Source organism: Bos indicus x Bos taurus, chromosome 11 (assembly GCF_003369695.1).
Source record: "Bos indicus x Bos taurus breed Angus x Brahman F1 hybrid chromosome 11, Bos_hybrid_MaternalHap_v2.0, whole genome shotgun sequence".
In the NCBI taxonomy this organism is placed as follows: Eukaryota; Metazoa; Chordata; class Mammalia; order Artiodactyla; family Bovidae; genus Bos; species Bos indicus x Bos taurus.
The window spans coordinates 48,025,755-48,097,843 of NC_040086.1; the positions used below are offsets into that span (position 1 = coordinate 48,025,755).

The following is a 72,089-nucleotide window of genomic DNA, read 5'->3' on the forward strand; positions in this document are numbered from 1 at the left end:
GTGTGTCCGTTAGCAAGATGTGTCCTAAGGTACCTACTTCTACGCGTGTGAAAGGTTTCACAGGAAACAAACCTCTTTTCAAACAGTGGGGGAAACCTGTACTTAGAAAAGGCATACTTGTTCCTTCTACCTTTTTCATCAACTGAAAATAAGAATGTCATTTTCTCATTCGACTCCAAAGGTTTTTCCTACTTGGAGTTAATTTTTATTTTGGTTTAAAGATACATAAAAAAATTGATGATTTTAATCATTTTTAAGTGTACAATTCAGTGGTAGTAAGGACATTCACAATGTTGTACAACCATCACCACCATTCATCCCCAGAATTTTTTCATCATCCCAAACAGAAACTCTGTGTCCATTAAACAGTAACTTCCACTTCCGCTTCCTCTCAGCCCCAGGACCCATCACCGTACTTCCTGCTCTATTCTAGGAGTATGACTGTTCCTCATTATAAGAGGATCATATAGTATCTCATTCTGTGTGTCTGCCGTTATCTCACTTAGCATATTTTCAAGACTCGTCCATGTTGTAGCAGGTGTCAGAATTTCTTTCAAGACTGAAAAATATTCCACTGTATATAAATGCCTCTTTGCTTATCTGTTCATCTGTTGGGCTGTCTCCACTTTTGGCTCTTGTGAATAATGCTGCTGTGAACATGAGTGTACCAGTATCTGCTTGAATCCTTGCTTTTGATTCTTTTGAGTTTAAACATAGGAGTGGAGTTGCTGGATCATATGTTAATTCTATGTTTAAGAGGAACTTTATCCAGATTTACGAAAATACTGTTAAAATTGCTTAAGGTTATCCAGGAATTTACAACTTCCCTTGTACACCATTTTTTCTTGCATAATGATATGGGTTTTCTTTCCTGAGAAATTCTGGCTGTTATCTGAAAATGTCAGTAATGAACAAGGAAAATAATTTTTAGGGGTCTAGACTTAACCCATCCCTCACCAATCTCTTGATTCTCTGACTTATTGTCAAACCTGTACTTTTCTGTGTCTGCTAAGTAAATATTTCTCTATAGTTCCCTGTTACTCAACCCTGAACTGTATCTTTTTACCGATCTTTTGGTTTGTAAAAGATCTTTTTTCTGCTTCTTAACTCATGTGCTGAATTTCTAATTTTAATGTCTCATTTCTGTATTCAGCTTCTTTCCCAATCTGGTCATTTATGGCAACCTCATTCTTTTATCATATCCCCATACACCCATTTCTTCACGCATACTAAATGTTTCAGAATATAAAGTACTGGATCATTCCAGAATTTACAAACATTGCAGGTTTAATATAGCAGTTTGCAGGTTTGCATTGACTCTTGCTCATGGGAGCTTTCAATTTTTTTATTTGTGGGCATCTGATTATAAGTAATAAGTCCTTGGAATTATCTTTGGGATTCCTTTGAGGTCTGGCTTGATGGTGATTTCTTCAGTAGAGAATTCAACTTTTCATCTTCTTTTGGCTATTGGGGATTTCTAACCAACAGTGCCAATTCTAGATCCAAAACTGTATAAAGGAGCTTCTGGTAAGACATTCCCAAGGAAGATGTTTCCCACTAATAGATATTTCCATTTATTCTTTTCAGAAAACTTTATGTTTTTGAAAGTTCATCCATTAAAGATTTTGGCTTGAGGTGGGTTGGCATTAGGTATGCATCTTTGACTTACCACTCTGAGCTCACAGGTAAAAACCCAGGCTCCAGGCCTTGTCTATGTTACTTGATTTCAATTTAATCATTTTAGTACAGCTAGAGCTGTTTATGAAAATCAACAAGGTATAGAAAACTGGCTTCTTTATGAATTTCCTTTCTTCATAGAGATGATTATTTTTGATACTACAGTTTTAAAACTTCTAATAATTTCATTTTCTTTTGTAAACTCTTGAATTATAAAGGGTCAGAAGAGAGACAAAGTGTTTTGACCTCTTAACTTTTTAGAATCATTTAGCTAGTCACCATTTGGTTTTTCGGTTAATTTTCATTTCCAAAGGTAGTTAATCAGTGGTGTTTCTTTACAAAAATGTGACAGGAGTTTCCACTTGGCTGGGGAGGAACTTGTTTCCATGTGAGCACTGTAATACCCATTCAGAAATCACTATAACATCGAATTTCTGTGCTTTTAGGATGACTTCCTGGTGTAAACTCTTACACCCATTAATACTGATGAAATGTGTGTTGACTCTGCAACCAGAGAATAATGCCAATAAACTGAGTCAAAACATTATATGAATACTTTAATGCAAAATGCTTAACACTTAAAATTAGCAAAGCTTCAATTTAAATTAAAACTCCATTTAACTAAAGCTGGTTAACCCCAAGAATTGTACAGTAGTTGACTTCTGCTATATAATGCCAGTCCTAATGCAATACAGTATAAGAACTGCATTGTTGGTGGTCGCTTCCTCCACTGTTCTTCTGAACCCTAAGGGCTGGGAGAGAGGGTACTCAGACAGACACAACAAAACACAACCCAAATCAACTGTGTGGTGGTTCCTAAGAGTTATAATCCATTTGATTAAACTGTCCAACCACACAGCTGGGGAGTAACTGCAGATGTTGTTCCAAAACTGAGAAGGGGTTCTGTCTTTACAGGTGGGTAGAAGCTCTGCACTAGGTGAGAAGTCACAGTTTTAAAGGATGCATGTTCTGTAAATAGTTACTACATATACACATTTAGTGTCTGTAAACACTAGAAATATACATTAGACAGAGTACCCCCTTACCAGGTGGGTACAGTTTAAAAAAGAAGATGAGGTAACATGAGTCTCAAAGTCCACAGGAATCCTGCCTGAAGAGTTTGAACAGCTGCCAGTAATTCACTTCCAATGTGCAGGGGTAAGGTGCCTCTGGGACCCTCAGGGTTTGCCAAAACTGGATTCACTGGCTTTCAGCATAGCAACCGCATCTTTTACTGCATGGTAGATAACATTCTTCACCTGATCGAAATGAGAGAAAATATGGTCAAGTTTAGCATTAAATCTAAAATCTGTCCACTGAGAAGAAACTTTCCCCCTACCAATTTCATTACCATGCTCTTGGAACTTAAGACTAAAATTCAATATGAAATGTTAATAATACCTGAAAGGCCCCTGGGATCCTTGGAGGCTTTTATACACATTTTAAACCCATGCCTCCTTTGAAGAAATGAAAAGCTCATTCTCCCCCTTCCACAGGCTTTGATCCTATGTGGCCCTGCCCTCATTGAGTGCAGAGAGAAGCAACTCCCAGGGTACAGCTCTCTTTTTCAGGGTTTATATATGTCCCTAGTTTTCTAAACGAAATCACATATTTTAGATCATTCACTACTGCAAGCCTCTAAACCAAAGTGAGATTCCCTTCTGGTTTATTCCTCCTTTGCCTAAGTAGGTAGTAGAACCAGCCAGTTCATCAACTCACTGTTACCTAGTGTGATATGGCCAAGTTCATGGACTATTTTTTTTGTTGACAGGAAATAAGGATTTATTGGTGGGCATGAGTAAGGAAGGGACAGCACTAAGGCTCTCCTGAGTGCAGGGCCCGCCATTTGTCCAGGGGCCCAAGATTAAGGATGTATTTGACTCCACAGTGATCTGGGATGAGCTGCTTTTCTGCAACCATGTTTTTAAATTCATCCACATTAAACTTAGTAAATCCCCACTTCTTAGAGATGTGGATGGACCTTCTGGTGGCCAGGGAATTTGAACTTGGCCCTGTGGAGGGCTTCAATCATACGCTCCTTGTTCTACAGCTTGGTATGGATGGACATTCACTGACAAAGGGCCATGAAGTCAGAATCAGAGAATGCCCGGGATCACAGCTATTTTTACCTGTAATTTATCTTCGTGGTTTGTATGAGTCTGTGACAGATAGCGGAATTCCTGAGTAAGCCAGAAGCAGTGCTTAACATGTTCTGGAGAAACAAAATCTTCAGCCACCTTGATACAGCTATATAGGTTATGAACCTGGAAAACAAGAAGCCACATCAGTAACACAAGCCACATCAGTAGTGTATGGAGAATAAAGAATACAATAATGGTTCTTGCCTGATGTGGCGCTCCTGCTGGGATAAATACCACATCTCCAAGAAACTGCACAATAGCCCAGCCTTGAACCCCATACTCTTGATGCAAACGCTTCCTCAGTGATCGGTCTAAATACCAGCTCTGATCATGAATGGGATCGTGGTCGGCGGGGTTTTCCTGACCTTGCTCTTCTGACACCTAGAATACATTCCAAAGGTTATGAAACTGAGTTACGTGCTAGGGCTCCAGGAGGGCATTTGGCCCCTTGAACAATGTGGACGGTCAGTAAACGTCAGGCCTTCTTCAACATAAGCCCTGGCTGGCAGAAAGAGAAAATAGTACTCAAAGACAATAACTGAATGGACCAAGAGGAGACTGATAGAAAATGTGGGTTCCTTTGTCATTTCCTATAAACCAAGAAAATGTGGGTTCCTTTGTCATTTCCTATAAACCACAACTGGCAGTCTGCATTATTTTTGTAAATACTGTGTTTGGACAATGTTTTGGCCTAGACTTTTGAATGTAAATAGACTTAAGCTCCTTAAAAATAGATTTATTGCTCTGCAGTTGTTAAAAACCTCTAATTCACTTAACAATTTGAGTTATGAAACAGTCCCAAAGATGGCTACAGATGAAACTTGTTTATTCTAGACCAGTATTGGGCAGCACAGATTCAGGGTGACACTATCAAAGGAACAACATGGTGACCAGGAGGTCCTCTGGAGGAACCAAGTTATCCTTAGCAAAAGACATCCTGATTGAGGCCAACACTGGTTAAGGATCTAACTTGGCACAAGGCTAGGACCTTGCGTATCCATTCCTCATGAACAAATGAAGAGTACCAGCCATAAACATCTGTGTTAAAACTAGCAGCCTCAGTGGCAAACAGGTTAAAAATTGAACATGCCCATCTGTGTCTAGAACAAAGGATTCCACACAGAACCCTTGCTGAATAACCTAACTACTGGAATCTTGGGATCTTCAAAGTCCCTGTATACCTCTCCCATGACCCTTCATAAGTTGACAGCCACCAGCAGGGTGTGAGGTCTCCCTGACCTACTACCACATGAGGGTGGACAAAACCAGCAGAGACCTGATTAACTCACTTGGAACACAGCTCTCAAGGGCAAAGAAATGATACATGGATTTCTGAAGTGCTTAGGTTTTTAGGGCTGTAAAAATAGATATTATGTGATGATCAGAGGAACTACCATGAAGGTGAAGGCAGAGCACAAAACCCTCCAAATTCACTGGAACATAAAACACAGACATGAGAAACAAAACAAGTTCCCCCCCTTTCAAAGATGTGAGCCTAATCATCTAGAAACCGATGATCCTTAGAAACCAGCTTTAGCCTACCCAATCTGAGATGCACAGGTTTAACATTTGAGGTTGTGATTATTTGTCAGTGACCCAGTCAGGTCTTGACATGTAGTAATTAATAATACTGCCGTTCTGCGCGTTTCTCTCTTCACATGCCACAGGGTAAGGAGCACACCTTTTTAAGAAATTCTCGTATCTTCTCTGTGTCCTTAGCAGCATATATGTGCCAGAGAGCTCCTGGCTTCTCTTTTCCTTCAATAAATCGCTTTATTGTGAGTTCATCAGAATCTCCATCTTGGATAGTTTTAAGGACTTCTGGAGCAAGAGAAGGCAAATATCAGATCACACATGTTCCAGCTCAGAGAGTAAGCCCCACTTTTTTTATGCTTAGGATCCTACCTTCTTCTTGGTCACACTGTCCTTTGGGAATTCCCACATAGACCATGACATTAGCTGCATCAGATACATCTAGGTGAAGATTTGTTGTTCCATATTTCCGATCTTCTGGAGTAATTAATCCTGCAGGCAGAAAAGCCTGAAATTTACTGAACTAGCACAGGCTGCCACAGTCTTTCCCACTCCCTGGAATGCTACTGCTAAGTCACTTCAGTCATGTCCGACTCTGTGTGACCCCAGAGACGGCAGCCCACCAGGCTCCCCCGTCCCTAGAATTCTCCAGGGAAGAACACTGGAGTGGGTTGCCATTTCCTTCTCCAATGATGAAACTGAAAAGTGAAAGTGAAGTCGCTCAGTTGTGTCCGACCCTCAGCGACCCCATGGACTGCAGCCTACCAGGCTTCTCCGTCCATGGGATTTTCCAGGCAAGAGTACTGGAGTGGGGTGCCATTGCCTTCTCCAACTCCCTGGAATACTTGGCCACAAAATTTAAAATCTACCTTTCTAAGCATGGAAGAGTAACAGAACAATATTCAATATTAAGTTATTTTATCCTTTCAACTTTGAATAAATATTAAATGTTTACGTTTGTAAGAATAAAAAAACAAGTTCTAATACTAGTTTCTGGTGCTAGGCAAAATACCTGAAAATCTGGATGAAATTTAAATAAAATATGGATAAAAGAAAAAAAGACAAAAGGGCTTTTTAAAAATAAGCCAGTATGCTGACAAGAAAAGAAAGTCAACACTAGAAAGTAGGACTTGGGAAGGTAAGTGGACCACTGAGGCTGGGATTTGCCAAAAGGATGTCTGCTCAACCAGGCGAGCTCAAGCTTTCAAGCTTTGGTTGTCACAGCCGAGGACTCTGGGGTAAGACATAAGATGGGGATTCTAACACAACACTTCCCTACCCCTGCCCCAAACAAACACAGAAAGCTAGGACCTAAAATGACTATGTACTCAGTCACACTTGGATCCCTCAACGATGGAAGAGGTTGAGCCAGGCAGAGGCTTCCTAGGCGCTATTGGTAAAGAACCCGCCTGCTGATGCTGGAGACATAGAGTCACAGGTTCAATCCCTGGGTCAGGAAGATCCCCTAGAGGAGGACATGGCAACCCACTCCAGTATTCTTGCCTGGAGAATCCCATGGACAGAGGAGCCTGGCAGGCTATAGTCCATGGCATCACACAGAGTCAGACATGACTGAAGCACCTTAGCACACATACACGAGTCAGAGCATGAGGTCCATGCTGGTGCTCATAACCTGAGAATCTAATCTCCTCCCCCAGAAGAAAGCCTATTTGCTCAGCATTCACCTTGAGGCTCATCAAGCCTTGCGGTTACCTTGGATCCCCATCCTGACATGAGGACACTGCTTCTTGACTGGGCACAGAGCCAAGCATGGCTCAGGATGGGCAAGCCAAGGCTGTTTTCTAACCCGCCAGGCCCTGCAACTTAAGCCCTGTCTTGTTTGGAGGCCAAGGAATTTCTCTCTGGCTTGCAGGGGCCTCTGGTTTAGGAGCAGCCATATACACAGGAGCCAACACCTTATCATTTCAACCTGGGATCATGGCCCTAGGGCTTAGCTGCAGTTTCCCTTCTTTCCAGTGTGCTGCAACGCCAGCCCTAGGAGTGAGTAAAGCATTAGATATTGGACAAAATCATAGGATATATGAGATTTTCTTTAAAATAGTAAAGGAAAAAGTATGAAGAGAGGAAATAAGGAAACAACTATGGAAAAAAAGTCTGAGAGCTGTTGTAACTGGGAGACGAGTACATGGGAAGTCACTGTCCTAGACTCAGGTTTTCAGTGCATTTACTTTTCTATAGTAAAATGCAAACAAGTATAATTTGAGAAGAAAAAAGGCAGTGTGATAGGTGGCAACTGAATTAAATGAATAGGTATTAATGACAACATGGAGGAATATCCCTAAGTCTGATTCCATTCATATAAAGTTCAAAAGTAGGTTAAATACTGAAAAAACATTCTGCAGTAATACAAATATATGGTAAAATTATAAATGTAAGGAAATGATAAGCATAAATGTCAGGATGTGGGCTAACACTGGGAGCAGAAGGAAGCAGACGGAGCTGGGAGGAGTGAGGAAAGGTGAACACATCTCAGAGTGACATCAGAAGCTGCTTGCTGGTTTGGCCAGTGGAACCAAAAACAATGGTCCCAGGGAAAGGATTCCCATGAAAGAAAATCCTGAAACAAAACACGCCATGGACTTTCACGCAAAGAACATAAGCAGACACAGTAGGGGCTGCTAGGTGACAGATCACTGGGGCTGGAGATTGGTTCAAGCCTGGAAATCAGGAGACTTTAGACCTAGTCCCATACCTGTTACTAGACGCCCCTTGGGTCTCCTAGTCAGGTCAATGTCCCCTCTATCATCCTCAAGTCCTGGTCCCTATTTGTAAAACTACTGGTGGTGGTGGAGCTGAAAAGAGGTTGACTTGTGATCTTTCCAAAGAGCCTTTCACTCTACTTTGTCTCCTGGAGAAGTCACTGCTCAGTCACCCAACTTTTGAAAAATGACTGCTCATTAGTGAGGTTTATCATGAAGTGGAAGATGTTTGAAAATGAACATGTTTTCATTATTTCCACCCCTAACTGGTTACTCTAAATGGGAACAATTTTGATATGAAAAGCTATTATAGAGTGGCACTGCCATCTATCAATTGGATCTAGGAGGAAAAGACCTCTATCGAGCTATTTACCACATATATAGACTATTTATATTAAAAACATCTCAGGTAACCACTTCTACCTTATACAGCTTTCTAATTTCTATTAGACCTGGATAATCATGATGAAACATTACACCATTTGCTTTAGTAGAAAAGTGCTTCCATTCATGTAAATCTGTTGTAAATCCTCACTGTGAACAGAACACACCCTGCAATCCCAGCCATCCAGCTGCTTTGAAGGGCTCAGAGGAAGGCAGCACAGCTGCAGAACAGGCTGCTGCCCCATAACACAGGCAGAGCTCTCTAAACTGAGACCTGAAGAGCAAGGGGAAATGGGCACGGGCAAGGGGACTACTGCCAGCTGTGTCCTCTCCCCTAGACCACCTCCCAGCCCACCCTGGCAGAACTATCTTGGGCACCTGGACTGTGGGAACTCCCCAAAATAAAGGCCTCTCTGGGAATGTTCCCTGACCTCACTCCAGGTGGTTCCTGGCCTGACTCCACTGTAAGAACTGGGGGCTAAGGTCCAAACCCTCGCTCCCGCTCCCCCAACGGTGTCTGGAGAACATGGCAAAGATGCCAAAGAGGGTTTGCCACCCTCGAGTCTGAGACACTGGAATTGGGACTAGGTGAGGAAGGAATAACAATGAAATACAAATTCAAAGAGTATGTTTAATACTAACTCAAATAACTGAACACTACCCACCAGCACAGAACACTGCATTTAAGTGCATCTGATGTTAAAACAGCTGAAATTCCAGCAGACTGACCTAAATGTCCAGCAACATTAAAACAATGAATAAACTGACCTTCATTAAATGAGGTACCATGCAACCATCAAAAATGATGATGCAATCATCATAAAAACCACTGAGCAACATGTAAAACTTTTCTTGTATAATATTAAGTATAAGAGAAAATTTTTATTAAAAAATGGCATATGCCCTACAACTGCAATTAAGAAAGGGAAATATACATACACGTGGCCAAGGGATGAAAGGAAATATGCAATAATGAAGACCACTGCTACGTTAAAGGGTAGGATTACAGACATCTTCTCTCCCTCCCCCAAAACCAATGTTACAAATATTTTAATGTGTTTTACTTCTGTAATAATCTTTTCAAGTTAACCATTTCTTTCTTACCATAAGCATTATACATCTTGGGACCCAGATCTGGCCTAACAAAGTAGTTTGGCAGCCGTGAGGCCAAGTTTAGTTTGCCGTCTCTCCTTGTGTACTCAGGCAGTGGAATGTTGGCCATCAGATCATCAAACCTAGAAGAAGAAGACAATGAATTTGCAAAATAAGCTTGCATTTCTAATCACTTATATGTGGGATCTCTATATGACACAAATGAACCTGTCTGTGGAAACAGAATCAGAGACACAGAGAGACTGGTGGTTGCCAAGGCAGAGATGGGTGGGAGACAGCTGAACTGGGAGTCTGGGATTAGCAGATACAAACTGGTAAATACAGAACTGATAAATACCAAGGTCCTTCTGTGTAGCACAGGGAACTATATTTAATATCCTATGATAAACCACAATGAAAAAGAATATGAAAAAGAATGGGTGTATATATATAAACTGAATCACTTTTCTGTATAGTAGAATAACGCAACATTGTAATTCAACTATACTTCAATATAAATGAAAAAAACATTTAAGGTTAGAATTGCAGTGCTTATGAACAAAGTATTCTTTCTCTCCTACAGCACACATATATATCAAAATAATCTAGAAAAAAAAAAATCTAGAACACTGCAGACAAAAGATCTGAGCAAAAACTTCCTGATATGAAGTAACACTAAGGGATATATAATTCCTTAGTTCTGAGCATTCAAGGTTCAAGTGCAAATCAGGAAAATGGATCAAGCAATTCCACTGTCTTGTCTAAAGCAATGTCACTACATTCTACCCAACCCTAACATGCCTGATCTCACTCCTGCCTACAAATGAGTGCACGCATGCCTGAGTCAGCCTTTTCTCTGGTAGAGCACCACAGTGGAAACAAAGAGGGTTTTCATTAGTGAGCCACATTTAAAAGTCAGTAACTTCTTCATCTCACCAGGATCATTATTTCTCAAGAAAAGGACCATCTCTCCCCCTCCCATAATCGTACCTGGAGGGCATCATATCTCTAAAATCTTCTCCTGGTGGCCAGTCCTTAAGTTTCAACACCATTGGCTCTTTTTCATTTTTCAAGCGGTCTGAAAGGTAACCAGAATTATTGAATTGTTACTATTTATAACTCGGAAACAGATCAAAATCAATGGCAATTAGCACTTAATGCCTTAACAATGCAAATAAAATGTATTTGTCTTTGCAAAATCTTTATAACCTAACACATCTGGTTCAGTTCAGTTGCTCAGTCATATCCAACTCTTTGCGACCTCACAGACTGCAGCACGCCAGGCTTCCCTGTCCATCACCAACTCCCAGAGCTTGCCCAAACTCATGTCTATTGAGTTGGTGATGCCATCCACCATCTCATCCTCTGTCGTCCTCTTCTCCTGCCTTCAAGCTTTCCCAGCATCAGGGTCTTTTCTAATGAGTCGGCTCTTCACATCAGGTGGCTGAAGTACTGGAGCTTCAGCATCAGTCTTTCAATGAAAATTCAGGACTGATTTCTTTTAAGATTGACTGGTTTGATCTCTTGTAGTCCAAGGGACTCTCAAGAATCTTCTCCAACGCCATCTGAACAGTTCAAAACCATCAATTCTGTGGTGCTTAGCCTTCTTTATGGTTCAATTCTCACATCCATACATGACTACTGGAAAAACCATAGCTTTGATTCTATGGACCTTTGTCAGCAAAGTATTATCTCTGCTTTTTAAGATGATGTCTAGGTTGGACATAGCTTTTCTTCCAAGGAGCAAGTGTGATAATTTCAAGGCTGCAGTCACCATCTACAGTGATTTTGAAGCCCAAGAAAATAAAGTCTGTCACTCTTTCCCTTGTTTCATCTATTTGCCATGAAGTAATGGGACCAGATGCCATGATCTTAGTTTTTTGAATGTTGAGATTTAAGCCAGCTTTTTCACTCTCCTCTCTCACCAAGAGGTCTTTTCCTTTTCTTTTTTTTTTCCCTCCCCTTTCATCAAGAGGTTCTTTAGTTCCTCTTTACCATAAGGGTGGTGTCATCTGCATATCTGAGGTTATTGATTTTTCTCCCAGCAACCTTGATTCCAGCTTGTGCTTCATCCAGTCCAGTGTTTCTCATGATGTACTCTGTATGTAAGTTAAATAAGCAGGATGACAATATATAGCCTTGACGTATTCCTTTGCCAATTTGGAACCAGTCTGTTGTTCCAAGTCTGGTTTTAACTGTTGGTCTTGACCTGTATACAGATTTCTCACGAGGCAGAAAAGATGTTCTGATACTCCCATCTCTTTAAGAATTTTCCACAGTTTGTTGTGATCCACACAAAGGCTTTAGCGTAGTCAATGAAGTAGATGTTTTTCTGAATTTCTCTTGCTTTTTCTATGATCCAACAGATGTTGGCAATTTGATCTCTGGTTCCTCTGCCTTTTATAAATACATTTTGAACATCTGGAAGTTCTTGGTTCATATACTGTTGAAGCCTGGCTTGGAGAATTTTGAGCATTACTTTGTTTGCGTGTGAGAGAAGTGCAATTGTGTGGTAGTTTGAGCATTCTTTGGTATTGCCTTTCTTTGGGTATGGAATGAAAACTGACCTGTTTTCCAGCCCTGTGGCCACTGCTGAGTTTTCCAAATTTGCTGGCATATTGCAGCACTTTCACAGAATCATCTTTTAGGATTTGAAATAGCTCAGCTGGAATCCCATCACCTCCACTAGCTTTGTTCATAGTGATACTTCCTAAGGTGCACTTGACTTCGCACTCCAGGATGTCTGGCTCTTGGTGAGTGATCACTCCATCGTAGTTATCCAGGTCATTAAGATCTTTTTTGTAGAGTACTTCTGTGTATTCTTGCCACCTCTTAATATTTTCTGCTTCTGTTCCATTCTGTCCTTTATTGTGCCCATCTCTGCATGAAATGTTTCTTACGTATCTCTCATTTTCTTGAAGAGATCTCCAGTCTTTCCCATTCTATTATTTTCCTCTATTTCTTTGCACTGAAGGCTTTCTTCTCTCTCCTTGCTAGTCTTTGGAACTCTGCATTCAGATGGATGTATTTTTCCTTTTTCTCCTTTGCCTTTTGCCTCTCTTCTTTTGATACACAAATATTAACTTTAACATTCACATCCTGCAAATTACCAACCATTTTATTTATTCAGTGTCAAGAAATCCATTATACCCAGCAAGGGGTAGTAAAATAAAGATCACTGAGTAATTTGTATTAAAGCCCTGTCTTCTCTGGATTCTCTTTGAGAGCCCTGTTTCAAACTGCTTCTTTGAGATCTTAGCTGCTCCCTTTTGTCCATGTTACATAGGTAGTGTTTTGATAGATCCAGTTTCCTCCTATACAGTATTCCAGAAGAAGTAAGCAGCTTCCCAAATAACAAACAGCATAACACTTTAACAATCAAAGGTCACAGATGTCTAGAAACCCCAGTTTTCTAAGGCCAGCATGAAACAGAAATGACTTATTTTGCTCAGAGAGACTGAAACAACCTGATGTTCTGTCCAGAGACAGTGGGCCCACTCCTCCCACCCTCCAACCACCCTCCCCCACCACCCCATCTTCTGGATGATACATAGAGGGTTTAGTCAGACTATTTTCCTGTAATAGACAATTAACCATTCCAGGTCATGTCAAGGAACTAAGAACCTCTAATTGAAAAAGATATGCTGAAATTACAATTTATAGCCATGACTCATTATGATTAACAGCAACGATAACTATTATTTCACACCTCTTACTGTGTTCTAGCCTCTGCTGAGTGTTTTAAATCCATTTAGTTCTTACAACTCAATCCAATATCCCAGTGACTTCTGGCACTACATAATAGTCCTACTTTTGGATGAGGAAATTGACTGAGGTCAATTGACTGAAAGATGACTGAGGTCATCCAGCTATTAAGCAGTAAGAACTGAAACTGGAACCCAGGTTTGACTTCAAACCCTATGTTCTTGAGGACTAATGTTTATATACAAGTGTTTCATGGTCAAACAAGTACTGTCCCATAATCTAACTTAAATAGGTGCACAACAAACACAGGAAAATACAGGATACAGTGTTTGCTCAGAACATCAATGACATTTCAGTGTGGGTGGTGTGCTGGGGTCTGGCCAGAAGAATGATCAATATGGAAAAGGCAGGCTGCCATGGACTTTGGGCTGCCTTAACCATCTGCAGGCATGAGTAAGTGTGAGCCCTAGAAAAATGAAATAAGCGAGTTCACATACACAGCAAGTACATATCAAGAGTCAGGATCTGAACCCAGGCCTAAATGGAATGCACACTGTGGTATGTGTGCCTCTATATCCTCTTTTGCCGACAAAGATCCCTCCAGTCAAAGCTATGGTTTCTCAAGTAGTTCATATAGGAATGTGAGAGTTGGACCATAAAGAAAGTTGAGCATCAAAGAATTGATGCTTTTGAATTGTGGTGTTGGGAGAAGACTCTTGAGAGTCCCTTGGACTGCAAGATCAAACCAGTCAATCTTAAAGGAAACCAACCTTGAATATTCACTGGAAAGACTGATACTGAAGTTCCAATACTTTGGCCACCTGATGTGAAGAGACATCAGGTGGAAAACTCACTGGAAAAGACCGTGATACTGGGAAAGACTGAGGGCAGGAGGAGAAGGGGTCAACAGAGGATGAGACAGTTGGACAGCATCATTGACTCAATGGACATGAGTTTGAGAAAACTCAGGGAAGACAGCAGAGGACAGAGGGGCCTGGCATGCTGCAGTCCATGGGGTCACAAAAGTCGGACAGGACTGAGCAACTGAATGACAACAAGATCCCCTTTCAAAGGACCTGCTGCCCTCACAGCTTTGAGGTCAGCCTCAGGTGCAGAGAGCTGCCCTGCTAGGTCTTGCCCTTCCCATGGCCTGAGGGAGGTGAGGGGATACAGGCCCTGACTCTTCCTCACTTCAGCCCAGTCTGAGACCACGAGGGGCGACGCTTGCTCCAGAGCTCCCTGTCAGGTGTGCCACGGCTTCACTAACTACACTGCACCTGCCTCCTCTTTCATTTCATAGACTTTGATTCCCAGGTAAACATCTGACATCTGAAACTCCACCTTAACCTTCATGTGTAGAAACCTCCATTACACTCCACTTAAAGTCAGCTATACCTGGTTATAAAGTTTGTTCAAAGTGTGGGCCATAACCTGTAAATGTGAATAACAGACAAAAAGGAAGCAAGAAATTACAAGGTAAAGGTATACCTTAAAAGAATGAGAAATGAGCAAACCTGAATTGAGAGTCTACAGATGAACTGGCCAAACCCTCTCGAGGGGGCAGGAGCCTGACGACAGGTGCTGGGGCTCACAGGGCGCTTGTAAACACGTTACTGACTGGCCAGTCACATAAAGCACCCAGCCTCAGCACCAGACACACAGCCCCCTGACCAAGTAAGGAGGCAGTAACCAGGCTCAGCTGTGTGGAAAAGGACTCAATTCTCTGGCACTTTCAGCTCGGCTTGTCCTGTTAAACATACTGACAATCTTCTTGTTAAATAGCAAAGCTACATAAAACCACCACCCTGGAGGCACAAGCCCCGGCTCTGTGTTCCCCGTCCCCCGCCATTGGGCACATGTCTGACACAGAGTCACCTGAAGAAGAGGTGACTAAAATCTCACTCTCAAAGAACTACCAAGAGAATCTGCCTCTGTTCAAATGCACAGAATTTGTAAAAAGAAAGGGAGGAGGAGGTAAGATAGGAATTTTAAACTCCAGACTCACAGAAAATACTGCTGCTCCCACTGAAGGACAGTCGGCTCCTGCTGCTCCTGTGCCCACCCCCAACCCCACTTCACACCCTCAGCCCCTTAAAGGGTCTGTAATACGTACTCGGAACATCTTCAAAGCCATCCCAGAAGTCTCCTACTGTTGCTCCTGTGATGATTTCATTGGTTCTGCAGTTAACGAGGTCAACTTCCTGGTTTCCAAACTCCCTCCTGAAGGACTCCGGTTTCCAGAGTTCAGTGTTCAGCTTGTGGTGCACCCCTGACACCATCACTGGCTAGGAGAGGAGAATGAAGACTTCGGTTTGAACTCCCCCAGCCCTGTCCCCTCTCCCAAGGCCGCCCCTCCTCAAACAGCTGCTGATTTTTTTCTCTGAGGCTGGTCCTTAGGTTCAGCTCCCAAAATGACATCATAGTCCTCTGTGTTCATACAGCATTTCGTGTCTTTGCTTACCTGCTACACACACCCCTTGCTCTCAAATTAACTAGCAAGCTTTGAAAAGGAAGGATCATACCTTCTGACTCAGATCCCACGACTCACAGAACAGCAACGCCATGGCTCAGGGCCAGGGACGTGCAGGAGAGACAAAGGCAGCGAGAATGCCCTGTCCGAGGCGGGTGTTGCCACTGGCCTGCAGCTTCTTGTTAATCAGCCAGGAACATGACCCTGAGATCGCCCAGTCTTTTGGTTACCCAAGATAGGCCAGAAGTCCTCATTTTCATGTGAAATAGCCTGACTAAAACATTAGCAACAAATTCAACTTTTAAAAACCATTATATGGAGATTCCTTAAAAAACTGGGAATAGAACTGCCTTATGATTCAGTAATCCCACTGCTGGGCATACACACCAAGGAAACCAGAATTGAAAGAGACACAGGTACCCCAATGTTCATCACAGCACTGTTTATAATAGCCAGGACATGGAAGCAACCTAGATGTCCATCATCAGATGAATGGATATGAAAGCTGTGGTACATATACACAATGGAGTATTACTCAGCCATTAAAAAGAATGCATTTGAGTCAGTTCTAATGAGGTGGATGAAACTGGAGCCTATTATACAGAGTGAAGTGAGCCAGAAAGAAAAACACCAATATAGTATACTAACGCATATATATGGAATTTAGAAAGATGGTAACAATAACCCTGTATACGAGACAGCAAAAGAGACACTGATGTATAGAACAGTCTTTTGGACTCTGTGGGAGAGGGAGAGGGTGGGATGATTTGGGAAAATGGCATTGAAACATGTATAATAATCATATATGAAACGAGTCACCAGTATAGGTTCAATGCACGATACTGGATGCTTGGGGCTGGTGCACTGGGACGACCCAGAGGGATGGTATGGGGAGGGAGGAGGGAGGAGGGTTCAGGATGGGGAACACATGTATACCTGTGGCGGATTCATTTTGATATATGGCAAAACCAATACAATATTGTAAAGTTAAAAAAAAAAAAAAACCCATTATGTAATCCTCAAAAAACCAAACAAGACCTACTGTACAGCTCAAGGGAACCCTGTTCAGTGCTCTGTGGTGACCTAAGTGGGAAGGAAATCTAAAAAAGTGGGGATATATTTATATGGCTATCCCAATGGGTCAGTGGCAAAGGATCTGTCTGCAATGCAGGAGATCTGGGTTTGATCCCTGGGTAGGGAAGATCCCCTGGAAAAGGAAACAGCAACCCACTCCAGTATCCTTGCCTGACAAATCCTATGGACAGAGGAGCCTGGCGGGCTACAGTCCATGGGGTCACCAAGAGTTGTACATGACTAAGAGACTAAAACAGGAGCATTATAGCCGATTCACTCTGTGTTAGTACAGTAGAAACTAACACAACAATGGAAAGCAACTAAACTCCAATAAAAGTTACCTACAATAAAAAAATCAAGCAAGTCATTATATAATCCAAACAAAACATGTCAATGGACTGTATTCAGTGTGTCATTGTCATCATGAGAAAATCGTGTTAGTAAACAGGACTGAAAAAAAATTTTTTGTTGTTAAATACATACATTTTTCTATTTGGCAATTCCCAAGTCCTGGCCTTGCCCAAGAGCAAACTATTCCTTTAGCGAGGATTCTATTTGGTCCAGAAGAGAAGACAGAGATCCAGAAAACATAAACCAAAACAAGAATGCAAAGAAGCAGGTCCACAAAGCCAAGCATCATCACCTAAACTATCAACCAAAACTTCAGATGGAGCATCACTGCCCTTTAAAGCAGGCTCCCGCCTGGGAGACTACACACCAGTTCCAGGCTGACACTACATGGCTCAGGGCCACCTAAAATTGTCTTCAGCATAAGGTTATAATTCATGGAAGAGGGACACCTGATTTTTATCCTATTTTGTCTAATCCTCCAAACTTCATTAGCCTCAGTCATATACCCAATTCTCCAATTGACATTTATCACACAAGAATCACTGAGCCCAGAGAGCACTCATCAAAAATCCAAAGATGGGGCTTCCCTGGTGGTCCAGTGGTTAAGAATCTGCCAGGCAATGCAGAGGACATGGGTTCGATCTCTGGTCTGGGAAGATCCCACATGCTGTGGAGCAGCAAAGCCTGTGTGCCACGAATACCGAGTCCAAGCACTACAATACTGCAAGCCTGTGCTCTGCAACAAGAGAAGCCACCACAATGAGAAGCCTGCACACAACACCACAGAGCAGCCTCCACCTCTGCAATGGGAGAAAACCTGTGTGCAGCAATGAAGACCCATCACAGTCAAAAACAATAAAATAAAAAAATAAAAGATCCAAAGATGACTGGTTGGAAGCAATCAAAACCAAAACCTCATCAGAGAATACAGCTCAGGAATGTTTGTGGTAAGAAATAAGACTCACAGCCACACTCTGATTGCATTCACCCTAAACAATAAAGTACAGAAAAAAAAGAGATAAAGTGTATAGCACTTAAAATCCAGCAAGTGGGGAGGGGAGGGGCTGTGGGGTGAGGTTGTCAGAAGTCTACCAAAGGCACTGGGAAGGGGATGTGGTGGGGCTGGGCAAGAGGCCCCTTACCTGCCCTTGTTTCCAGCACTCCCTGAACACATTCCAGTTGCTCTTGTTGTTGGGATCTTGCAGGCAAAGCAGACGGTTATCACACAGCCAGTAGTGGGGAGTGTCAAAGCCCAGAATGCTGGGCTTGATGGTCAGTCCTTGGGGCCTCTTTGATAAATCAGAGCAGGTCTTATTTTGTACCAAAGAGGCAAAGATGTCATCAAGGATTTTTGGTGTATTCTTGAGTCCATTTTCTGTCTGAATTTGAAAAAGAACATAAGTCTTAAACATGTCATTCCCTACCATCAATAAACCCTATATTCCTATAACAGTAGGATGAGTACATATTACATACCCAGGGAAGAACCCAAGTCAGAACTCTCACAGAGGTAAGTCTTCTTCCTCTACCTGATATCACAACTCTCAGAAGTGGTACATAAAAAAGTGTACCCATCAGCCAAGAATTAGAATCAGCCCATCAGTGTACCCCAAAGCCCATAAGCCAAGAATTAGAAGCTGTGAAGCCCATCTGCCAATGATACAGCCTTTGTATCCATGAAGGAAGAAAGCAATGGACTCACATCCTTCTTTCTACTTTCTGTTTTAGTTTCTCTACTCTCTTCTACTCTGACTCTGTTCATCTTTATTGAGGGGGGCAGGGAGTGGAGGAGAGTATAAACAGTAAGACAAATACATACCTTTCCTGTAGAGGAATTCAAGAGATTTCGGAGGAAACCCGAACTGTTGTTGCTTACAGGTGTCAAAATTGTGCTGTTAAAGGTGTGGAGGACTGTGCTGGATTTGCACAAGGGGGGGAGGGGTGGAAGGCATTTGATTTCATTCTTTAAAATTGGCATCGCTGGTTGCTTTTCTAAAAAGGAAACCAAAAACATCCAGATGGAAAAGCATTCTGAAAGGCAGAGCCCTTACTAGTCTTCTATTAACAGAATTACTATGGAACCAGGAAACTTAAGAGGATAAATACTAATGATATTATTGATTTTGGTAAGGATTTCCAACTGCTATTTACATATATTATACATAGTATATATATATAAACATTCAATACCCAAAGTGATACTATGGTAAACTGTACTTTTTATTTGTTCCTGGTATGGAAAATATAACTGATTTTTGTAAATAACATTGTAACTATCAACCTTGATAGTATTTATAAATACAGATTCTCTTAGAATTTCACATGCGTAATTAGATTGTCCACAAATATCAACAGTTTTCTCTCTTTATTTCCAATCCTAACATCTTTTTGTTCACTTCACTGCAATAGCCAGGACTTCCAGTACAATGTTTAATGAAAGTCTGAAGACAGGAATCCTCGTCTCATGCCTGAACACAGAGGGAACAGCTTAAAAATTATTCAACTGATTAAAAAATTCAGTAATAATTTGACATGTTTGCTGTCAATTTATCGTAGAAACTCATTACATTAAGGATATTCCCTTCTGTTCCTAAGTTTTTTTGTTTTAAATATAAACAGATTTTGAATTTTACTCTTTTTCTGTATCTCCTCACATGACTTTTCCCCACTTTTTAAATGTTAAAACTGCAGCTGCACTTCTCAAGCCCTATTGGGTCACCCCGTGTTAAGTCCTTTATTTACTGTACTGAATTCTATTCAGTGAGATGTTTAATATCTCTGCGTGAAAGAAACTGATCTGCAATTTTTCTTTCTTGTAAAACAGCCAGAAAGCAGAATCACCTAAATTCTAAATACCTGATTTCCAAACCCATGCGCTTTATACTACAATCAAGCATCCTGAGACAACAGCATGGATGAGAAAAATAAAGTTGAAGACAGAGTGTTCCCATTTAGACAGAACAGGAAATATATACAAGGTAGAGATAGAAAGGCAAAAATTACTATTGAAACTAATAATTCTCAGCCCACCCTATTCTTGCCAAACAGAAGCTCAACAATGACTTCTATCACCAGCAAAAGTTCTCTCTGGGCTTGCAACTGTGTCAGGTCTCAGGTGACTACAGGGAACCCCTAACCCTCCACACTGCTTCTCCAAGTAACTGAGGTTTGCCAAGTCCCTCTGGGAACAGATCAAAGTTCTGGAAGGCAGGAAACACTCACCCTTGTTCTCCTTGTTGACATTGCCACTGGTTAGGTCTGCCAGCCAGTTCAAAGGAGACGTGCTGGCCGGACAGGCGGGTTTCACACTGCTGGCTGGTTTGGAGGCGGCCTCCCCACCCACAGTCACTGGCTCCAACCCCGAGGGATTCTGCGGGAGCATGGCACCGAGAGTTGCTTTTTCTCCAGTTAAGGAAGTCTGTGTTGAGTATAAAAGGAGAACTTGACACAGGCTGGAAAACTGCATTTTCTTATCTTTTCCCCTAACTGCTCACCAGTAGGAGAGAAATATCTGCAACAAAACCACCCAATAGCCCTGGAAATCATCACAGTTGCAGTAATCTTCCAATAATAGAACAGAACTGTGTAGTTTTGTGTAGAAGAGATTTTAATTTTTTAACTTTTAAGTATTACTAGAGAAAGTATAAGACGTGAAGGATGTAAATACAGCAAGATACAACCCCACTATTGTAGCAGCATCTCATATCATTCATAGTCCTATCACTCCATCCACCACGTTTCTTTACAATGCCCAGTTTGTTCCCATCACCCAAGTGTCATGAGTAAGCGCTCAAAAACCAGTGACTGAACAAGTAAATGAGGCAGTGTAGGAAATACAGCTGTGAATTCAGGAGGAGGTGGGAAAACGCAGAAAAAGGAAATGCTCTTTTGATTTAGTGTAGCGTAGGAAGCTTTAAAAAGTGATGAAGAGCCCTAACAAGAACTCAAAACATGAACCGAACATGAACAACAACAAAAACGACAAACAGAGCACACCACTTATTTTACTGGCATTATTATTCCTCTATTACTGATGAGGAAGCTAAAGCACATATACGTCAGTTCATCTGAGCCAGAGTTATGCAACTAGAAAGTAGCAGAAAAAGAATTCAAATTCAGTTCTGACTCCAACGATCAAAACTCTTCTACCAATGCTGCCTTCCACACCACAGCTTCATAAAAATGTAAAATAATTTCTGATTACTAAAAACAAGAAGTGAGGAAGAGTAAGGGGGGTAGATGTGATGACAGACATGAAGGAAATGTCACCATAAAGAGGCCTGTGAGCACCAAGGAAATGTACACATTTTTTAAATTGAGAGATACAGAAAGGACTGTTTCAGTATTATTTCCTTCAATTCTTTATATATTTATTACAGGTAAAATATATTTAGTAATTAAAAAATGTTAGGCTTTTCTGAAAAATTTTAACTGTGTAAAACTATAGTAAGTTTAAAAACCTATACAAATTTGATAGCAATTTATTAAGTAGACTGTAACAGAAAAGGTTTTGCTTTTTCAAGGAATGAAAATTAAAATCCTACTTAAAAGAGACTACAAATAAAGTCCACAAAAATAAATGTAAAACTTGAGAATGGGTCTATAAAGTGCCACATGAAACAGATGAAGCATTTCTTTCCACTGACAGTTCTACCCATGTTCCTTTCTAATATACTATAGAAATCCTCGGGTTATTGAAAACAGACAGACAACAATTAACAAGGATGGTGAATCCAGCATAAACAGTAATACCTGTTTTATGTCTTCCTTTGAGGCTGGTTTTGAAAAGAGTTTGAACTGCCTGTTTGAACAGGGACAATTTGCTTTTATTCCCCATTTTGCTCTTACAGAATGAACAATGTCTCCAACATCATAGAGGGCTAAAAAAAGGGCACAGGCAAACATCTGAACAAGAATATTAGGTACTTTCAACCTCAACATTACAAAGCAGAAGCTGGTATTTCTAACAAGATAACTTGTTTTAGCAGCACTTATTTTAGAGTGGGCTTCCCAGGTGGCGCTAGTGCTAAAGAACCCGCGTGCCAATGAAGGAGACAGAAGAGACGCGGGTTCAATCCCTGGGTCAGGAAGATCCCCTGGAGGAGGGCATGGTAACCCACTCCAGTATTCTTGCATTCTTGCCTAGAGAATCCCATGGACAGAGGAGCCTTGCAGGCTATAATCCATGGGGTTGCAAAGAGTAGGATAGGACTGAAGTGACTTGGCATGCGTTTTAGGGTGCTTACACTCCCTCCTTTCCATTCTAAGTATGCTTTCCCCTAAATGCGCCATTTTCTTTCCTTTTAAAGAACTATTCAGAAAGCCTTAATCAAAAACTTTGGGGGCATTATTTAACACACTTCTGGACAATTTATGGTACACACTAAAATAAAGATAGCAAGTAATTATATTACACAAAATAAAACCAAACTACCAGCCCCTATGAGCTAATCAAAACACAGGCAAAAGAAAATCATTGCACCCCATGAAATACCTTTTCCAGGAATGATCTGTGTAGGCATGAGGTTCTCTGGCTCATGTATTTGACTCTTCACACATCTCAGCCAATTGAAAGTCTTATAGGCAGCACCTGGAAAGAACTGATTTGTAGTTACTGCTCTTTATGGACTCTGGCCCCACAAGTTTCAGAAATCCATCACCCGCCCATCAGTGAGAGGCTTAACTTAAGAGTAGAAGGGGCTGGGAGAAGAATGAAGTCAGCTCTCACCTTGTTGGCAGTTTTTCCTCTTCATCCGATAGCAGTCCACACACACTCCAAACCCACACCTGGGACACACCCAGTGCAGGTTGAAGATGGTGGTGTCACACACGTCACACATTTCCCGCACACCTTTGACGGCTCGCTTCCAAGCAACCTGTCCTACGAAAATCAATAAGCCACTTAGTCTTGGGAAGGAGAGGGCCCCCAAAATAAAACATGAAGGGGGAAGGAGTTCGTGCCATTACCCCCTCTCACTGGAGCTCCTGGTAACTGTTTAGCCTCCAGAGCCCACCCCAAGCCCCCGCCCCAGGCATGACGCTCTCCTGGACTCCTCCAGCATTCCCATCAGCTCATATCTGCACTCCAGACTCGGGCCTCTCTGTACATGGCACACAGTCAAGGGTAATTTTGCTTCCCTTGAGGAGCAACAAAATTAAAAGACGCTGTTCCTTAGAAGAAAAGCTATGACAAACCTAGATAGTGTATTTAAAAAAGAGACATCACTTTGCCAAAAAAGGCCCATCTAGTCAAAGCTATGTTTTTTTCCAGTAGTCAGGCATGGATGTGACAGCTGGACATAAAGAAGGCTGAGGGCCGAAGAACTGATACTTTTGAACTATGGTGATGAAGAAGACTCTTGCAATCTCTTGGACAGCTAGGAGATCAAACTAATCAATCCTAAAGGAAATTAACTCTGAATATTCATTGGAAGTACTGATGCTGAAGCTGAAGCTCTACTACTTTGGCCACCTAATACGAAGAGCCAACTCATTGGAAAAGACTCTGAGGCTGGGAAAGAGTGAAGGGAAAATGAGAAAGGATGGCAGAAGATGAGACGGTTAGATAGCATCGCTGACTTAACGGACATGAATCTGAGCAAACTCCAGGAGACAGTAAAGGACAGGGAAGGCGGTGTGCTGCAGTCCGTGGGGTTACAAAGAGTCAGACACGACTCAGCAACAGAACAACGAGGAGATTAAACTTCATGCAAGCAGAATTCCTGCTCAGATCTCTACTTCCACCCCACCCTCCAAGGAGTTCTGCACACTACTGGTGCGTAGGAAGTCCTGCTGAGTAAGTCAATGAAGAAAGCAGCACGGGTTATGCAAGTTGGGGTTTAGACACAGGTATCAGAGAGCAGTGGTTCCTCACCTTTTGGGTCATGAGACCCTCTGAGACTATAAAGGCAGCACAGACCTCGCTTTCTTCAAAGAAAAAACATTTCATTCAAATCCACAAACCCAACCTTCAGTGCAGAGTGTCTGGTTATTCACAGATGCCCCGAAACCTCTCAGACTGCTCATTAAAAACCCTCCGGGTGCTTAGGGAACCTGGAGGGAGCAGCCCATTAACTAGCAAAGGTACAACGGTCCAAAGTTGGTTCCTTCACAGACCAGAGACAGAAACTCAATTTTGCTAGAGCCAGGAGTGATGTGGGACCCCCAGGACCGACTCACACTAACCAAATAGTCAACAGATGGAGGCATAACCTAGACTTCTACAAAGTAGCATCTTCTGTTCCAGTGGTCAAGCTCTTGAGAACTGGAGGGAGGGGCCTTCCCCGCGATGGAGGAGTGCCAAATACAGCATCAGAAAGCTTCAAGAAGTAGGAACAAAGGGAGGACATTTCCCTGGGACACAGAAAAGCCCAATGTCTCGATCAGAAGATCATTGTCTCTCTCTCTCTCCTGAACAAGACAGGATCAATACTGTCACATTTGTGTTCTAAAGAGAACATACATCTTTTTCTAATCCCGTCAGTGGTGACTTTTTTTCTTCAGACTGACCATAAAACACGTGACTAACTTCAGTTTGCTTCAAAGTAATCCAACGCTGAGTGAACCTCTGTCATTTTATTACAATGTGAAAGTTCAGTGCATAATACATAGACCTTCAGGCATTTTACAGACAAGATTTTATGAACTTCACCTTGGTCACTGGATTAGACTATTTTATTACAGAGTAGTCTTAGACCTCTTAGCCATCTATTCTATGATTGTCATTGAAAAGACAGAATAAATGTTTGAAGGCTGGGACCTGCTTCCTAACCTCAGGAGCAGAGGGTACCATCTCACCCCCCTCTCTAGGAACACCTTGTGGTAGCATCCTTCAGGATCACTCACAGAGAGTTCCTCTCTCCAACTGACCAGCTTGTCACAGAGGAAATGAAGAGGAACAGGACAATCAAGAAGGAAAGGCTAATCACATATACATCTTTAAGGACCAAGTTTCTTAATTATGCTCTTAAAAAGACAACTGTAGTTTTTTTGGATTGGAAAAATAAAAATCCACATTTTTCAGACAACTTAACAGTAGCCCTGCTGATTCAGGAAGCTACTAATATATTTCAAAGAAGTGTTTTTACTTTCCAATCACTCATATACCACCTATAGATCAGTTACTTAAGAATTCTTTAAATATTCTTTTACTTAAAGTATGTAAGAAGAAAACTTTCGTATCTTTACTGAAAATGAAACACCAGAGTCACTTGTCCTAAATGTAAGATCACAGGAGATTCTTGACTTATCAGGGTCTCTATTGCCCAAGAGAACAGAGTGATTCTAAAGCTGCTTTTCAATTCAGTAGGACTTCAGCTGCCTGTAGAGTTTACAATGCCACTCCCCACCTAGCGCTGAACTTCCACTCCTGGGAATGCCCCAGTTTCCATTCCCTGAACTCTGAGATACAAGAATAATCAAACTTATCTAATATATTATTTTGGTGCTTAAACTAGCTTCAGTTAGTTCCTGGAACCAATGATAAAAATTCTTAACACTGGTATGTACAGATGCTTATATTGAAACATATATGGTTATACAAAGTCTGAAAAGATACCTACTAGAGGAATGAAAAGGCTTCACTTTTTACTTTGAACCATTTGTGGAAGACACAATGATGGAACAAAGTGTGAGACTGTCTCACCCCTTAAGGTGAGCCCATACTGTTGGTAACGCTGTGCAAATTCCACCACCATCTCTCTTTAGCTTTCTTAACAAAAAAGGAGTTCCACTCCTTTAGTAAACAACCTAAACAACTTCCAAAGAGAGGTAACTGACTCTAATTAAATCAACAGGCAGAATCTGTCACAAGGAAAAAAAGGCAACCTCAGTATACCAAAGTCGTCTAAACTTCTAGGTGAAAATGAAACCCACACATTATTTGGACTTAGGTATCATTTAGGGATGAAAGTCAAGTTGGACTCAAAAATCCTATCCCCTAAGAGGTGCTCTTACTGTGTGGCTCAATAGTTGACATAGCTTCCTTTTCAGAAATCACCATTTGACAGAAGTGGTCTCCAATGTTGGCCAGGATATACTTTGCTGTGTCCAAATCAGTCCCCACAACATTTCTGGTTAAAGGCAACCACAAGCCAATTGCTTCACTGTCATACTTGTTTGGTGTTAAGAAGCCTTCTACCCGCAATACACCATGTTTGTTGAACTGTAACCTAGAAGAAGTGAAAGGAAGAAAGAAAAAAAAAAAAGCATGTTACATATATAAAATATTGATTTACACCTTGTTGTTACTATTTAAATATTTAAATCAACCCCATTTCCTTCCCAGCTTTCTATAATCTCCATGGCTAGTAACAGCCAATTTGCTATGTGGCAGCATCAGTATAAAGATTTTCCCTCAAAAAGACATGAAGGACTGGAGGGGAGAGGAGGTGTGCTTTACATTCCAACCAGTTATCTAATCCTGTCACCTCCAGGCACAGCTACTGAACCTGCTTGATGTGGATGGAAGTTAATAGCAAGAACAATCACAAGATGTCACAGAAGTAAACTGACAACAAACAGAAGGTGATATAAAAACCTGATCAGATCTGAATATAACAACTGCTAAAAGATTAATGCTCAGCAGAGGAAGGCTAACCCTAGATATCACTGAAGCCAAAACCACATGAATTCATGAGGTATTCAGAATCCTTAGAATTCTAGCTGTAAATTACCATGCAAGATTCTGGAATAAGAGGCAGTGTTATGATGGGGCTTGGTACCTAGGAAGGTGGAGCCAAAAGCTGAGTATTTTCTCAACATTCTCTTTCTAATACATCTTTGACATCTATCATGTTTTTTCCTAGGTTGTGTAGTAGTCTGGGATTTATTAGAAGACTTCATGTTAAGAGACAGTAATTAAGCTTGGCCTTGCAAGAACAGGTAGATATTACGTAACAGATGGCATGTCAAAGAAACGCTATTTCATATAAAGGCAAGAAAAATGCAGGGACCGCAATTTCTTTGCTAGTCATTGGGCAGTTGCCAAAATTTTTTGAGCCCATGAGATGCACGAAATTGTGCCTTAGGAAAATCATTTGTCCAGAACTGGAAGCCCATGGGGAATTGCATTAACAGATGCAAACGTATTTCTAGGAGCCCACAGTTTTTAACTGACATTCCAAATGAGAGCTAGTCATAATTCTAAAAAATAAATTTGGAAGACATTTCAAATGGGGAGGAGACGGTAAACAGGATATGGCAACTGAACTTCACCATGACCCTCCCCTCCCCTATTTCATCTGCAGAACATAATGGAAAACAAACCTGATGGTACTTATGACAGTATCGATCATCACTGTAAACGTCAGGGGGAAAACGCTCTATTTTTAACATTTTAACATTCTTTTTACCAAAGAAGTGAGTTTGTTCCACACTGGCTTCTCTTAACACTTATCACAGTTCTAATGCTACACACACTTTACTGTGGTGCTTTTGCAATTTACTCAGGAATGAATAGGACAAACTACCTACCATCTAAAATAACTCTTGTTCATTAAATAACCTTCAATCTGAAAGTTACCAGCACAGACAAAATGATCTAAAATGCTTGTGCATTTAATTCAGTTCATCAGCAATCTTGAATCTTGATAAAACTAAATGGGGAGAGATAGGAAGAAATTAAAAGCAACACTTCTGTTTATGATTAGAGTTAGTTGAGCCTGAAATTCTACCTAGATTTCTGAGAAAATGTATCATATCTAAAAGCTCATCTATACCCAGAACAACACTGCTCATTTATATATCAAAAAGACCAGAAGGCTACCTTTCTCTTCACTCAGGATGGAAGAATTTGAAGAAAATTAAATTTGACTTTAAAATAAAAAAAGCAATGCAAAAATGAAAGCTTTTGCCTATAAAAGTAGAAAGAATTTTTTTAAAGATACACCTCCTTCCTGCTGGCATAGAGACAGAATGCTCAAAAGCTGCCAGGGGGCATGGATGCAGGCGCAATATTCCTCCAGGGCAATGTAGCAGAATTCACGTATCAAAGCCTTAAAACACACACCTTCTGACCCAGTAAGGACACTTCCAGTCTCATCCAAAGTAAATAATCAGAGAGATGGACAACAGATGATCATCTCTGTATTTAGTGGCAAAAAATACACAATAATCTGAATACCAACAAGGGAATAGGTTAAGTCCATTTTCAAACATCATTATTCTGGGTTCTTTCATAGTTATTCAAAAGTATTTGCTGAAAAAAGTATGATCGGATTTCCCTAGTGGCACAGCAGATAGGAACCTGCCTGCCAATGCAAGGGATGCAGGTGTGATCTCTCATCTGGGAAGATTCCAGGTGCCTCGGAACAACTAAAGTCCATGAGTCACAACTGCTGAGCCCACTTGCTGCAACTACTGAGTCTTAAGCCTTAGAGCCTGTGCTCTGCAACAAGAGGCCAGCGCAAGGAGAAGCCCGTGCACCACAACAAAGAGTAGCTCCTGCTCGCTGTGACTAGAGAAAGCCCGCATGCAGCAATGAAGACCTAGTAGAACCAAAAATAAAAATAAATAATTTTTTTAACAAGTCAACACGATCAAGTGGTTCCTATTACGTACTGGGAAAGTACATATTGGGGAAAGTAAGATTCAAAGTATTTACACAACAAGTAGGTATGCTTGAATATATTCTATAACCACATAAACACTAAGATGGCTGAAAAGTTAACAGTAGTCATTTGTGTGGTGGTTTTTTAGAACCTTCAGAATTTTTCTGTATTTGTTATTTCTAAAATCAGAAGTTTGTATTTTCAAGCTTCTTGCTTTAAAAAAAAAACTGAAAAGGAGTATGAGTAGGAAATACCATGTAATAAGATCGAGACTCCTAAATCTACAGATCGGAAGTATCATCTCTAGCTTTTCCCAGTTTTAGACTTACTGTTGATAGAAGAGGAAGGAGAAAAGCACATTAAAGGGCTCAGAGTACCTCAGGTTTCCCCCACAGGCCTCACCTCCTGAAGTGAAAGAAGCGGCAGAACACAGGCGAGTCTTTCTGCTGCTCCTTGTCCTTGCGCAGGCTGTCCAGGCGGCACTCACGGCACTTGGGCAGCTGTGCCACGATGTTCACACAGGAGTCGTCCTGGACAAAGGCCTCGCCACTCTGCTGCAGCTTCTTGAGTTTGGCTGGGTCTGTCAAAACTGACTTCCGAGATGGGGCTAGAAAAAAAAAATGAAGGAAATGGCATGTCAGATTTTTTAAAAAATCACATCAATCTTTGACTGAATACTCAAAAGGTCAGATTTCCCAAAGGGAGAACTCATCATCTCAATTACTGGTTCAACTGTAATTTCCGAAAATGGCTGAAGACAACTATCGGAACAATTGGAAGTTTTATTCTCTTTAAAATGCTTCTCATTTGGTGAATCCATTTGGCAACATAAAACCCCAGACTCACAATTCCAAGGTAATGCATACTTGTATTCACAACCCTAGATAAGATAAACGTTTTGGGGCTTTATCTGGTAGTTCAGTGGTTAGGAATCCACCTTCCAATGCAAGGGATGCAGGTTCGATCCCTGCTTGGGGAACTAAAATCCCACATGCCCCAGGGCAACGATGCGGTGCGCTGCAAACTGCAGAGTCTACACGCTCTGGAGCCCATGTGTGACAACTAAGATCCGAGGAAGCCAAAAATAAATAAAAATATGTAAATAATTTTTTAAAAAGCCCAAAACAGATAAACATTGCAGGCAGACTTCTCCAAAGCAGACACTTAACTCAAACTCACTGCAAACTTAACAATACACAGGGATAGGTTTATCTCAATAGAGGACCACGTGGAAACCAATTCTGTCAGTTTTTACACTCAAAAAAGACTGGCTTAAGAGGTGCTTTCTAAAGCATTCTGCAAAGCTAACCATTCCAAACATAACAAACCCCCCCCCCCCCCCCCAGTCTATAAGTTATTTCCTAAGTGCTTCCAAGAGCACTGACCCCTGCCCCTCAAACAATCTTAAATTTCCTTCACACATACTTTCCATTCAAGATTAAGAGCCTTGGCTAAAGACAGAATTTCGATTCTAAGTAAATGCATGTTTAAGTTTCAACTTAAAAGCTGGGGAACTTGAATGGAAATGCAACATAGTTTCTAAAGGGAGAAAAAAGTAGAGACCTAATTTTAAAGAGCAACCACTCTGTTAGGGGAAATAACACAGAAGGGAATCTATTTCTAAGTCAAGAGCCTTTGGGCACGCAGTGAGCCCTCTGCATCTGTGGGTTCAACCAACAATGGATTGAAAATACTATACAGGGACTTCCCTGGTGGTCCAGTGGTTAAAACTCTGCATTTTCAATGCAGGGAGTATGGGTCCAATCTACAACCAAAAATTTTTTTAAAAAATGAAAAGAAAACACTACACAATCTGTGGCTGGTTGCATCTGCAAATGCAGAACCCCAGTGTCAGATGGGGAAGGCTGACAGTAGGGGACTTGTGTATTTGCAGATTTTTGGTATCTGCAGGAATCCTGGAACCGATCCCTCTTGGATACTGAAGAATAACTGTATTTCATATAAAACCAACAGAAAAGACCTTACCTTGGGGTCCAAGGGAACTGAGAAAAGGAAAGTAGATTCTTAAGCAAACAAAAAACAAAAACACAACTTTGGGAGAACCACCCGAGAGATGGGTGGGAGACGCTGCTAAGAGGTCTTGAAGGAAACTAGAAGTAAGACCTCAAACCAAAGGTGGTTTTAAATAAAATAAGCATCTTTAATAAATCACCTTTGATGTGTCCTGATGTTCTCTCTCTTTTAAAGCAGGACTAGAGCACACCTTAAAACGCTAAATGGATGCCGTCAGGCCCCAACTCCTTAAACATTGTTATTCAGTAAAAGAGAAGGTAAAGTAAGGTAAAGTCAGAAAGGAGAGAAAATAAAGTAATCAGTAGTTTAAAATTCCATCCTGATACTGAAAACACATCACCCTTTGAATGGGACCAGATTTTCCCAAGCTGAGTCCAGAGATTATCTTAACAACTGTCTTGCCTGGGCTTAAAAGAGGAAATATCTAGAAATAAGCAAGTTGAATTATCTAAAGTTAGCTCTGTATTGAGGAGTGCAGCAGTTGATCTCTCATCAATGATTCTCTTAACTCAGAACCAAAAGCAATACTGACTTCTGAGAAGCCATGCATCTACCAAATAGAAAAAAGGGTGGCTGTTCAACTCCAGCTTGTTTTTGTTTTCGAACCCCTAAGTAAGGTCACACAGTGGAGCAGCAGTGTCCAGTGGAGTCTTTCCAAATCCACAAGCAATACTGGTGGAAACAGTAGAGATCTTGGTAGGTTTCTAATCACACTGCCTTACTCCTCAGCCAGAAGTCCCAGTAGACAGCACACAGCAGGATGTGACAAGGCCTCTCATTTCCCTCAAAATCATTTTAGTTGGAACAGAGTTGCACAACATATTAAGCAAGACAAAGGTGGACTCTGAAACTCACTTCTATATCTATAATGTGTTTACTGGTCTAGAACTTTTACTGCTTCTTCACATAATATGAAAATACTTTGCCTTAAAAACTAGCTGAATGTGAAGGCTGGTGACTCAAAAAGAGTAAAGAAATAGAACAGGGACATGGTCATGAATATTCACTTTCTTGGGGAGTTACATAACTTCTGAGGAACAGTATAATCTTATGCAATTAATTTTATGCAAATTACCAGCTATATCAACTTAAACCTCAAGAATGAAGAAGCTGGGTTAGAAGATTTACTCAGCAAAGAAAGTTCTTTTCCAACTCCTCCAACTCTACTTCAGGAAGACCCCCAGTCAAATCCACCCATCCTGCCCTCTAGTTTCAGAGCCCTGCAGGAAGAGCTAGAGTGTGGGATTATCCATTTGTTACTTATCCAAATGAACAGCATTTTTATTAACTGTTTTTCAAGTTTTTTTATACCCAGTTGACATCTATCAAATCTATTTTTAAACTGAACCTTTTGACATACTGGAGCCATTTAGCTCTGTTAATTCTAATAAGAGAGCTTCTAATAACTCCCATCACTGAAATGCATCCTCAACTTATAAGTATCATGAAATACAATGTACCATTATCTCTATATGAAGAGCACTGAGTTCTAAATTGTGCATGCAAAGGGACTTCCCTGGCACTCCAGTGGTTGGGACTCTGCTTCCACTGCAAGGGGTATGGGTTCAATCCCTTGTTGGGGAACTAAGATCCCACATGCTGTGTGGTGTGGCCAAAAAACTTAAAAACAAACAAACAAAAATCACGGGTGAAGCAGGACCTTCCCTTAAGCAAAGAGGGGAGTCCTAAGTTAGCACTGTCCGCTACATTCTTTAACTAAAAATCTCTTTGCTAGATAGAGGTGGTGATGCAATTCCCTTTTTTAAAAAACTTCAAGTCTGAACTATCCCTGTGTGAGCATAAAACTTTAATCACTTCCTTCTCTCCAACATAGATGTTACAGAAAAATCAGTTACAGGATGACGATAAAGCAAGCAGATCACTTTAGATTTTTTTTCAAAATTTTCTTACAACCAAAAACTGGGACCCACCTAAGTCATATGGTAAATGCATATACGGGTATCCCTGCAGCCTTTAAAACGCTGACAGACATCTACAACTAATGCGCTGGGTAAAACTGGTGGTTCGAACCCATGTGTCTCACAGCTCATCTGTGTTTCCATATACATAGAACCAATTTCACCAAAATATGAACAGTATCACTTCTGAGATTTAGGGGTTTTACTTTCTTCTTTGAATTTTTTCTACCATCATTTTCCTATTATTTTCTCATAAGGTAAGAAGAAGATAATGTATGTACTGACAACCATCTTACCTTTTACCAATAAACATATGCAGAAACACTCACCATTCTGGAATTTATTGTTGCTTCTTGTACAGCAGCTTTCAGGATCTACTTTTGCTGAAGATGACTTTATATTCTGTGACTGGCAGCCTAAAGTTGAAGGTTCTCCCCTTTTTTCTATGCAACTATCAGGACTGTTACTATTGACAGCTGCTTTCTCTTCTGGCTTCTTTGAAAGGACATCAGATGTGGAAGGTGCATGTTCGAAATGCTTCTGCAGTTCAGGAGTGTTGGTGATTTCCAATTCTGCCACAGAAGCCGCCTTTATTGGTATGCACTCCTTAGGAGGATCAGTCGATGTTGGAGGAAGAGATTCCACACTGCTTTCCTCTTCAGTGCTGGTCTTCAGCTGGGAACAGCTTTCCTTTGGTTCATTCAGGGTTTTTAAGTCTCCAGTTCCAATCTGAGAGGACTTTGAAGAGAGCAAATCTACTTTGCAGGCAACATCTGGTTTTGTTCTCAGTATTTCAGGCTTTGTATTTAGACAGGAAGAAAGTTCTGGTAAAATCTGTTTATGACATCTGAAAAAGATTAATATGGAAAACTAGCATCTAGGCCTCTTTCATCTCTTCCCTACCTTCCAAAAATAATTGCTTGCTTTCCTAAAGTAGACAGTATGAAAGAGAAAAGAAAACTGCTTATATCAGAGAATTCAGGATAGATTTCTGTGGGCTGGAGTTAAAAGTAATCAGTCAATGGCTAGGAAAAAATATCTTAAGACATTAAGAAAAACACAACCCTAAATTCTATCTGCGTGTTCTCATAGTTAACTACTTCATGTTAGTTCTATTTCTCATAGCAAAATGAACCTTAGCTTTCCCTCAAAACAGAATATCACATGAAACCAAAATCACCAGTAGCATAAAACTCCGTCTATGAACATGTTACCAGCCTAGCACTGGACAATCTCATGCTTGTTTGGTCAGTGATCAGGACCCGAAGCAAAGAGAAGAGCCAGCTGATGACGTGCTTGTTCACAGAACCATCTGGTACCCTCTCCACCCCTAATAGGGGTTTATCCTTCAAGAAGTTTTGTTTCTCTGAAATTCGTCATAAAGTTCTTTCTTCAGCAGAACGCAAAGTCCTTTTTCCCTCTTACACTAGTCTTCCTGCCTCTACCAAAGGATCTCATCCTGGAGAAGTTCTCATTGACGCACTCATGTTGAGTTGCTCAGTTGTGTCTGATTCTTTGTGACCCCAAAAAACTGTAGCCCACCAGACTCCTCTGTCCATGGGATTCTCCAGGCAGGAATACTGGAGTGGTTTGCCATTCCCTTCTCCAGGGATTCTTCCCAACCCAGAGATCAAACCCAAGTCTCCTGTATCAGCAGGCAGATTCTTTACCATTGAGCCACCTGGGAAGCACTCATACTAGATATCTTTGTTTGGGTACCACAAACTTCTTACTGTTACCTCTTTCAACTCTGAATAAACAACCTCCCCCGACCCTGCCCTTTCTCTGACTGTTCCATGGTCATCCTCTAAGCTCCCTCCCTGGCAGCCTGCTGTCCTCCCCCGTGAACTGGTGTGCTCATGCACTCTCCCATTTACTACAGTGGTCTTCCAAGCCTACCTTTCTACACCAGTTTCTGAGCCCTATCTTAGGTCTTTACAACTGCTTACACAGGCCACCATCCCTCCTAAAAAAGATCCTTCTCTTAAAACTCATCTCTCCATTAATCTTGTGGCCACTTTAAATTTCTGATTAGATTTTACATTTCTTATTCCACTATCTTCTGTAAATAAGTAACTGTAAGTCATAACTACTGCTTCCTTGATTTGTCTTACTATTTTCTCTACTGCTACATCTCTCAGCTATAGTTGAGGTCCAGGCTGATGAAGCTCATTCACTGGAACCCTGTCTCCCTCTACCCCACACTCCCATGGATCTCAGTCTTCCACATACAACCAACTGGCTCCCCTTTCCTTGAAAAGTGGACATCTATTCTCCAGCTGTTTGTAGTATTTCAGTAGACCATTCTCTCTACTATACAAAGTCAAGAAGGCTCCTCTTTCCTCACACCCCCTTTTCTTTTCTGTGACCTGTTTTATGTAGGTCTGTATGCCAACTACACGTATCACCTCTGAAGGCATATGACCAATTGGAAACTAACCTCCCCTGACAACCTGAGATACACTGAATGGCAGGTCATTACATCAAATTTTCACTGCACTAACACTCTCTAAACACTGAATGTAGGGTCAATCTTGCCACGCGAGCAATGTCAGCTCAGACAGAAAGAACCATGGCTAAAATAACCCTTCTATATTATGATTAAACATCAGTATGGGCTTCCCTGGTGGTACTAGTGGTAAAAGAATCTGCCCGCCAACGCAGGAGATGTAAGAGATGCAGGTTCGATCCCTGGGTTGAGAAGATTCCCTGGAGGAGGAAATGGCAACCTGTTCCAGTGGGTTGCAAGATTAAACATCTTTAACTTCTGACTCACCCCTGAGGGATTTTTGCTCCGAGGTTCGGTGGAGAGTTGGCGGCTTGGGGAGTGCTCTGCTGTCTCGGGTCCTTACTTGGCGGAGTAGCTGCAGTACAGCCAAGCAGTATCTCCTTAAAAACTGTTGTGGGAACAGACTGTACAGGACACACACTGGGAGAGGCCTAAAAGATATCAAAGCAAGCAGATGTTAACAGGGAAGCCCCTAGTGCAGAATTACAAAATGCTTGCAAGATTCAAATTTATTTGCTTGGTTTAGTAGTCAACAAACACAATACCACCACCAAATAAAAAGAAAAGAACAGGAGAACAATGAATAAACCACAAATTAAGGACTTATACCTGAGGGCTATCAAATAAGTCACTCCAGCTTTTCACAAAACTTGAGTCTTCCTAGAAAAGACCACAGTTGATCTTTTACAGACCTTTGAATACCAGGAAAACACAGCCATGTGGCAATTACTTGACTAGTGCAAGGCACAGAAGTGAGCTTTTTATCGACTGTCTTCAAATGGTGGCAGCTTCACATGCATTCAGTTCAGCGTTACTGAGTGCCCACCGCGCACTTACTGCGAGGACTGGCAGGAGACCAGACCACATAGGGCTCTTGCAGGCAGTGGAGCCTACTTGGTACCACATAAGCCTTTACAATGCAATAAAGGTTGAGGACATGGTTCTTGCTTGTAAGTGGCTCATCAAGGCACAAACGTCATCCCAAGCTGCAAAAAATACCAAGTCATGACAGGCCTGTGGGACAAAGTTAAGACACTTGTCCCCTTCCCTTTTTGTGTACTTTTACCTTTACAAAAATATGAGTGACAGACCAACTTCTTCCCAGTTTATACTATCCAAAAAAATAAAACTTCCCATCATGGAAAGAGAAGGAAGAGATTAAACTCAACTTCAGACAACTGAACATTCTATGGCTAAACCAGGTGAAATCCACAGACCAGTTTCACCAGCCTCTTTACATGTGTGTAAATTTAAAGTCACTTGTCCTTTTCATTCATTATCTCTTTTAATGACCTTTACATTCACTTTACCACCAGATCTAAACTTGTAGAATCTTTTAAGTGTCTTCATCTTCTAGTTACTAACTCCTAAAATATGATGTAGAACTTCTCTTAAGTAAGTTTTTAAAACCAGTTTTTAAACCTCACAATTCTGAATGTAAACCATGTAGCCTACATGTGAATCTTCTTTGCAGACATTTACTTTGATGGCCTTGAAAATACTGTCTATGTTAAATAAAAACATCTGAAAAATAAGAATTTACTTAATCAACATTAAAGTTCTGGCACAGCTTTCCACTATTTCACGGTGCCAAGTTATCTGATCATGTATTACACTATGTGAGCTCAGTTTTGGTTAAATATTAGCTTAATGTTTCCCAGAAGGATCTTTGTGGGGAAGCTTTGGCTAGTCTAAGGACATCCCTGGGATAGCCAAACTTTCCCTCTGTGGGCCTCAGTTTCCTCATTTTTAAAATGAATTAAGGAAATAAGATATTTTTATTTTGTTACAATATGCACTGAACTGCTCGAGCCAGAAAACCCTCCATCTCATTTCCTGTATCAATCAGCCAGAAAATGCTGCTTCTATTTCCAAAATGTTTGTGGAATCTATCAACTTCTTTCCAGGCCACCCCTACCACCATCTTTCCCCTGGACTATCACATGTATACTAACTGGCCTGACCTCCTTCCATTTTTGCCTGAACTTTTTGCCTCTTCTCTGAAGTTAAAATTCTACCACAGAGCAATCTTTATAAATCAGTCACTCCAGTGCCGACTAGAATTCTACACGGTCTGGTCTCCGCCAACCCCCTAGCCTCATATCAGTCCATTTGTTAAAAGTGCTCCAACTAAACTGGTTTCCTTTCTGGTCTCCAAATGTTCTAAGCTCTTTCTTGCCTGCACCTCTGTACTTGCTATTCTCCTCTGGGTCTGGACATTTTCATGTGGCTGGTCCCATGCTTCAGCCTCAAATCTGCTCAACTGTCACCTCAGAATCTCTAATCACTCTTTCCAAAGCAGTGTCCCAAAGCATAACTGCCTTACACTTTATATTACCATGTTTCTATCTTCCATTGTACCAACACACTGTGCAAATACCTTAAGCTACTATTTTATTGTCAGTCTCTTCACAATGAAACATAAGCTTCTATGGACAGAGACCCTGCTCTTACATCACTGTTAAATCTTTTAAAGCCAGGCACAGAGCAGATGCTCAATAAGTAAGACTGGTGGAGTGCATGAATGGATAAATGCTCTTAGCACTTCTTATTTGAAAATGGTAATAGCTACAACTGTATTCTGAGTTAACTAAAGAGCCAAGCAGTAATGCTCACAAATGTCTAGCACATATTAAATGCTCAGTTAAGTATTAACTGGAAATAGGGTTGGACAACCAGATGGAAGGAAGGAGGACTCTCTTGGTGCCTCACCATACCAGGCAAAAGTTCTGGAGAGGAATGGCAACAACAGAACAGTGGCCAAGAGTGCTGGGTTTTGGTGTTAGACCCTGGCTGGAATCCAGTCTCTGACACAGTCTCAGCACATTATTTAAGCTCTCTGAGCTTCGGCTTCCTCAGTCGTAATGATGAGTAATAAAGGAGAGCAATGAGAAAAAAGGCAAGTAATGAAGCATACTGTATACGGCAGTGCTTCACCACAGTACCTGGCACATTGATTAGCTATCTCAAAGCAGAAACACATCATGCAAAACTCCTCGGTTCAGCCACCATGTGTTAGAATGATCATGACCTGGATCATTTCCTTTAAGAGACTAAAGTAAGTAGATCACTATAACTCTCCTAAGGTTTAACTTAACAGGCATAGCACTCTGATTCCAAACCCGTCTCCATGTGCACACCGCTGCACTGGCCTGACTTGGCAAGGGTCAAAGTTTCTTCTTACCTGAAGAGTTTTCCCTGAAGGTCTTCTATACCAGTCATGGCAATAGTTCCTCCCTGCCAGCAGACGGAGATAATATAATTGAGTGTATAATGATATTCCAAAAAGGATACTGCTGGCTCCTACTACTCAGCAGACTGTCTCAATTAACCAGGCAACATCCTAACTCTGAGGAATAGTCTGCTAGGCAGAGAAGACCTTCAAGGAGCCAGATGCTACTGGCAAACAGGTTCACCTTATCCAGAAGTATTCATCAAGGCAATAAAGAGTCTCATCTACCTAATCCTAAACTCTTGTCACCCAAAGACTACCAACTCTGCACACATCCAACATATGTGCAAAGTGGAAACACAGTGAGACATGCACCAAGTGTGTTACTGTACTCACCTTTCACTCACATATTTAAATGAACTCTTTCTCTCCCCACGTCTTTCTTTACCTCTCCATCTCCCTGAAACTTAGGCTAGGCCAGTGTTTCCAAAAAACTTGTCTGATTACAAGGATGACCCATGACAAAGAAGAATATTTACTGATATGGAAAAACATTCATAATATACTGTGAAATCATGAAAGCTACACAAGAGTATGGCTTTTAGTTTTTTAGTTTTTTTTTTTAAGCCTCTATAACTATACAGGAAAAAGAAAAACAAACAAAAATAGGAGGAGGATAGGTATTCCAAAATGTGAATAGTGAGTCTCTGAAAAGTGTTATTATGAGTGATCTTTTCTTTCCTATGCTTTTCCAGGTTACCAAAATATTTTTAAATGAGAGTAACTTTTTCAAAAAAAGTAAGAACCTTTATTTTGAAAATAAGTGCAATGGAAAGGAGAATAACTTTTTATAATTAAAAATATAGTAATAATTTCTAAAACATCAATACCCAGGTAAAAATTTACCATCGCCAACTTCCTTTAGAATGAGAAGATAACTAGGATAGGTCTTTCATTTGCTTGTTGAGGCAAGGAATATGGCTTTATTTGGAAAGCCAGCTGACTGAAAAGATGGCAGACTAATGTCTCAAAATAACCATCTTCTAGGATAGGTCTTACGAGCTGAAACAGACATGCTTTTCTACATCAAATTTATTTTCACATTTTAGATGTCAAAGTTAAGGCTCAAATAGGTTGAGAGACTTATCTCCTAGCCAAAGTTCAGGACTTTCTGAACATAGATTCTACTGTTCCCAGTAATCAGTTCACACAAACCTACTGAGCTGGATAGGATGCTGACAGAGAGCAGAGAGACATGCTCCCTGCCCTTCAAGAGTGGGAGTCAGTAAAGATTGTCATACTGAGTGAAATAAGTCAGAGAAAGAAGAAAAAATACTGTATGACACCCCTTATACATGAAATATAAAAGGAAATGATACCAATGAACTTACAAAACAGAGACTCACAGACAGAGAATGAATTTATGGTTGCCTATACACACTGCTATATTTAAAATGGATAACCAACAAAGACCTACTCTATAGCACATGGAACTCTGCTCAGGGTAATGTGGCAGCCTGGATGGGAGGAGAGTTTGGGGGAGAATGGAGACATGTATATGTATGGCTGAGTCACTCTGCTGTTCACCTGAAACTATTACAACATTGTTAACTGGGTATACCCCAATACAAAGCAAAAAGTTTTTTTTTTTAAGATGCATTTTTAATACATAATATTAAAGCATAAAAGACTAATATTTTATTGATCCATATATCAGCTTTTAATCTATGAATATGATATGTATTTTCATTAATTTGTGGCTTCGTTCAATACTTTCATGATTGTCTCCATTAAAAAAAAAAGTGTGAGTCAGGAAGAGAGGATCACTTACATATGTATGTTACTATATTTTACAGGCGCTACCTTTGCCTTCAAGGTCATATATTTACTTGCTCAGTTGCCTATCACTTCACTGATAAACTTGACACTTTGAAGAACTGGCACCTTTCCCAACAGGACGTCCCCAATGACCCCAGTCCCACTTGTACCCCAGGTTGATTTCTCCATGATCCATTAGGATGCCATTTCCTGAGTCATGGTCCCCACCTCAACAGAACATCATGTTGCTCTCCTTTTCATCTCACTGTTTACACTGATGCCTTCTCTATGACAGACAACACTCAAATAACCTCTCCAAATCACCCTTTATTATCTCTATCCAAGACTGCTAACAATTTATCCAGTGCCAAAACCTGACAGGTTACTATTCTACTGTTTCTCTTTCAGCTTCTAATACCCTGGATCACTTGACAATATCCCATGAGCTTACCTCTAAGAGGCAGTAATCACTTGCCTGACATCCTCAATTTGCAATCCTTACTACACTACTTCAATCTGGTGAACGTTAAGGCAAAATGAAAAGGGAGTAATATTAATTTCCAAAATGACCTCTCCATTCTTTCCTGAATTACCTGAAGTCAAGCCTTCACATACGGAAGAAAGAAAGAAGTACTAGATACCTTGGTTTACACAGTTTCTGCTCAAGCATTAAAGTTCCTGTGGCCTGTACATAGGCTTAAGCTTCAGGAAAGTCCATCATCCTAGCCACCCAGATTTTAGTATTTGTGTGGTATGTGCTTGCTTTGGTTCTAGTTGATGTTGTAGTCCAGTCTGCCCTGATTCAGAATCTCAGATTCATTCAATGACTCTGACCACTCTCATGCCATCTCTCCTTGCCCTCTTTCTCCAGACGCCTAAATTTCCCTCCAAAATGCTGCCAACAATCTCAACTTGGTCAATTTTAAAATTCGAAACTCCAGCCTGGAGCAGAGCATCATAAAGGCATTTTTGACAATTATAACACAGTAACATATTCATGTAACTTAAGTACATCTGGATACCTAAGTTGTGAGAAAGTTATCTGTACTAAGACCTAAGGATTCAACTCACTTAAAGAGCCTATAGTTTTTTACCCAGATTTCAAATTTTGACCCTGGTATTTATACTCCCTTAAGAAGTTTATCCCAGTCCTCCATCCCCTTATTAGGCTAGTCTGTCTAGCCCAATCTTTTGGGAATTCTGACTAAAACTTTCCCCAGTGTGTACACTGTGATGTTCTAAAGACATGTACTAGTAATTACAAAGCATAATAAAACACAGAATTTGACCTACTCTGGGATATAGGTTAAAACAATGGTAGAGATGTTAGGTGAGGCTTCCCCAAGGAAGCAATATCACATTAGAAAGATACACGGGAGTTACTTAGAATGAAGACAGCATTAGAAGAGAAAGGGGGACTGCAAGTCCTGAGGTTGGAGAGAACATGAGGTACCTAAAGAGCTAAAGAAGACCAGCTTCTCCATAGCATGGAAGAGAGGGAAAAGCTGACAGCCTTAAGTTTCTTGACCCAAATCCTAACTACTTCAGGAGGATAGAAGTAAATCCAGTACTTGAACTCAACAGTGCCACTCATAGAAGCCTGTACTTTTCTCAGCAGAAATTAGTAATAGCAAACCAACTGCTTCCTTCAAAAAGCAAGTATGTTGGTTCACCCAATCATTAATGACCAATCCAGACCTATTATCCAGGTGGGAGTCCTATTTCAACACCAATCTACTCAGAATTCTAAGGTTCCTCCCCTCTTCTCATGGATGCCATTCTTTTGATTTGATACACACAATTCAATTTATCTTTAAAAATATCTCCATGTGGTGGAATTGTCAAACCTACTGAGGATTTTCAGCAAATATCAAAAATAGTGAACCAGAAATGTATATTATCTCCATCTGCTTGAGCATAGAAATTATGGCCAAGATCTGGGACCAGGAGAGAGCAGACACAACAGCACAGATGAGCAGAGAAGACAGCCTTATTACCACTAAACATACTGGCCATGCACTGCAAGAATTAAAGAGAGCTTCACATAAGTGACAGAAAAAAAGCAAGGCTACCTCGGAGCATGATTTTGCCTGTTTGGAAACCAGGTTTCCATTATTCTCTGAAGACTTGCGTTTCACAGCTCCCATTCTTATAGAATTACCTAAAATGATTAAAAACAGGTAAGTCAGCCTCCCTGTTTCTCTTAAGATGAGAAGGATGAAGGGGAAAGGAGAATAAAAGTTTTAATCAAACAGTATCTTACCACATGTCACGAAGTTATCATGTACAACTTCAACATGAATCAGTGATGGATCCACAATTTTCAGTGCTGGAATCTTAAGAACAAACAAAACAAAGATACCAGGAAATTTAAAAAATGCTCAGGAATATACCAGAAATTACCTCTACCACTCAGTCGTGTCCCGACTCTTTGCGACCCCATGGACCACAGTCCTCCAGGCTCCTCTGTCCATGGGATTCTCCAAGCAAGAATACTGGAGTAGGTTGCCAACCCCTTCTCCAGACGATCTTCCTGACCCAGGTATCATCAAACTTTGGTCTCCTGTATCGCAGGCAGGTTCTTAACCGTCTGAGCCACTAGAGAAACTAGTTAACAATAGGAGTTTCTTACATATAATTTCCTTTTAAAAAATTACTGATTTTTTTTCCAGTTTGATATTTTAATATAAAATAACAAAGGTATTTATTTAGCTCCTATGTGAAAGTAAAAGTGTTAGTTCCTCATTCGTGTCTGACTCTTTAACAATCCCACGGACCGTAGCCCACCAGGCTCTTCTGTCCATGGAATTTCTCTAGGCAAGAATACTGGAGTGGGTTGCCAATCCTTTCTCCAGGGGATCTTTCTGATCCAGGGATCGAACCCAGATCCTCCTACATTGCAAGCAGGAGATTCTTTACTGTCTGAGCCACCAGAGAAGCCCCATTTAGCTCTTATAAGATACTATAATTCCTTTTTATAATTATCTTCCTCTGTCAACTTATCTTACATGCAATTATCATGATTTTTACCTCCTCACAGTTGACTTGAAGAGTTTTTGACATTGGGTTTCCATTTACAATGGTTGCAGAAAACCACTGAGTTGATGGGTCCAAGCTGTAAATTTTTACTTCTGAACCAACTAAATTTTTGTCACCTTAAAAAAAAAAAAAAATCCTTAGAGCAATTTGCATTATCTCTGAACAGCACCATTTATCCAGCAAAATTTTTTCCCAAGTCTTTAAAAAAAACATGCAATATACAAAAAGGAAAAATTAAAAGATATTGCTATAAACTTAAGACAGACATTTCAGCAAAGGCAGGAGAAAATGCAAACTTTCCATTTTAAAGCTTCAATTTCCTATTGCTTTATCTTAGACTTGGCAGTATATTTATCCCAGCATCTGTATCAGACCAGGTAGTATCAGATAACTCATTGAGACCTAACTCACTCTCCTATGCAGTTTTAGAGGATCCAAATTCAGGAACCTCATCAGAACTTCTAAGTCTCCTAAAACATTCACAATTATGAAACTGACCAAGAAAATCAATAACAGTAATTGGTAAGATCAAGATCACCAAATTACTGTTTTACTCATTTTATAAGACTGAAATTCCAAACATATCAAATTTCATGTCAAAATATAGCTGAGCTTGTTCAGTATCTACTTCACTTTTATATCGTTCACATGATCCTCGGGCTTTCCAAATTTCAGAGACTTTAGAATACATTCTAGAATATAGTCCTCCACTCATCAAGCTGCATGGGAAATGCATCTAAACAATTACTAAAAAAATGAGACATTTTAATGAGCAAATGAGTGAGAAGGGCTAAAACACAGCTTCTTACAAACTAATCACTGGTTAACTCATGAGCTATCACCAACAGACAATCCACATACCTTGTAAAAGATGGCTTTCATCTAAATGTTTCACAATCAAAGCTTGAAATTCTTTACTGACACTCTGATTATCCATCAGTGAAAGACGGAGATTGTTTACATCCTGAAAAATTGAAAATCATTACATTTTAAGGTAACAAATAAGAACAGTTGTTTAAATTCCAGTGGTTATTTCAATTCATTTAATCACAGGGATTAATAGTGTCAATTAGCCATTTGATGGCAGCAAACCATTGCAACTCCAATGAACTAGACAGGTCAAACAGTAAGAAACCATCAAATGATCACAAATATAAGGCAGACAGAAGTGAAGCCACTTGAAGCTAAGAGTGAGACAGATACTAAGAGTGGCTCAAAGCATAATTTTAAATATGACAAAACTTAGACTATGGGACATATAATAAGCAAAGTAGCTAGTCATGCCAAAAATACTCTGTATCCCAAACTCTAGGGATTAGGGAAGTCACAGATCCAAATGCAAGGGGCAGAAGACACATACATAAGAAAATACTTAGATCTGTAGTGTCTGAAATTGCTGTTTTTAATAAACATCATTTCACATAGATTCATTTGAAATGAATCGAATTTGAAACCAGAATTCCAAATGCATTCTTCTTTACAAATGGTAAAGGTGGGGGTGAGGAGGGACAAAAGCTGAAGCCTAGGTCTTCAGCTAGACAGTTTTGAAACATTCAATTCTTGGCAGCTCTATTTCTGGCACTATTCCACAGTGTTCTGGCTTTGTGTGTATACTCAGTTATGATAAATGTATACAGATTGTCAATAAGAATAACCTGTCAGACCTGAGAAACCATATAGCACAGAAGCCCTTCCAATACTAGGCTTTCATGCTTTTCTGCATGTGAAATGGGTACACAATGGCCAAAAATAGTTCATCCATTTTTCCCACTGGGAAGAATACCCTTTTACAGAGGCCATGCTGAAAAAATTTCTTAAGTAACGTTAAACTAGGGGCTTCGTAAGAGTGCAACATTAAATTACCAGAATGAGCCATGTTTTTGTTTTTTTCTCCCTCATGCTATTGCAATTTCAAAAAATTTAAATGTGTTCACCAATTCATACTACAAGGTAAAAGAGCATTAATGGGGAGAGTCATTAACATTAAACGGCTCTTAAATAAGGTAGAATAACTGGATTCTGCCTAGAAGAGTTTCAAGGGCTCATCAAAAGTGCCAGGTAACTGAGCTGGACACTTAGTCATTTTTCTTATCTACCTATAACTGAGATGAATTCAATCCAACATTAGGTTTCAATTCCAACTTCTGCGTACCCCAAATAATTTTCAGATTCTCTATTCATTATTTAGGACAACCCTCCTACTGGGGTACCCATATCAGCCAACATAGAGTCTCATACAGTAGAAGCCTTACACTATCACCTGCCTCTAGAAGAGAATGCCCTGAAGCACTTAACTTTGGAAATCATCATCAGTAAAAGTCAAGAATACATGCAGAGTCTCCCTCAATCAGTATCATATTAATAACACTCACACTGACAGCACAGAGTGCACCTCCTTGAGAATAAAAACTTACTGATCTTTTCAATCTCAGGAAACAAAACTGAGTTCTACTTTAACTGAAAAGATGAGACACATTAAAGATGAAAAACAGAACTGTCCCGAAAACAATGTTAAGAAGTAAAAACTGCTCTCTGCTCAGTAGTAGTCTTCCACAGCCCCTCCTGTATGTTCCTTGGTCCTTAAAAGCAAGTATTCCGCATTTCAATGTAGGAAAAATATCAAGATAACCTTCCTAGCGTGCATGCACATGTGCCCAGTCTCTTAGGTCATCGTCTGACTCTTTGCAATCCCATGAACTGTAGCCTGCCAGGCTCCTCCATCCATGGAATTCTCCAGGCAAGAATACTGGAATGGGCTGCCATGCCCTCCTCCAGGGGATCTTCCCGACCCAGGGATCAAAACTGGGTCTTCTGTGGCTCCTGCACTGCAGGCAGATTCCTTACCTCTGAGGCACCAGGGAAGCCCCATTTACCTGATATATGAAGATTAACTTGTGCCCACAACTAAGAAAAAACATCTTCCTCTATTCCATTCACCTAAACATTATAAAATAAGGTTCAGAGTATGAATCTTGTTTTCACTCACTTCCAGGATATGGAAATAAAAGTGAGACTTGAGCACAGAAAAGCCAATGCTTTGGGTTTTCCAATACAGACCCAGCAATGGCAATGACCCTTGGTCCTAAACTGTCTTGTAGCTCATAAACTGGTTTAATGGTTCTATAGGCCACAGAAACAAGTCAGGTCACAAAACCAAAGAGGGTGAAGAGGATAACTGAACTTCACAAATGACATCTAAAACAACAAATGTTCATTTTAAGACCAACATTACTCCCAAGGTAGTGATCTGTGGAAGTAATGTGCATGTTCTTCCCCTCCCTCCCAACATTTTTATAATAAAGGAAAAAAACAAACAAATGAGCAAGACCCAAGAGCCTAAATGTTGTGAAGAAAAAGGTAGTTCTGCAAGCCAAACTGGAAAGAATAGGAACACACACACACACTTGACTCATACTGTTTGCAATAGTTAGGTCACCACACACACTGAATTTGTTAATACTGAACCATTCTTAGGGGAAAGATGGGGTTAGGTTTCTTGAAGCCTCTGGTCACAAGAGACATCAACCAATCACAATACATAACCTTGTTTTTATGTGTTTCTGTTGGAAAAAACCCCACTTCACAGTTTTTAATATATATAACTGCATTTATTTGCATGCAAAGTCGCTTTAGTCATGTCCAACTTTGTGCAACCCTATAGACTGCAGCCCATCAGGCTCCTCTGCCTCCCATTCTCCAAGCAAGAATACTGGAGTGAGTTGCCATGCCCTCCTCCAGGGGATCTTCCTGACCCAGGGATCGAACCCAAGACTCCTGAGGCTCTTGCACTGCAGATGGAATCTTTACCCCTGAGCCAGCGGGGAAACTGTATTACTGCATTACTAACTTTGAACTCACAGCTACCATACCTCATAGCTGAATGAAGCTTACATAACACATGTTCTAAGACTCACGTAGAAACAGAACAGACCACTTCAGCACTACCCCAGGGGGCCATTTTAAACATTGAATTAACCAACACCGTAGTACTAAACAGACTTTGAAAAGGACACTTGTTTACAGTAGAAGAGATGAAACAAGAAGGCAGAATGGCACCTTAATCAAACCTCAGCTGGGAACAGGTGTCAGACAACTCAAAATTTTCACCACTCTGCACATGTCTGTGAATGACCATAAAAGCACCAAAATACTAATTGGGGGGTTACAAATATATTTCAGCAAGTAAGCAAGTCCCCAAACATAGAATCCTTAAATAATGAGGACTGATATATATGCATACAGATACATGTATATATGAGTAACAGTTAATCTTTTAAAAATCATTTTCGTATCACCTATTTTAAAAATTATTTCGTATTACACACAAAAGCCGTCAACAGTAGTACCTTTGTCCTTCCAACCCCAATAAACAGTACCGACCCAATGGCTAACATTGAGCATTAATGTCTACTATCTGCTCATAAGATGGGTCCTTTTTTCTGCTAGATATCTGATCTGGAACAATCAACGTCAATACGTTAGTTCTCACATTAAAGGAGTTTATACTTCTATTTTTAGGGCTTAATATTGGTTCTGAAGTTTTACCTGTATAGGCTTTAAAAGGTCTTTAGAAAGAAATACTCTTTGTTGATCTCCTAAAAAGCGAATAGATGTTATGGACCCCAAACCAGCTTTGTCCAGTAGAGATTTGTACATCTGAAACAAAAAAAATGTTTTGGCATCATAACTGCTATTAGTATCATTGTGAAAATGGGGACTGGCAATGTTCCATACAAAGATTAAACCATTCATTTGTTTTACTTACTACTAGTATCTCAATAATAACTATTTATGCGACCAAAACAAGAGCACACAATTTTTATCCAGAATCAATCATATAAACCCGATACACATTTGAGAGTCATGTTAACATATAGGTCTGGGTTTACAGATGTATGGCTTGGCCCAAATTTATGCAGAATTCTGTTTTAAGTTTATTTTTCTGGGAAAATGGGCCATGTTTTTAGCAAATTCTTAATAGATGGAGGAAAAAATACGAAAAGCAAAATACAACTTTAAACAAAACCCTACATCACTCAAAACCCTTCCGGGGCTCGTCTCATCCATGGGCAAAATCTCAATTTGGTTCACACACCATGCAGGTCCTTCACAAGCTGGCCAGCCTTTTAATCATCCTCTTGGCCTTTCAACTACCCAAATCTGTCCCAGTTCACCTCTCAAACAGCATTAACTGTCCTCACCAGATACAGAGCTCACTCTTTGCCTTTAACTGCACCAGACTTCTGGTGCGGAAATGGCACTATCATATACTGACTGCTGGTGTCTTTAAAGTCAAAGAAATATGAGCTGGGGGAACCTTAAAGATCATGAGACCAAAAGTGGAAACCCTGACAGGAGCCAGGCAACACCTACTATTCAGCTTCAGCCTACTGTTGCTAAAAGCCTGTTGCTACAGGCTTTAGTGTGGCCATATCTTACTGTTCTTTCATTAAGCACTGGGAATCTAGATTTTTAAGAATATTCTCTACATTTTTTTAGGTAGACAGCTAATTTAGATTTTTTTAAAACACTGTAAGGGGCAAACTAAAAAGATCTGTATGTCGGTATTTATCGGCTGGTTTCCAATCCTTGACCTAGAAGTTCCCCATATTACCCTCACTCCCTACTCTTCAAGTGAGGAAACTGAAAACCCATGAAAGTCAAGGGTCCAGAATTGCAGGCCTCCTAACAGGGCTGACAGGAGATCCTGGGGCTTTTTCTGAATCTTCTGCAACATCATATCTCTGTACTATTATTTTCCAGAAGGCCAACTATAGATATTACATATAGATTTTCCCTGTTTCGTTCATAATGGATGAAAGAACTTCTCAGGGGTTCAATAAGCCCAAGTTTTACTTACTATTGCAGGCCACTGAACAATTCGCTCAGAAATTTCAGGAGACTTTCGTTCAGCCAAAACCAAGTTATGTTCCACTAAGAAAGCTCTCCTTAGGAGGCTGTAGACGTCTATCCATCTTCTCTTCCTCCAAGATTCTCCATCAAACTCCACACATACCTAGACAAACAGAATTGAAGGAAAGCAGACTTGATTAACAAGAACATGAAAAACGCCTAAGGTGAAATTAGACCCTGATCAGTCTATTCAAATCTGTATCTGTGAAATATGCTGCTCCCACTCCTGCTCTCTTACTTCCCTTCTCAACCCACAATAAAATAACCAGATATGAGGCTTCCCTGGTAGTCCAGGGATTAAGAATCCGCCTGGTGATGCACGTGACAGGAGTTCGACCCCAGCCTAGGAAGATTCCACATGCCACAGAGCAATGAAGCCCATGTGCCACAACTACCAAACCTACGCTCTGGAGCCTGCAAGCCACAACTACTGAAACCACGTGCTGCAACTGCTAAGGCCACATGCCTAGAGCATGTGCTCCACAACAAGAGAAGTCAGCACAATGAGAAACCTGTGCACCGCAACTAGAGAGCAGCCTCCGCTCTCCACAACTAGAGAAAGCTGCGCGTAGCCATGAAGACCCAGCACAGTCAAAAATAAATATTAAAAAAAAAAACAACAGATATGTTAGTCTACTCTAAATATCAAGCTTTGGCTCCCAGGCCACTTTGGGAAGCAGAAGTCAAAGGATATGGGGGCCAATCTGTCCTCAAGTAATCTCTGGGAAGACCTAACAGAAAAGAAACCCCATGTAGAAGGTTTTTACATGTTAATTAGACATCAGAGCTTGGAGAATTGAAAGACAGAAATCTGAAACCCTAAGATGTACTTGTCACAGGGCATTGTAATTCTGTGTTGACATGGTCACAAAGTAGTTGATGACCCCCAACAACACAATCCACCACTGGCTTTTACATTCCTCTGATAGCAGCAGATTCAGCAAGAGGCACTTTCAATGCTTTGAGTTGAATAAACTGGGAAATTTACCTCAGAATTTGAACTCCAAGAAAACTGTGCTAAATACAGAAGTAATTGATAAATGACACCAGAATTTTCCTAAACTACCCGTGTAACTTCTTATATGAAAATTAAACTACTTTTAAAATACTATTTTCCAAGTAACTATGAAATTTACTGCTTCTGATTTGTAAAATACCTTTTAGCCTTAAAGTTATAACCCCTGACCTAGAAGTTCCCCACATTATCCCCTTAAAACCTGTATAGATATTTTAAGATATAAAGGTAGAATTCAGTCTAAAAGTGGGTCTCTGACAGTAATGCAGTAGTAATCAGTCACAAAATTCTTAAAATTCATGTGAATGTACCAAAACACCTTAGCTTCCTTAACCCATTAACAATATGCTACCCTTTTACATTGTCGTTCACTCGCTAAGTCATGTCTGACTCTTTGTAACCCCAAAGCACGTCAGGCTTCTCTGTCTTTCCCTATCTCCCGGAGTTTGCTCAAATTCATGTCCATTGAGCCAGTGATGCTAACTAACCATCTCATCCTCTGTCACCCTCTTCTCCTTTTGTCTTCAATCTTTCCCAGCATCAGAGTCTTTTCCAATGAGTCAGCTCTTGGCATCAGGTGGCCAAAGTACTGGAGCTTCAGCATCAGTCCTTCCAAGAAATACTCATTGGGTGATTTCCTTTAATTTATTCTAAGTCTTTTAAAATGTTTTTTATATTTTAACTGATACGATATATTCCCTTGGTATTCAATGTAAAAATCACTATTTTTGATTTAAAAGCCCTCATTTTTGCCTTCAAAGAATTAGTAAATCCATCAACACTTCATAATTTCATAGACAATTCTATCTCCCTTTTCAGCCTTTAGGAAAAAAGTTTACTTATTTTCCATTCACTCATCAGAATCCAATTCAAAAATCCTTTCCTCAAAGACATTGTCCCTTACCCAAGAGCCCCTCTCTACCCCAAGAGAAGTCCCTTGCTAACTGTACTCAAAACTCTGTCCTTTTCCTTCCCAACACTTATCCACATTTTGAATTATTTATTTGTGGTTAATTGACTGACATATTAAAAACTCGAATAGGTCAAAGTCTGTGTTGGCTTTTACTTACCATTGTATTTCATGGGTCTGCATGCTTGTTGAGTGAATAAATTTCTCTCTGAACTGGGCTCTTACCTTCTGTTTCTCTCATCCACTTGGAAGGCAGGAAGATCCCAAGGGATATACCACTAGCCTCAATCCCAAACTTTTTCAGGTTTATGGCTATATAATATCAATCTTTAAAATCAATTAAATTTAAGACCAATCCTATCCTCCTCTCCCAATCACAAAATGTACATCCCTAATTTCTCAGACAACTTCCCCTGAGAAGCGCATATCTTCTTGATATGGCAGGCTTTTATCCTTGCAGTTATTACAAAGTGCAAATGGGTAAGCACCTATTATGTGACAAGGCCCCATGTTCTATGATTCCACTGGTTCTATGTATTCCATCCATCACCATAACCAACCAATGGTCCTTCAAGACAGAGGTGTTCAGAGACTGAGTATATTCCTTTCTGTTTCTAGCCACAGAATCCGTGTCTTCCGATATCTTCCCCAGTCCTTCTGCTCCACCTCACATCAACTTCAAACCCAACCTAGCTCTGGACGACAGAGCTTTCCCATCAATGTAGTGTACCAGGAGTGTACATCTACAAATTTCAGAGCCACAGAGATCTGGGTTTGAATGCCAGCTTTGCTGAAGCTTTCTTAGAATGGTTTTATATGCATAAAATACAATGCAACCAATTAACTGTACCCAAGTCAAGAATGCTTGCCAAAATCTAAGCTCTCTGAATTTAGTGTTCTAGCGGCTTCAGAATGCAAGTACTAACACCTACCCTTCACGGAATTGTTAGGTAGATTTTAAAGGCAATGTACATTAAGTATTTGGCAAGCAGACTAGGCAGCTTTAAGACCTTCATGAAAACTCAAATCTTAATTTATCAGAGTATCACTTCAGTTAGGAATGGGGGAGATAAAGACTTAAATATGATCACCTAACATCAATTCAGAAAAAAAAGAAGTAATCTAAGATCTTAAGTGGTTTCTCAAAACTTAAGCAATATCACAATTCTTATCATATCACTATCTACAAAGCTTATAGTCAACCCTAAACCAAAATTTAGACAATGTTCCTCTTTATATCTCAGTTTTTCAATAATTTGAAAACTAAATTTAGCTCTTTAAAAATAAGTTTATGACTTTGAAGTATTAGATCACATTAATCAAAAATTCATATTTAAAAAGATGGCTTTTAAAATACATATAATGAAACACAACAAGTTGTGAGCTTTCTTAAACATGCTTTCAAAAGTTTCCTATCTATCACAACCACACATCTTTCTTTTGTGTGCTGAGGTTTGATGTGCTATATATAAGGACATCCCCCTGTCACCGTCCCCAAAAAAGTCTCTTCTGCAGAAATTTCTATAAAAATGTACCAGTAAGAATTCAAATTCAGGGGGAACTAACTCGATGGATGTGAGTCTGAGTGAACTCCGGTAGTTGGTGATAGACAGGGAGGCCTGGCGTACTGCGATTCATGGGGTCACAAAGAGTCAGACACGACTGAGCGACTGAAGTGAACTAAACATGATTTTACCAAGCTCCTGCAAGCTGACAGATGCAGCTAGTTCTCATTGTAAAGAGTCTTCTTCCCGCCACAATCCCTTGGTCCAGAAAGGAGATGTTATTTATGCTATATGACTCCAAAGGCCAGAAAGAGGCCTATTTAATTATGATTCACTACCTGTAATTTCCAAAGTTCCAGATTTTTAACAGGGCATCTTGTAAATGTATGTCTATTAGCCTATCAAATTCATTGACCAGATGTTGGATATTTCAAGTTAATTATTTCAAGCTGCTGCTAAGTTGCTTCAGTCGTGTCCGACTCTGTGCGACCCCACAGACGGCAGCCCACCAGGCTCCCCCGTCCCTGGGATTCTCCAGGCAAGAGCACTGGAGTGGGTTGCCATTTCCTTCTCCAATGCATGAAAGTGAAAAGTGAAAGTGAAGTCGCTCAGTCATGCCCTACTCTTAGCGACCCCATGGACTGCAGCCTACCAGGCTCCTCCATCCATGGGATTTTCCAGGCAAGAGTACTGGAGTGGGGTGCCACTGCCTTCTCCGATTTCAAGCTAGTTTTCCCCAAAAGAAAACCTCTTTAAGACACATGAATTAATATTATCTAATCAAGCTAATTTCAAGACCTCCCACTTAGTATACACTAATCTTACCTGAGTATATGATTATGAAAACTATCAGAATGGCCAAGTAAAATGTTTCCAGGTTTAAAAATAGGCACTTACACAAAGGCATGTTTTTTAATCCCAAAGTTTTTGATGACATTATCTACTCAATGTCCAGCACGACGATGCAGAAGGCCACTTATTTCACTACTTCACAAATCAGAAATTATCTCATTATGCTTCTATTTATGTCTTCTTCCACCCAGACTTTTATCTAAAATCCTAGAGTCAAGCATTCAATTGTAGGGGTAAACAGTTATTACACTGTGCTAAAAGTTTCTCATTTTACATGGCTTGACAGGCAACAGAATCCACCTACATTCATTCAAGTTTCAACTGTATGCAAGAATGAAAAGACCAGGCAGACAGTAGTCATGGCATTCAGCTGCTAATGAGTGGGAAAAGCTATGACAAATCTAGACAGTGTATTAAAAAAGAGACACTACTTTGCCAACAAAGGTCCATATAGTCAAAGCTATGGTTTTTCCAATAGCTGTGTATGGATGTGAGCACTGGACCATAAAGAAGGCTGAGCACTGAAGAGTTGATATTTTTGAACTATGGTGTTGGAGAATATTCTTGAGAGTCCCTTGGACTGCAAGATCAAACCTGTCAATCCTAAAGGAAATCAATCCTGAATATTCATTAGAAGGACTGATGCTGAAGCTCCAATACTTGGACCACCTGATGTTAAGAGACAACTCACTGGAAAAGACCCTGATGCTGGCAAAGATTGAGAGCAAGAGGAGAAGGGAGGGACAGAGGATGAGATGGTTGGATGGTATAACCAACTCAATGGACTTGAGTTTGAGCAAACTCAGGGAGATAGCAAAGCACAGGGAAGCCCAGCATTCTGCAGTCCATGGGGTCACAAAGAGTCAGACATGTCTTAGTGAGTGAACCACAAAAGCAAGGAAGGGAAAGACCTAGACAAACAAGGTAGAGAAGGAGGACACTGTGAACATGCATAATGAACAAAGCCAGTTAGAAAGCAACCTGCCTCACACTCAAATAAGAATGGGATAAAAATAAGGTTAAATAAATTGTTCTAATCACACCTAATTAAGATCTGTTGTTATTCCAGGTAAAGAGAATACCACTGTTCCATTGCAAGACTATTTCTAAACTGCTTTCCTATATATAAGTAATAACTATTTGCTTCCTTCACGTATCTGTTCAAATATTTTAGCAAAAACTACATGCCAAGCAATGTTCTTAGTTCTGGGGTATTGAAACTAGCAAAGTAAGAGTCCTGCTAATTTCATTCTATCTGAATATTAAAGCTTAGTATTTAAGGTTTGCAGACAAAAATGGGCAAGTTATTTAACTTGTTCAAGCCTCAGTTTGTAAAACTAAAAAGTGTGGTTTACTATCTAGGATTTTTGTGAGAATTAAATAAAACCATTTACTGTTTCAGTTGTTCAGTCATGTCTCTTTGTGACCCCATGGACTGTAGCCCACAAGCTCCTCTGTCCATGGGGTTCTCCAGGCAAGAATCCATGTGGGTTGCCATTTCCTATTCCAGGGGCTGACCCAAGGATCAAACCCCTGTCTCTTGAGTTTCCTGCATTACAAGTGGATTCTTTACTGCTTGAGGACCTGGGAAAAGGTATTTGTTAATTCTGTCTTCACCACTAAACAATGTAACTGAGTAAGTGGCTTTGCTACAAAGTCTTTCTTAAATGAACCAAAGTTAACAAGCCCTGGCCTTATTAACTCCTCAACCAAGGAAGCAAATCAGTCTAGACAGACTTGGACTACTACCAGTGCTAAAACAGGTGCACACTACTTGAAGTTTATTCTTTCTTATTCATTATTGCCCCCAGTCCCAACCCATTCCCCAAATCCCCCTAAATCTTACAGCAGGGTCCTACTCAGTTTCTGCCTGTATCTTGCCAAACACAATTGGTTTCAAAGTTTCCAAAACTGCTTTTCGTAATACATGTCCCTATACTTATGCCAATTACTTCATCTGCTACTCCATTAAGGAATGCAGCAATAAATCATGATTAGAAAAGACAAGTTGAGTAGATTTCTTACATGAGGGCTGAGTTGTGAAGAATGTAGGTAAAGCAAAAAATCCACTATAAGTGAAATTGTTCTTGAATTAAATCCCCCTTGCCTCCAGGTTAGGCACCTTAGCCCACTGGAAGACAAACAGCCAAACCTAGATTCAAGTGCTCTCTCTGTCCCTTAGTAGCTAACTATGCAAGTCTGGACAAGACTTCCTTTTTAAAATCTATTTCTTCTTTCTGAAAATGAAGCTATCACCACCACTTCAAAGGCTGGGGGTGAGGAAGATGCAGGGAAGACGACACATAAAGGACCTCCTAGACTGCCTTCCTAACCCAACAGGTCCTTGATCTCTGATGGGGAAGGGAACACCTAGTGTCTCATCAGTTGCTAAAGAACTAAAAACCGTGAAGCTTAATCTCGTTTCCACTCAAATCAAATAAAAACCAAGGCAATAGAGAAAATTCTACTTGTGAAATAAACCATAACAACTATGATTAACATCTACTCCCCAAAGCCCATTTTTAATGGAGAAAGTTTATTAGCCTAAAGCAAACAGGTTGGCCATCCCTGCACCACACTAATTCTTTCTGTAAACCTCAAAACCCAGTTTTCAATGAGTGAAACCAACTTCACACTGTATGACAGGAATCCTTCAGTGGCACAGCCTTTGATTAGGGAGCACGATGATTAAGAAAGCAGGCTCAACGGTCAAAACTTTCTGGTGAGAACAATTTCAATTGTGACTTAGACAAGACAATCTACCCCAGGCCCAGTATTTTTGTCTGTAAAGTGGGGAATATTAGTACCTACCCTCAAAGAACTGCTGTTAAGGATTAAATATGAACACAGCCATCAACTGTTCAGCATGATGCCTAACACATGGTTAAGTACACAATGGTCACTCCTTTTTCCACATGAACATAAAGTAGACTACGGAAGCTTTGAAAATACATGACCACATATCCTTTCCTATAACCTTTTGCAAACTAATTACTAGTTGGGGCATGCACTGTCACCTTGAAAGTGTCCCCCTTGAACAGTGTTTCAGAAATCAACATGTATTCAACTGCTAGCGCGAAAGCTTGCTTCCCTTATCTGAGCAGTTTGCAAGAAAAAGCCAAGATAATGACCAAGTGAATCTATTACCCAGGATGGAAAGCTCTTCTGTTCTGACAAGCTTCCTTCAAGTTATCACCACTTCAGAGTTTTTGTTGGGGACCTCTCTTCAGTTATTTTTTTGCACAAAGGAGACTATTGGTACAATGGCTTTCTCACTGGTTGTTTCCAGCACCCTTTCACACCCATACTTCTATCAGGGAGTAAGAGCAGAATTCATCTCTTTTTGAAAAGATCTAACTGAAAAAGATTCTGCGTGTCATTTCGATTCAAAATCACCTGCCGCAATTGTTCCCATTTCTCCCTCCCTTCCAACACTCCAATGGAGTGTTTGAAGTCATTCCTCCGGCACACCGTGTAAGGGGCAGCTCCACCCCAGCCCTCCATATATGGTCATATCCCACACCCACTTACAGACTCTTCAAAGACAACCAGGAACTCACTCCTGCCCTGACCCACCATATACGGGCAAACACCCACCCTAACACGCTAAAAAGAGGACTACGCTCCTCCCTCTACACACACTTTTTTCCTCACAAGTCTGAAAGTTTAAGAAGTTGGGGGGAAGAAATTCGGAGGAACGAACCAAAAAACCCAACTAAAAGCACTTGCATCCGCTATTCTCAACGCTCGATTCTCAAATATTCCAAATGTCACCCACCTGCCCAAGATAGTATTAACAACACTTCCCCCCTTTCCTAGAAGGAACCGTACTGTCCTGAGTAAACACTGGAGAAGGAAATGGCAACCCACTCCAATATTCCTGCCTGGAGAATTCCCACGAACAGAGGAGCCTGGCAGGCTACAGTCCATGGGATTGAAAGAGTCAGATAAGACAGAGCAACTGAGCAAGGAGGCACAGGGCGGGCAACAACTAAGCATGTCTGAGCAACCCCTAAGCCCATTATTAAAAACAGGCAACTCCAGGCCAAACACACCTCGCTCTACACACCATTTCAAAGACTTTGAAGGTCTAGTTTTCTGCACCTTCAGATCAGATGCCAACTTTCTGGTCGCCTTTTCAGAAAAGGGGAGGGGGGGAATGGGGGTGTGCTGGCTGTCTCGTTACCAAGGTAACTAGGAAACGTCCGACTGTCGAGGCTCGGGAGCCGGTTATACCTTCAGATCCTTCTTGGTAACGTCGGTGTGGGAGACGGCTCGAATGGTCCCGGAGAGCCAGGGCCACTCGGCGACGCGCTCCACGTCCCAGCTGTCGTGGCCGCCGTCGCCGCCGTCGACTGCAGACAGACTGAGGAATCGCTTCCCCACCAGTACTGGCCAACTTTCTCCGAGCGTGAGCACCATGGTTTCCACGCTGCAGGAAGGGCTCCTCCCTGCAAAAACACAAAAACAAAATGCAACGGTGGCGACCGGCAGGAGCGGGCCGGGAAGAGAGGGCAGTGGGGGCGAGGGGGCGGGAAGAGGAGACCAGGGAGGAGGGAGGGTCCTAACCTCGCTCTGAGGACCGGACCCCGGGCGGCGGGGGCGAGAACGTAAGACTCAGCACCCGATCTCTCCACCCGCGCCTTCCCCGCCCCCCCCCCTCTCTCCCCCACCCCAAACACGGGCCCCAAGCGCCGCGTGACCCTCGCTCTCCCAAGTTTCGCTTTTCCAAAACCTTAAACCTCACCACAGACTAAGTGAGGAGAGAATTATTTGCTTAAGTGGATCTGAAAGTGTTCGCCCCTCACCCCGGAAAAGAAAAGGCCCCGAAGCAGAGGGCCCGTCCCAGGCGGCCGGGTCCCCGCCCCGGGCGGCCCCGCGGGAGGGGCGAGCCCGCGGTTCCGCACTTGCCCCGCCGCCCCGCCCCGACACCCTTCTCCCCGGCCGCGGAACCCCCGGCCGGAGCCCCGGCGCGGGGACGGCGGGGCCGCGGTCTTGGCGCCTTCACCTTTCTTCCTCCGCTCCCCTCAGCCGAGGCCGCGGCGCTTTTACCCCGCCTCCCGCCTCCCTGAGTCACCGGCGGCAGCCGCCGTTTCCAGCCGCCCAGCCGACTCTAGCTCTGACTTGGTTCAAGAGCTCTCACAAGACACGCACAGCCTCCTGGGTCCGCCCCCTCGGAGCCGCTTCCACCGGTCATTGGCTGAGTCCGAGGAGCTGGGCGAGACTAGTAGGGAAAGAGCCCATCACCATTGGCCGTCCAAGCGAGGGCGGGGCGAGAGAAAAAAACAATTCCTTGGCTGCCTCCTCCCTCTCCCCTCCCCCTTCCGACTCCCGGACGACCCCCATTAGGTTAAAGTACACCGAGCGTAAGCGAGGGATTCCTCCGCCAGGGCCATTCTTTCCATTTGTTGCCTCACGGATGCAAAAAAGTCCCGAGAAATCGGTTATCAACTTTAGGACCCAGAGGAAAATTACTGTGGTGCACAGATAAGACTAGATGGCGAACCCTAGGGCTGTAAGTGCCTATTGGATTGCTTGTCAACTGCGTAGGGTGTCGACCGAAGATAGGTTTTCCACTTGGCGGAAGAATCTCACAGGAAAGGGGTGAGGGCGGTGCAGAGTCAGCGGGGGAGGGAAGGGACTGGAACGTGCGGTTTGAAGCGTACTCAGCTAGAGGGAGGAGCGACAGTGTTCGAGAGGCTCGTGCGCAGGCGCTTCGCGGAGCAGAGGCTGGAGCTTGGGCTGCTGGGCGAAATGGCCGCGGGAGGCGCAGGCGCACGTGGTGATGATCATGGAACGTCTGAAGTCCGCCATTTTGAAGGAAAAATGAAGAAAGGCATGGAGTCACTGGGAAATGATATTAATTATATCTAAAGCAAAAGAGGCCATTCGTACAATACAAGAAGGGCTATTTTCTTTATTTTTTTTTAATGTAAAGGGAGAATGAGAAGATATTCTGAGTCTTACAAAGAAAATGAAAGACTAGATCAAGGTCATAATGATACAAGATATGAAGAGGAAGTGACTTTGAAGGACAAAGGAGTTGAAAGGTGATTGTGTCTGTTCCACCTGAAGATTTTTGGTTGAATGAAGAAAAAAATGCAATGAAGGAATTGAAGATCTGTTATTTTATAAAGGCTGGTGCTTGATGTGGTATCACATTTAATCTTTAAGATTAAATAAGATTAAGTGGAGATGTCAAGCTCACATTTTACAAGTGTGAAAACTGAGAATCGGAAAAAGTTCAGAAACATATTCAAGGAATTATAGATGCAAGTTAACTCCGGGTGTTGATTTTAAACATGTATGTTCTAAATACATGACATTAAATAAAAAAATTTAAGAATAAACACAAGAATTAGTTTGATTGATTTACAATTTGCAGACCATTAAAGAGGGGGGAAATGGAACAAAGAAAACATATCCAGTCCAGCATAAGTCAGAATGGGAACAAGGGAGGGGAAAAAAAAACAAACAACTAGACAGAAATATGCTAAATTGATTTTAAAAATTAAAGAAGTATAAAGATCAGTATTTACAATAAATATAAGTGGGTTAATTTTAATCAGACTTTAAAAAGACTCACTGGATTAAAAACAACCTATAAATTGACCTTGAGCAAATGCCAACAGCAGCACAAAGCATGAGAATATGGCCCGTAAAGAGTTTCTAATCTAATGGTAATCAGTGCGCAGCAATAGAGTGATGTTAATAAAGTTGAAAGTAAAGGTATCAAAAATGGTTTTATAATAATGAGGATGAAGTCCACAAAGACAGCATAACATACACTAGAACTATTGTGACTGTGGGAACATATTCTAACCTTCGCTAAGGTTAAACATGAAAATTTTTTTGATAATTTTTAGTAGAATGTACTGAAGATATAAATACATCTATCCCAGGAATAGGCATCTCAGATTTTTAAAATTAGGTATAGAGGATTTAGAGTACATAATTATTAATTTGAAAAGCAATAGCTACGAATAATTATATAAAATTCAAATAACATATAATTCCTAGGTTACATTATGGTTCCAGAACTTGGGAAAGATGGAAAGATATTCAATGTTTTATCCAATTTTATAAAACTCGTGAACCCCTATTATCAAATCTGAATCAGTAGAGTATAAGAAAGGAAAGCTATATAGTTCAACCACACTTGTAAACATAGACCAAAAATTCTTAATAAAATATTAGCAAGTCCAGCAGTATATTTTTTAAATAATCACCATAGTTAGTTAGGATTATTATTTGAATATGAGGTATTTCAGGTTTAGATATTTTCTATAATTCACCACAACAGGTGAAAAGAGAAAAATCAGGTTTAGTTTAGTAGAGACTGAAAAGAATACTCACTCATAATGAACTCCAAACTACCTAGAAAACTGGGACTATTAAGAGCACACACATACTTAATGCTTATTCATGATTAAAATTTTTTAAACATCCTACAAACCTAGAAATATGACACCCACCCTAGAAAGACACCCATGCTAGAAAAACACCCACAAATATGAACTAAGAGACATCAACAAGGTTGTTCATTTCACCATTATTTGTGGCTGTGAAAAGTTAGAAATAATCTATATGTTCTTCAATTGGGTCATAAGTAAATAAAATATGATACATATAATGAAAAGTGAGTAGAGCATTTGAAAGGGAATGAAATATATTACTATTTAGATGTGCCAATAAGGATAGATTAGCAAAGCACATTTTGAATGAAAAAAAAAGTTGCATTTGGCAATATTTGAAAATACACAAAAATTACAGTATATATTAAAATTTATAACTGGCTACTAATATTGGAGAATGCACACTAGTAATGGGGGGTGTAGGTCAAAGATGATTTAGCATTGTAATTCTCTCACTTTTATAAGACAAAAGTATTCATGTTACTTTTGAAATTTAAAGTTATATTTAAAATCCTATAAATGTGATCTACTACACTGACACTCAAAAATATTCGTGACAAATTATTAGAACTAATACCAGAGTCAAGAAGGTGGTACAATAAAAGATCACCAACAACAAAAAGATCAAAGGAATTCCTAATCCTGAACAAGCATTAATTAGAACAGAAAACAGAAGAAAAAGAAACCACTTATGATCATGAAAACTATAGAATACAGGAAAAACTACAGAAAAAAAAATAATGTGAAATGAACAAAACCTATAAGAAGAAAACTGTAGGACTTTACCAATGGAAAGATAGCTATAAAATGAATACATAAAAGAAGATTTGAAAAATTCCATTTCCTTGTATTACTTGAGAAAGATGTCATTTCTCCTCATATTAAACTAATTCCAGATTAAATTTCTTTCAGTGAATGAAAGAATCAAAATACAGTATGTAAGTAATTAAGAGAATACAGAAACAGACCCATGGATATATAAACAATGAGCTTATGATTAACACAGCATTTCAAATGAATGTAAATAATAAACTATTCAATATATGCTTGGGGTTTGTTATTTATTAGGAAGAGGAAAGCACAGCAACCCACTCCAGTATTCTTGCCTGGAGAATCCCCATGGACAGAGGAGCCTGGCGAGCAACAGTCTATGGGGTCACAAACAGTCTGACATGACTGAACAACTAAGCACATCATTCATTAGGAAAAAATAACAAAGTCAGATCCCCACATTAGTGTCAGAAAAATAAGTTACAGGTTGATCAAAGAGCTCGATATTTAAAAAATCAAGGCAATGGCACCCTACTCCAGTACTCTTGCCTGGAAAATCCCACGGACGGAGAAGCCTGGTGGGCTGCAGTCCATGGGGTCTCGAAGAGTCGGACACGACTGTGCGACTTCACTTTCACTTTTCACTTTCATGCACTGGAGAAGGAAATGGCAACCCACTCCAGTGTTCTTGCCTGGAGAATCCCAGGGACAGGGAAGCCTGGTGGGCTGCCGTCTATGGGGTCACACAGAGTCGGACACGACTGAAGCGACTTAGCAGCAGCAGCAGTAAAATATTTAAAGATTCTCCACCCATTGCCATCCTCTGTCCCTTTCTCTTCCTCTTCCTGAACATTTCAGTCCTAAAGATATTAGAGTTCAGAGTAAGGTAGGTTTTCATAAGAAGTGGCTGCCCAGCATGGAAATTTGAGCTAATTAGGAGTTAGTCCTGGTGGGGAGAGTCAGAGCCCAAGTGGGATGACAATAGTAGACATACAGAAGGTTAACCCAGCATGAGATACCTAGAGCCCAAGCAAGGTGAGGTGGACATGCATGAATGGGGATCACCTGGTTGTGATGCATTAGAGTCCAAACAAGGTGAAGAGACTGTTCTCATTGTGGGAGAGCCTGCCACTTGGTATTAGAGCCTGAGGAAAGTAATAAGAGCATTCACTCAGGGATCAGCAAAAGACACTGAAAAGACTAAGAGAAATCTTAGAAGTAGTAGGAGAACCAGGATAGAGGTATATCCTAGAAACAAGACAGAAGGGAATTTCAATATGGAGAACCATTCAGAGAAGTCAAAGGATAAAAATAAACCATTCAGAGAAGTCAAGACAAATGGAAAAGTGAGAAACAGGATGTTGACACTTCCAACGAGTATATTTTAGCCTGGATGTATCGCCATAAATCATTTCTGTTGGTTCATAAAAACTATCACCCAAGTTCCAACATATAATTACAGTAAAAATCCTGCCACCAAATTGACTTACCCCAAGGGACATCAGAAGTTTCCAAAATCTCTTAGGAAATTTAGCAATTGAGACTTCACTGGTGGCACAGTGGTTGAGAATCTACCTGCCAATGCAAGGGACATGGGTTTGGTCCCTGGTCCAGGAATATCCTACATGCCAAGGAGCAACTAAACCTTTGTATCCCAACCACTGAGCCCTTACTCTAGAACCTGTGAGCTGCAGTTACTGAGCTCTTGCACCTAGAGCCTGTGTTCCAGAACAAGAAAAGCCATCCCAATGAGAAGCCTATGCACTACAACAAGAGAGTAGCTTCTGCTCGCTGCAACTAGAGAAAGGTCCACGACTGGCAATGAAGATCCAGTGCTGCTGCTGCGACTGCTAAGTTGCATCAGTCATGTCCGACTCTGTGTGACCCCATAGACGGCAGCCCACAGGTTCCCCCGTCCCTGGGATTCTCCAGGCAAGAACATTGGAGTGGGTTGCCATTTCCTTCGCCAATGATGAAAGTGAAAAGTGAAAGTGAAGTCGCTCAGTCAGTCCGACTCTTCACGACCCCATGGACTGCAGCCTACCAGGCTCCTCTGCCCATGGGATTTTCCAGGCAAGAGTACTGGAGTAGGTTGCCATTGCCTTCTCCAAGATCCAATGCAGCCAAAATTAAATAAATAAAAGAAAGAAAGTTAGCAACTAGGAATTTGGTGTTTGTTTGGACCTTGATTCCTCACCTGCAGAACAATTAAAATACAATTTTCTGTCTGAATCTGCTTTGTTGAAATAGCACAATAGTGTTTTGTGTGAAAATTTAAATGTCTTATGTTATTTCTGTTAATGTTTTGTTAATAAAGCAGAACATCAGTACTAAGTTCCTTGTCTCTTTCTTTTTTTAAGAAGTTTTTCTATTGAGAAATAGTTTATTTCCAGAGAAATGGACAGATCTTAAATGACTAGTTTCTTCAGTTATCCAAATGCAAATATCTGTATAACTCACATCCCCATCAAGATGTATTAACAGAACAAGGGTCAGCCAACTACAGGCTACAGGCCAAATCTCGTACACAGCCTAGTTTTCTACAGCCTGGCGACTGTCCTGATAGTCCAGTGGTTAAGACTCAGTGCTTTCACTGTCGAGACTTGGGGTCGGTCCCTGCTCAGGAAACTAAGATCCTGCAAGTCATACAGTGCAGCCCAAAACAATAATAATAAAACCAGAAGTGTAAAAACACTTTATGATCATGCAAATCATACAGAATTCAAATTTCAGTGTCTATAATAAAATTAGAACAAGCCTCTGAACAGAGGGACCTCATAACTTATTTTCTTCTGTAATTGCCTTAATGTCTTCATACTGTGGTCCCTAAAGATCCCTAAAGTTCCCAAAAAGGCTCATACTCCCTCCAGCCCCCACATGAAAAAAATCTCTTTCTTAAAATCATATATTTCAGTTTCCGACTTCTCAGCATCTGGCTGAATGACTCTGAAAGTGCCATAACATTGTTTCAAAGTTTTGTTGAACTTGTCTTTTAGTTAGTTGACTTATGACCAAATATATTGCTATTTCTCCAGCTGTTTTCTGTTCTGCCACCCTCACATCTACCATCTGTACAGTAAATGGAAAAGGGAAAATGGAAAATTTCATATGAGACAGTTCTTAAATGCAATCTCTTGTTTGTTTTTCTTCCCAATGTTTTATTATGAACGATTTTAAATATTACCTATATGACAACCATCTAAGTTCAACAATTAACATTTTGCCACGATTGATTTATTTATGTAATTTCATTTATATGTATATAGATGGGCTTCCCAGGTGACACTAATGGTAAAGAACTTGCCTGCCAATGCAGGAAACATAACAGACATGGTTTCGAACCCTGGGTCAGGAAGATCCCCCAGAGGAGGACGTGGTAACCTGCTCCAGTGTTCTTGCCTGGGAAATCCCATGGACAGAGGAACCTGGGAGGCTACAGTCCATTGACTAGCAAAGAGTTGGAGAAGACTGAAGCAACTTAGCACAAATATATATAGATATAATATTTTTTCTGAACCAAGCAAATTTGTAAACATCATTGAAATTCACCACTGAATACACCAGTGTGCATCTCCTAAAATATAGTTTTTTCTTTAATTTTTCTTTTGAGTATAATTGCTTTACAATGTGTTGGTTTCTGCTGCACAACAACGTGAATCAGCTGTAAGTATACACATGCCCCCTCCCTCTGGAGCCTTCCTCCCCATCACCACCCCCATCCCAACCCTCCAGGTCATCACAGAGCACAGAGTTCAGCTCCCAGTGCTATACAGCAGCTTCCCACCAGCTAGATATTTTACACATGGTAATGTATACAGTGCTACTCTTTCAATTCATTCCACCATCTCCTTCCCCACTGTGTCTACAAGTTTGTTCTCTGTGTCTCCATCTCTATTTCTGTCCTGCAAATAGGTTCATCAGTGCCGTTTTTCTAAATTCCATATGTATGCATTAACATACAATAAAAAATAATCTTTTCTTACAAAACTATAATATTGTTATCTAGTGTAATTTAAAATCCTGTCCATTTTCAACTTTCTCCAGTTATTTTGTGTTTAGTTTGAAGAATAACATTCTTGGATCTCAAATATTCCCTGAAAGAAAGAGGTGATGAATAACTCATAACTAAGAAGTTTGAGGAATTCCCTGGAGATCTGGGGGCTTCCTAGGTGACAGTAGTTGTTAAGAACCCACCTGCCAATGCAGGAGACACAAGAGATGCAGGTTCGATCCCTGGGCCAGGAAGATCCCCTGGAGCAGGACACGGCAACCTACTCCAGCATTCTTGCCTGGCGAATCCCTCCAGGCTACAGTCCATAGGGTTGCAAAGAGTCAGACATGACTGAGCAATTTATCACACCAGTGGTTTGGACTCTACACTTTCACTGCCAGTGGCCCAAGATGAATCCTTGGTTGAGGAACTAAGATTCCACAAGCCATGTGGTGCAGCTCCCCACCCAATAAAAAGGTTGAGTCTTTTCCCTATCTCTAAAATAAAGTGAGGACTAAAGGGATCCACCTTTCATAAAAGTTGAACAGATAGCTAATTTTTGCAAATCTTTCTGTCTCCCCCCTAAGAAGGCACAGGGTAATAATCATTCCTGAGAAGTTTTCCAAATTAAAGATTGTACATATTTGGATTCTTAATATTTACCCCTCTCCCCAACAAGTGATTAACTGATTTTATATCCTGATGATTATAAGTTCTGGCTTTTCATAATTAAATGATTTGAGTTGCCTAACAAAAATTTAGAACACGGCCACACACATTTGTTTGTTTTATCTATGACTAATTTTATGATACAACACAGACTGTATGACCCCCCCAAAACCTAAAATATTTGCTCTTTACCCTCTTACAAAAAGTTTGCCAAACTCTGATAGAGAACATTTCATGACTCTTGAATGTTCCTAAGTGTTCTATTCTAGTCAATACCCCTGCCCAGAGTAGCCTTTGTTCCAATTTCTATTACTAGAAATTGATTTTGCCTGTTTTTTAATTTAATCTAAATGGCATATTCCTTTGTTTCTAGCTTTCTTTACTCAGCATGTCTTTGAGATTCATCCATATGATTACATTTGTAAGATGCTTGTTTCCTTTCATCGCTAGGTATTATTCCATTGTCTAAATATGCCATATTTTGCATGTCCATGCTCTGTTAAATACCTGAACTATTTTCAGTTCTTAGTTATTATGAATAATATAATTATGAATATGTTTGAGTTTAAGTCTACTATTTTAGTGTTTGACTTCTGTTTGTCTCATCTGTCCTACCTTTATACTTTCCAATATTTTAACTCTGCTATTGTTCATTCATTCCTGTAAAATCAGTTTTTATTTCATACAATTTTCTTCCAGCCTAATGGATTTTTTAAATCCATTTTTAAAAAATGGATTAACAATGTATTCAGTCATTTAGATGGCATGTTGTTCAGTCACCAGTTCATGTCTGACTCTTTGCAACCTCATGGACTGCAGCACTCCAGAGGACCAATAAAAGAAATTATCTGATAATTGTTCACTGTGTAATTCTATTGATAATACTAAGCCAAGGATCTGTTATATATTCCACTCAGTTGTATTACGAGTTTCTATGTGTGTGATTTGAACAACAACAAAAATTATGTACATGATATAAAGCTGCTTTTCTTTTTTAGTTTTAAGAGTAGCTCAATGATTTGGGGAGTGTTACTACAGCACAGCACATACATAAGAAGAAAAGTACAAAATGATATTTAGCATTTTACTCTGAAAAGAATTCATAAGAATGATAATTGGAAGGTAAGATTTCATCTTTGTTTTCAAATGAGTGATTTTAATTTTTCTCTATGAAGAAAAAGTTTAATTAAATTTATCAAAAAACTGACTCATTGGAAAAGACCCTGATACTGGTAAAGACTGAAAGCAGGAGGACAAGGGGATGACAGAGAGTGAGATGGTTGTACGGCATCACCAACTCAATGGATAAGAGTTTGAGCAAACTCCAGGAGATGGAGAAGGACAGGAAGCCTGGCATGCTGCAGTCTATGGGGTCGAAAAGAGACAGACATGACTTAGCCACTGAACAGCAACAAATTTATTACAAATTTACCTAAACCATTAATTTTTGCAGTTCTGGTAGAGCTCAGCACTTTCACACTGATGAACTAATTTTAATAGATCTTACAGTGTACAGATGTGCTGGAGATAAATACTTTCAGCTTTTGTCTGTTTAAAAAGCCACAATTTTAGGAAATTTCCTGGTGGTACAGTGGTTAGGACTCAGCATTTTCACTGCTGGGGCCTGGGTTCAGTCCCTGGTCAGGGAACTAAGATCCTGAAAGCTTTGTGGCAAAGAAAAAAAAGGTCATAATTTTACCTTCCTTTCAAAGGATATTTTTGCTAGATACAGAATTCTAGATTGACAAAAAATTTGCCCCCTTTTAACTTTAAAGATGCCAAATGCATTATCTTTTGGTCTCTATTATTCCTGATAAGAAGTAGGAATGATAGTTTTCTTATCCTTGTTCCCCTGTATGTAATATATCTTTTAGTCTTTGCTGCCAAAATTTTCTCTTTACCTTTGGTTTTTAGCATTTTGACTCTGATGTGCCTAGGTGTGGTTTTCTTTGTATTTAAACTACTGTAGATTTACTGAACTTCTTAGATCCATGTTAAATATCTTTAACTTTAGTAAAATTCTTAGCCAATATCTCCTTAAATGTTTTCATTTCATCTCTCTCCTTGTAAGAATTCATTCACACATATACTAAACTGTTCGATATTGCTTTATGCACTCAGGTATTTTGTTTTCACTCTTTTCTTCTTTGTATTTTGGTTTGGGTATTTCTAATGACTTGTCTTGAAGTTAACTAATGTCTGTATCTAACCTCCTCTTTTTAAAATTTCTTTATTTCTTATATTACTTTTTTTATACCTAGCATTTACACTTGGCCCTTTATTATAGTTTTCCTCTCTCCATAAAAAGTCCCCATCAGTTAACAATGTTGTCCACTTTTCTCACTAAATCTTTTATTTATATCTCATGATTATTTTTAATATGAATTTTTATTTTACCAACATATGGGACAGCTCTGTGTCTGATTCTACTGACAGTTTTCTCTCCTGACAATGGATTTAATTTGAAAAGAATGAAACAATGACATTTGCAGCAACATGAATACAACTAGAGATTATCAGACTAAGAGAATTAAGTTAGAAAGAAAAAGAAAAATACCATATGATATCATTTATATGTGGAATCTAAACTATGACCCAAACGAACTTATCTATGAAGCAGAAGGAGAATCACAGACATAGAGAACAGACTGGTGGTTGCCAGAGGGGAGGAGGTTGGGGAGGGATGGAGTGGCAAGGTCGGGTTAGCAGGTGTAAGTTTTTACATACAGACTGGATAAAAAACAGTGTCCTACTGTATAGCACAGTGAAATATATTTAATATCTTATGATAAACCACAATGGAAATAATATTTTTAAAAAGAATTATATATATGTATAACTGAATCACTGCTATAATTACAGCATAATTAAGACAACGTTGTAAATCAACTATACTTCAATTAAAAGAGCAAAAATAACAGAGACACTAAAATGGACCAATGAAATGCTGGTTGACTTGTGAAATAAATAGAAGTCCAACTCAATGACTCTGCCATAGGCATAGGCTGTACTAGTAGGGTCTGGGTGGGTGTTTCAGAGTCTACACAGTTTTCTTGACAAAATATCTACAGCCAATCAACTGTGCTTCTGAGTCTCACCCTCTAGAGTCTCTATTTTTGTCATCAGGTAAATATCCAACAGAGTCCCTTTAGCTTTAGGATCCTGCACTTTTACTGCCAAAGGTCCCAGGTTCAATCCCTGGTTGGGGAACTAAGATCCTGCGAGCTGTGTACTGTAGCCAAAAAAAAAAAAAAAAAACATCTGGAGGTGAGGGCCATTTCTTGAGGTGTTATTAACAGCGTTGCTGGAGGTTCTTAATTGCACTATAGAAAAAAAGACACAGTAGAGGCACTGGTACAGTGAAAAGAGCAAGGGCTTTGACTCAGGAGCCTGGGTTTGTGCCCTGACTCCATCATTTAATGGATGATTGAGCATGATATCTAATCTCTATGGAGCTCAGTGTCCTCACAGATAAAAATGCCCCAGTAATACCTACCACACTGGGTTATTCATGAGGACAAGGTAAAAATAACATATATGCAATCTTATCTTTATGAAAGATGAGATGATTAGTTATGCATATTTTTAAAATATTTATTTATTTGGTTGTGCTGGGTCTTATTTGCAGCATGTTGGATCTAGTTCCCTGACCAGGGATCAAACCTGGGCACTCTGCATTGGGGTCGTGGAGTCTTAGCCACTGGACCACCAGGAAAGTTTCTAGTTATACATACTTTAATGCATACATATTCAACTACAATATAAGATCAAATTTAAAATAGCACTGTCAAAAAAAATAAATAAAATAGCACTGTCCTTTGAAGAATGAGGAAAATTTTCCTCCTAATATATCAAAGAAGACATGGTTTGCATTGTGGACTATGAAACACATATATAAGTCATATATTTTTTAATGATCCAAGGGCTCATGGTTGAACTGGTAAGATCAGGGGTTAAAAAAAATTGAGATGGAGTGAGAGGTTTTCGCTGTTTCACTAATTTTCACAAAATTTCACTAATTTTAGACTCAGTCTTTCAGAATTCCGTCTCCTTTGCCTACAATTAGAGAGGTATCCCCTTCATTTCTTATCACAAGGCTCTGCTAAATTAAAACTGGCTTTACCCATTCTATATTTGGAGAAACATGAGTTTCATCAAGAGCTGCAGGGAAGTAATATTATGTTGGTACAAAAGTAATTGTGGTTTCAATCTGAATTTTAAATCATTATTACTAGGCTTAAGCATATCTTTATTAATTACAATAGGAACCATTACAATCAACACATTTTCACCAACAAGAAATAAGTTTGTTTATTCCCATAGCATAAAAGTCTATGCCTTGGGATTCGACAAACTCTTGGAAAGCATTTTCTGCATCCTGCTGGTTGCGGAAGTGTTATGCGTGCAAAAAGTTATTGAGGACATGGCGAATGAGGCAAAACTTCGTAGCTCAATTTGTTCAACTTGTGAAGCCTTGGTTGTGTGACATGCAGTCAGACGTTGTTGTGGAGAAGAATTGGGCCCTTTCTGTTGAACAATGCTGGCTGCAGCCATTGCAATTTTCGGTGCATCTCATTGATTTGCTGAGCATACTTCTCAGATGTAATGCTTTTGCTGGGATTCAGAAAGCTGTAATGGATCTGCCCAGCAGCAGATCACCAAACAATGACCATGACCATTTTTGGTGTAAGTTTGGCTATGTGAAGTGCTTTGGAGCTTCTACTTGGCTGAACCACTGACCTGGTCATCGCCAGTTGTCCTATAGAATCCACTTTTCATTGTATGTCACAATCTGATCAAGAAATGGTTCACTGTTTTTGCACAGAATAAGAGAAGACAACACTTCAAAACAATGATTTTTTTGATTTTCAGTCTGCTCATGAGACAACTTTTTCACCTTTCCAATTTGCTTCAAATGCTGAACAATCACAGAATGGTTGACGTTGAGTTCTTCAGCAACTTCTCGTGTAGTTGTAAGAGGATCTGCTTCGATGATGGCTCTCAACTGGTCCTTGTCACCTTCCAATGACTGATCACTATGCTCCTCATCTGGAGAAAGCAATGGCACCCCACTCCGGTACTCTCGCCTGGAAAATCCCATGGATGGAGGAGCCTGGTAGGCTGCAGTCTATGGGGTCTCAAAGAGTCAGACACGATTGAGCAACTTCACTTGCACTTTTCCCTTTCATGCATTGGAGAAGAAAATGGCAGCCCACTCCAGTGTTCTTGCCTGGAGAATCCCAGGGACGGGGGAGCCTTGTGGGCTGCCGTCTATGGGGTCACACAGAGTCGGACACAACTGAAGTGACTTAGCAGCAGCAGCAGCATGCTCCTCATCTTCAAGGCTCTTGTCTCCTTTGCAAAATTCCTTGAACCACCACTGCACTGTATGTTCATTGGCAGCTCCTGGGCCAAATGTGTTGTTGATGTTTCAAGTTATCTCCACTGCTTTACGACTCATTTTGAACTCAAATAAGAAAATTGCTTGAATTTGATTTTTGTCTAACATCATTTCCCTAGTTTAAAATAAATATAAAATAAACAGCAAGTGATGTCATTAGCAGAAAAACATAAAGCCAGAAATGTGCATTAAAATGATATATAATGTAACCACATTTGTTTAAAAATGTATTCCCATATCAAACAGCAAATTTCAACAACACAAAAACAGCAGTTACTTTCACACCAATCCAATACCTAACCTTGGAAATTTAAGAATGTATCATGAAAAATGAATAAACCTACTCATTTTTAGGTCCATTCCTTCATTTCAAAATAAACCTTAGCTCTATTTTCCAGTGGAGAAATTATTATGAACATATCACCTCCAAAACACAAGCATATTGTTGGCTTAATTATTT

At 40.4% G+C, this 72,089-nt stretch overlaps 1 protein-coding gene across 4 annotated transcripts; it reads right to left on the reverse strand.

The window, feature by feature from the left end:
- Positions 1–2,209: 2,209 nt before the first annotated feature.
- Positions 2,210–58,510, reverse strand: KDM3A (lysine demethylase 3A). Of its 4 annotated transcripts, none has more exons than XM_027555503.1 (27): positions 58,391–58,508; positions 57,619–57,833; positions 49,048–49,203; positions 47,733–47,843; positions 44,049–44,151; positions 43,179–43,303; positions 42,412–42,484; positions 42,221–42,309; positions 38,343–38,395; positions 35,426–35,589; positions 32,979–33,496; positions 29,099–29,303; positions 26,103–26,317; positions 22,876–23,028; positions 22,642–22,737; positions 21,900–22,027; positions 20,370–20,565; positions 18,967–19,139; positions 18,290–18,526; positions 15,366–15,537; positions 10,538–10,625; positions 9,560–9,690; positions 5,724–5,843; positions 5,500–5,639; positions 4,023–4,199; positions 3,807–3,941; positions 2,210–2,936 (listed from the first exon to the last, which is right to left on the reverse strand). In XM_027555503.1, exons 8-27 carry the CDS (start codon positions 42,228–42,230, stop codon positions 2,856–2,858), a joined length of 3,192 nt encoding a protein of 1,063 aa, XP_027411304.1. In that variant the 5' UTR covers positions 42,231–42,309; positions 42,412–42,484; positions 43,179–43,303; positions 44,049–44,151; positions 47,733–47,843; positions 49,048–49,203; positions 57,619–57,833; positions 58,391–58,508; the 3' UTR covers positions 2,210–2,855. The 4 variants fall into 4 exon arrangements, with proteins under 4 accessions (XP_027411304.1, XP_027411305.1, XP_027411303.1 ...); XM_027555504.1 differs by having other exon boundaries at positions 42,412–42,755; XM_027555502.1 differs by lacking the exon at positions 38,343–38,395 and having other exon boundaries at positions 22,876–23,023; positions 26,146–26,317; positions 58,391–58,510.
- Between the last annotated feature and the right edge of the window lie 13,579 nt (positions 58,511–72,089).

What these genes read in the sequence shown, in the direction of transcription:
- KDM3A (XM_027555501.1), bottom strand. Translation starts at nt 57,804, where the DNA reads ATGGTGCTCACGCTCGGAGAAAGTTGGCCAGTACTGGTGGGGAAGCGA. An exon ending in TTACCAAGAAGGATCTGAAG is followed by an intron (nt 49,204 to 57,618) that starts GTATAACCGGCT and finishes CTGTTTGTCTAG; the next exon opens with GTATGTGTGGAGTTTGATGG. An exon ending in GAGGAAAAACTGCCAACAAG is followed by an intron (nt 22,738 to 22,875) that starts GTGAGAGCTGAC and finishes AGTTCTTTCCAG; the next exon opens with GTGCTGCCTATAAGACTTTC.